The sequence below is a fragment of the Pecten maximus genome, unplaced genomic scaffold, assembly GCF_902652985.1.
Source record: "Pecten maximus unplaced genomic scaffold, xPecMax1.1, whole genome shotgun sequence".
NCBI classification, from domain to species: Eukaryota; Metazoa; Mollusca; class Bivalvia; order Pectinida; family Pectinidae; genus Pecten; species Pecten maximus.
This window is the reverse complement of record NW_022982954.1, coordinates 1-59,185: the sequence shown is the minus strand read 5'-3', so window position 1 is coordinate 59,185 and position 59,185 is coordinate 1. Positions and strand designations below refer to the sequence as shown.

The window sequence follows — 59,185 nt, the reverse complement described above, 5'->3', positions numbered from 1 at the left end:
CAATATCTATACCTTCGGAAATAATAGTTTTCAATCACGAACTGCTTGTTGTATGAAAAGTTTCATTCCATCAACACCGACTATGTAGGATGTTCCTGACGGTATCGTGGGAGTCTATATTTCAGTTTCCTCTGGGAAAGTATTGATTTTACTGTATCTGAAATTTTCATCAATCTATTCCCAGAAAATTTTACATAATGTTATGTCAGCTAAGGCATTTTAAAAGTGGTTTGAATAGTTGTAAATATCACCTGGTTTATAATGCTTCCTGTGCATTTGGTGTATCAAGAGAGTATACTGTGCATTTTTCTTTATTCCAATTCTAGACACCATGTTACATATTTTTATAATTTATAAGTTTATATAAATTTTCACTTTTGAGGTATCTTCAATTGATCTGACCATCTATATATTAAATCTTCTAAGCGTTTCTCTATTCAACATGATAGATTTTCATTTCAACAAATTTTATTGTTATAAAATAGATTGGACAACAGGCATGTCTATATAAGTGCTCTCGAAAAAATTATGAGATCTATAGAAGTTACCTTAACAGTGAAAATGTATATAAACTGTTAAATTATATATATATACATGAAAAAATGTTTTGCGGTGTCTAAAAATCTTAAAGTGAAATGAAACATGATAACTACTTATTGGTAGTAAACATACTATACATACAGATATATACTTTTATCAGTAACATTATTTTTTATCTTTTTACTATACATTGCATCAACATTCTAGTCTGAATTTTTGAATGCATTGATTTTGTTTATTGCATACAAGTCAGCATTTAAAGACCTGTCAAAAAGATGCTGTCTTTACACTTTACTAAAGAGTAATTCTACTTTGAAAAATTCTTGCGTTGCCATTGTTCTATTTGATGAATTATACATTCTTTTTAGGTTTTGGAAGGATGTATGTTTTCCTCTCCAATGTACCCTAGTATAAATATTTACCTTTATAATTTACAATTATACTTTTAGGATCAAAAGAAGGGAACATAACACCTTTATGCAAGGTCCAATCTATAGTTTTTATAAAAGAAGACTAATATATGACTTAGCCTGTTTTCTGATTCTTTTGACCATGCTGTATTTTTCATGCATAAATATTTGTATGAATTATATATGCATTTTCATGAAACATTTTGAAATTAAATATTTTCATTATTTAGTATTTTTTGCATTGATCACAAACCATTATTTAAAGATGTTGTTTACATTCGGGTTTTTATACAAGCATTATCCATATTATCAATACTGTTTTACAATAGAAACCTGCATAACCTGCATTCTTTAAAAAAATATCTGATATTCTTAAACACCTACGTTTCCTCATAAAGGACGAAAAGTAGTAGGATGCAGTTTTAGTTTAACGTCTTCAATGATGTCGCGGAGCGGGGGTTTCGTATAACAGCGTTGTCAACGTTTCACTTTGAAATTTAGTATTGAAATCCGTTCTCGGAAAGTATAACTGAACATGATATGTATTAGACTTTACTTAAAGGGTCTTATCTATAACTTACTCAGGATATTAGAGATGCTGAGAATCTAGACTGGAAATTGTATGATAAGCTCGGTTCTCAAAAACTATCATTGTCATTCAAACCAAACGTGAAATATACATGTAGATGCGTCTCAACACACGCTGCAGATTTTGAGAAATTGTTACAAAATCTGTCTTGGTTTTTCCAATTGACTTAGAAATTAGTTGATAGTCAGATTGGAAAACATATCGATATTAGGCTTTATGCATATACACAGCGAATCTTGCTTGAAAGCAGATGCATTTTGTACCGCTAAAATAATTTTCAATATATAATTGCTTTTTGAACGCAAGCCACGTCAACAGGATCGTATTACTGTTATTTCACCACAAAAACCCACCAATTTGTTTGTTTTTCAATTGAAATGAATGAAATTGTGTTTGTAAAAATGTCATCTTCATGGAAGCATATTGTAGCCATTAGAAAAATAATTCAATTTTAGTCGTGGTTAATTAATGAGTAAAAATACTGATTAATTCTATAAAATCTGTGAATAGATAGAGTTAGAAAACTTGTTAGATACTTGAATATAAGTGAAAGTGAAAGCATGCTTTAGTTCATGGAATTGCGTTAATGTGCATGAATGCGTTGGTGGTATGGTCTCACGCAACGATTGTACGCATGTTATGACATGACTACAAAGGGTGATTATACATAAAGTAATGTGAACCATTAGACACGGGACAATTCACTAAAATTATCCGAGTATATATATTCACCTTGATACAGCAAGATTTATCACCGGCATATCTTCGGAAACTTAGAATTGTGTACATATTTTAGAATAATCCATCTCCCTACTATTCAAATAATCTTCAACAATGAATAGGATAACGTTATATGTACATTGTTACAAATAATTACAACTACACTGTTACGAAGGTTCAATCATCCATTTCTTATATCATATCACCTATTATTGCAGAGGGAATAGAAAGCTGAATGTTTTACATTCAAGATTACGAATTAAAATACTATTTTTCAAGTTGGTGTTGTTAATTATCCAGCATGTGAAGGCGGAATGTAATCTATCGATATCTATTATAATTTATTACAGAGCGTCCTTTAATATATCCAATAATCAGGGACTGATTTAACGACACACGACCATGCCGTAGCTATCGTAAAACACATGATTGTGTGTAATAGCGCAAGAGGGACGTCAATACGTCATAAAGAAATGACGTCGTGACAAAATGCTATTTTAAAGCTTTTGTCAGTCTTGTGATCATTATAATATTTTGCACAACTACCTATATTTTAAAGAAAATGATAGGGCAGCACTCATTTATTTTTTTCAAACATTAAGTCATTATTCTGGATATAGAAGTAGGTATAAGAGTAGCCCTGCTGTAATTTGATATAAAGTGGTAATTCTGTCCCAAATTTAGTCTATCTGGCAACGATAAACGGGCACAGTTATGAGGACATTTGTGACAGTAAATTTACATACATTACATGTGAGTAACACTGACATGGGCGAGGCCGTACTTAAAGGACTGTTAATCGAACGGTAAAGTCAGTGAAGTATATAGACGTTCGGATATCTTAAAATAAGAATTAGAGACAAGATGGCATTTACAGAAATATGCTTTAATCTGAGTAAACCTTTTCTAACTCAAACCAAACCTGAAGTGAAATAGATAACCGGTAAAGATGGTGATGGCCGAAAGCAGATTACCTGTCTACATGTTTTATGTACAATGTACAGGTATATACTGGATCTTAATTAGCCTAATTGCCAGATATAATTACCTTTCTTTGGAAGCTAAAATAAAGTTCTTTATAATTGTAAGATTTTTCTTTATTTCTTTATGGAAGCTAAAATAAAGTTCTTTATAATTGTAAGATTTTTCTTTATTTCTTTATGCCATTAACGGAAAGGCAGATTTTGTTAGTCTGATATAATATTTCATTGTATGTTCGTATTGTATTCCGATTAAGAACAATGTTTTTAATGTGGTGGTATAGGGATAATTGATGTTGAGTTTAAGTCGTTTGTATTTGTTAAATCTGAGTTGTATCCCTTTACGTTTGCTGTATGCATATACTAGTGAAAATGAAAATAAGTCTTGTTTCTGGAAATAGTGTGCGTGTAGGTGTGTGTAAATAATGAAAAGGAACAGCACAACCTTCTTTGTTCTTACAGTTGTCAGAATAAGCAGTTTTCTTCGTCACATCGTAAGGATTAACAGTTGATCCGGTTTCTCCTCTACACCCCGCTATCATATTTAACAGATATTTTTATCTTGTAACAAATCAGATGATTTTATAACATAATTCTAAATATAAAAAAATCAACATAATTCTAATGTTTTAATGAAATGGATAAATTTCGAAAATATATAAATTTCAACCATAGTTTTCTACATCAGCAAAACTTACAGTAAGCTGAATTATTGAGAAATAATAGAGCAATAAGAAAATATTTAATAACGATTAACAAGAGAATTGCTTTAGTTGATATTTTGATTTTAATTTGAATTCCGTAAAATAAAACAAATTCTACCCCTATTTACTTTTTGTTTGGTTGGAATTTTGAACTTTGACCCAAACTACATGTACGTTTCCTAGCGTTATACATGTCATATATAATGAAGCGAGATCTACCACTTGGTCGGATCCCGTACGTTTTCCACTATCAATTGCAAATAATTTTACCGAAAAGGATTATCTCAATGATATTTATGTCGATGAATTAAGGAATGTTCGAAATTTGTGTTCTCTTGAAAAACGACCGATTGAAACAGTATCTGCAGCACATAATGCATTTCCGTTACTATTCAGACACGAGGACACATTTATTATAAACATTAATTACATGTCCGTCACATAGAAACGTCCCAGACAAAGTGTTTTTAAATCCGACACTGACCAATGATTAGATTAGTTTTTAGCGGGAAGCAGACGCCATCGCTACATACTTGCGAACATATAACCCGTTGTTTTTTAGTTGATGGATAAAAGAACTGCAGAAATTAAAGTATGAGACACACGTCTCTAACTACTAGTGGTCATACAAATGTACCTAGTACAGGAAATAATGAAATGTTTATCAAAAATATATTGATATTTGAATTAAAATTCGTAAATTTTTGTATATGGGTAATATCTCCTCGCTTTCTTTGAATATGTCAAAAAATTCGTGTATCTAACCCAGGTCACACTATCAGCGTTGTTTTATTCATACTACCGTCCTAGAACAAGTCTTAAGTACCTTTTTTAAATCAACTAACTCGAGCGAGGTAGATGTCATATCCTACAACCACTCATGTAAAATAAATTTTCTAAATAGCAAAAGGATTATGAACGCTAATTATTTGTTCGCCTCATTTCGTTTTGAGTATGTACCACATACTGTTATATGAAATTACAGTTCGTCCTAATGAAAACCATTCACAGCATATCAGAAGGTCGTGAAATTGGTGACCCAAAATACTGTGTTTCTTTAGATGTTGTTTTCAATAAATCTCCTGACAAACACAACACACAAAGGCCCGCTATAATACAATGGGAAACACGACAGGTACATAACACCAATAATCTCAGCAAACCGTAATATAATGAGATACATAGAAAGTTAATTATATACAAACAGTTTTGATAATATATCAATGGTAATAAGATAGACAAAATCACAGTAATATGTATACTAGGTTGTATTTGAACAGTGATTATGTGGCGTCATAATTATACAGGAAATAAAAATACACATATTTTCGACAATACTCTTCAGTTTTAGAACACACCAAAACAATATACCATGAAGACTGAATATGTAAAGGTCTATTTGGATATACATGTGTTGTCTCCCTTACAACCTCTGAGAAAAAATAGATCAATTTCCTATATTGTCTTTGTAGTTCTACCAACTTATTCTTTATTTTTTCGTCCTTAAAAATATATTTTTTTCGATCTGAGTTGAATATCTAATCAAGCTATCATAACTGGTACAAAACGTTTTGGGTAGGTTTTAAAAAGTCCCGCAGTATTCTCCTAGAGAAAGATTGTCTCAAGTGAAACTTGGTTATGCTTCCCCGTGTAGAAATTCTCCTACTCCCTTTCTTCAATGTATTGAAATCACAGTAACATTAAGCAAGACATATCATTACAGAGGGTTATTATGAGAACAGCAGGATATTTCTTAATATTATGAATCACGTTTAAGTCGGTTTCAGTCACTTATATTCCTGTTATTTTCATAAAAATTAAATATAAAATATTGCTTTTAAACGACACCTGTCATTACTATTAGATTTTTTTATATCTAAAATAAAATCAAGAGACATCTATGTTGTTGACAAAATAAATAAGTATTAATATGAATATACCGTAATAATGTCTTACGATATCCACGACAAACTCTATGTAACAGAACAACTTGTCTATTCTGATCTCAGTGTTGCTCCGATAAGGCATGCATACCTATACATGTAGTAGTATATATCTGGTATTAAACTTTCAATAACTATATCAGCATTATATATATGTGCTATTTTTATTATTACAGTAGTTCGTTTCCGGTTAATGAGCAACTAAGCTGAAATCTCACTTCTTTGTATTACAACATAGCTGCAACAATTCGAATATATTTATTTCAATATGTAACATTTATATAACAGACTTACCTGAGATATATGGTATTAGAATACTAATTGATATTATTGTTTTGACTCATCCCATATCTGGACATTGATTAACATAATTGTTGTGATTCATCCCAATTCTTGAAACTAATAAACATAATTGTTTTGATTAACACTATCTTGATACTAATAAATATAATTGTTTTGACCTACCATATATCTTGATACTAATAAACATAACTATTTTGATTCACCTCATAACAGGATGATAATAAACATAATGGTTTTGACTTTTCCTCTTTCTGGATACTAGCAAACGTACTTGTTTTGACTCAACCCATATCTGGTTGCTGATAAACATAGCTGCCTGATTCAACCACATATCTTGATACTAATAAACACAATGGTGTTGACTTACCCCATATCTGGATACTAATAAACATAACTGTTTTGACTTACCCGGTATCTGGATATGAATAAAATCATTGTAATAACTTATCCCATATCTAGATACTAATAAACCTAATTGTTTTGACCTACCCCTTATCTTGATACTAATAAACATAACTAGTTGGACCAACCTTTTATCTTGATACTAATAAACATTCTTGTTTTGACTTACCCATATCTGGATACTAATAAACAAAACTGTTTTAATTTACCTCATAACTGGATGATAATACATATAGTTGTTTTTGCTCACCCCTATCTGGATGCCAATAAACATAACTGTTTTGACTCATTCAAACTCTGAATACTAATAAACCTAATTGTTTGACTTACCCATATCTTGATACAAATTAAAATAATTGTTTTGACTCACCCCATATCTGAAGCACCACGACGACTACGAGACATAGTTTGGCAGCCATCAGGAAAAAACTACTGATCGCTATTCCTTCATCTGTAACTACACTTTTATAGGATTCAAGTCACTGTAAGTCATTTATATACGTTAGTGATTGTCAAGACTCTGGTGTTACTAGTATACTATCCCCGTTACCTCCACACACCGTATATAAATGTACTTCCTGGTTTAGTTTAGAGTATTAAAGGAAACTTGTATCAGAGAGAACAAATTAAAATTGATCAGTAAATGCCATCCGGTCGGGTGTAACGTGTACCCACTGACTTAGATATCGGACGTGTATTCCCAGAGATACTTCGTACTGGATATCACCAAATGGAATTTTTAAAATGAGGAAGAAAACTTTCCTAGTGTTTGTGATTTGGTGCTACACGGCAGGTGTTTTGGCGTATAACTTTCGTGATGGAGTGGATCACCATTATGTATATACGTCCGAGTCTGAGGTTCTGGGGAAGACAAATATTACAATTGTTTGTCATGTAAGTATACATGCTTTATTGTACATGGAAATCATGGTGTATAATCAGATAAATTTTGTCATATAATACTTACACAATGTCATATATATCAACAGAGAGAAGTAACCCATATATAGTTCTGATTTGTCGAAAAAAATCCTTACATCTGAGAGTGAAACTTTCATTTGCAATATTATTTAACAATGAACCATACTTCCCATTATTCGGGTGACAAATCATCTGTAAACCTAATTAAACAATAGTCATGGACTTATTGATCATCCTCATTTTTTACAATAATCCAACTGCACAAAATCAATATCAAAACCACCTATGTCTAACATTTAAAAGTAAAGGAACATGGGATGATCATAGTTCAAATATTTATCACAAAACTAACTCTAGACTTCGTGTTCTAAGATATTCAGTTGATAACATTAAAAATTTTATATACTTCACATAGTCGACCAGTATTGGGGACACTGGTGTTGTGCGGGACAACTGTACCAAAACTGAATATGAATTTCCTGAATCTGACCAACTTGAAGCTATGTGCATAATAACGGGTCTCCGAAGGGATACTCCTCATCACATTTTATATACTGAAACCCATTTAGAGTCTTTAAGCTCAAGAAGACAATTTATAAACTTGTATTAATGTTTAAAATAATTAATAACTACACTCCAACTTGACATCTCAATATCATACATAATTATAAACAATATCTATACCTTCCGAAATAATAGTTTTCAATCACGAACTGCTTGTTGTATGAACAGTTTCAGTCCATCAACACCGACTATGTGGGATGTTCGTGGGAGTCTATATTTCAGTTTCCTCTTGGAAAGTATTGATTTGACTGTATCTGAAATTTTCATCAATCTATTCTCAGAAAATTTTACATAATGTTATGTCAGCTAAGGAATTTTAAAAGTGATTTGAATAGTGATACAGATCACCTGGTTTATAATGCATTTGGTGCATCAAGAGAGTATACTGTGCATTTTTCTTTATTCCATTTATAGGCACCATATTACATATTTTTATAAGTTATAAGTTTATATAAATTTTCACTTTTGAAGTATCCTCAATGGATCTGACCATTCTATATATTAAATCTTCTAAGCGTTTCTCTATTCAACATGATGGCTTCTTATCTCAACAAATTTTATTGTTATAAAATAGATTGGACAACAGGCATGTCTATATAAGTCCTTTCGAAAAAATCATGAGATCTATAGAAGTTACCTTAACAGTGAAAATGTATATAAACTATTAAATGATATATATATACATGAAAAAATGTTTTGTGGTGTCTAAAAATCTTAAAGTGAAATTAAACATGATAACTACTTATTGGTAGTAAACATACTCTACATACAGGTATATACTTTTATCAGTAGCATTTTTTTTTTTTTTTATCTTTTTACTATACATTGCATCAACATTCTAGTCTGAATTTTTGAATGCATTGATTTTGTTTATTGCATACAAGTCAGCATTTAAAGGCATGTCAAAAAGATGCTGTCTTTACACTTTACTAAAGAGTAATTCTACTTTGAAAAATTCTTGCGTTGCCATTGTTCTATTTGATGAATTATGCATTCTTTTTAGGTTTTGGAAGGATGTATGTTTTCCTCTCCAATGTAGCCTTGTATAAATATTTACCTTTATAATTTACAATTATACTTTTAGGATCAAAAGAGGGAACATAACACCTTTCTGCAAGGTCGAATCTATAGTTTTTATAAAAGAAGACTAATATATGACTTAGCATTTTTTCTGATCCTTTTTACAATGCTGTATTTTTCATGCATAAATATTTGTATGAATTATATATGCATTTTCATGAAACATTTTGAAATTAAATATTTTCATTATTTAGTATTTTTTGCATTGATCACAAACCATTATTTAAAGATGTTGTTTTACATTCGGGTTTTTATACAAGCATTATCCATATTATCAATACTGTTTTCCAATAGAAACCTGCATAACTTGCATTCTTTAAAAAAATATCTGATATTCTTAAACAACCACGTTTCCTCATAAGGAAGGAAAAGTAGTAGGATGCAGTTTTAGTTTAACGTCTTCAATGATGTCGCGGAGCGGGGGTTTCGTATAACAGCGTTGTCAACGTTTCACTTTGAAATTTGGTATTGAAATCCGTTCTCGGAGAGTATAACTGAACATGATATGTAGTAGACTATACTTAAAGGGTCTTATCTATAACTTACTCAGGATATTAGAGATGCTGAGAATCTAGACTGGAAATTGTATGATAAGCTCAGTTCTCAAAAACTATCATTGTCATTCAAACCAAACGTGAAATATACATGTAGATGCGTCTCAACACACGCTGCAGATTTTGAGAAATTGTTACAAAATCTGTCTTGGTTTTTCCAATTGACTTAGAAATTAGTTGATAGTCAGATTGGAAAACATATCGATATTAGGCTTTATGCATATACACAGCGAATCTTGCTTGAAAGCAGATGCATTTTGTACCGCTAAAATAATTTTCAATATATAATTGCTTTTTGAACGCAAGCCACGTCAACAGGATCGTATTACTGTTATTTCACCACAAAATACCACCAATTTGTTTGTTTTTCAATTGAAATGAATGAAATTGTGTTTGTAAAAATGTCATCTTCATGGAAGCATATTGTAGCCATTAGAAAAATAATTCAATTTTAGTCGTGGTTAATTAATGAGTAAAAATACTGATTAATTCTATAAAATCTGTGAATAGATAGAGTTAGAAAACTTGTTAGATACTTGAATATAAGTGAAAGTGAAAGCATGCTTTAGTTCATGGAATTGCGTTAATGTGCATGAATGCGTTGGTGGTATGGTCTCACGCAACGATTGTACGCATGTTATGACATGACTACAAAGGGTGATTATACATAAAGTAATGTGAACCATTAGACACGGGACAATTCACTAAAATTATCCGAGTATATATATTCACCTTGATACAGCAAGATTTATCACCGGCATATCTTCGGAAACTTAGAATTGTGTACATATTTTAGAATAATCCATCTCCCTACTATTCAAATAATCTTCAACAATGAATAGGATAACGTTATATGTACATTGTTACAGATAATTACAACTACACTGTTACGAAGGTTCAATCATCCATTTCTTATATCATATCACCTATTATTGCAGAGGGAATAGAAAGCTGAATGTTTTACATTCAAGATTACGAATTAAAATACTATTTTTCAAGTTGGTGTTGTTAATTATCCAGCATGTGAAGGCGGAATGTAATCTATCGATATCTATTATAATTTATTACAGAGCGTCCTTTAATATATCCAATAATCAGGGACTGATTTAACGACACACGACCATGCCGTAGCTATCGTAAAACACATGATTGTGTGTAATAGCGCAAGAGGGACGTCAATACGTCATAAAGAAATGACGTCGTGACAAAATGCTATTTTAAAGCTTTTGTCAGTCTTGTGATCATTATAATATTTTGCACAACTACCTATATTTTAAAGAAAATGATAGGGCAGCACTCATTTATTTTTTTCAAACATTAAGTCATTATTCTGGATATAGAAGTAGGTATAAGAGTAGCCCTGCTGTAATTTGATATAAAGTGGTAATTCTGTCCCAAATTTAGTCTATCTGGCAACGATAAACGGGCACAGTTATGAGGACATTTGTGACAGTAAATTTACATACATTACATGCGAGTAACACTGACATGGGCGAGGCCGTACTTAAAGGACTGTTAATCGAACGTTAAAGTCAGTGAAGTATATAGACGTTCGGATATCTTAAAATAAGAATTAGAGACAAGATGGCATTTACAGAAATATGCTTTAATCTGAGTAAACCTTTTCTAACTCAAACCTGAAGTGAAATAGATAACCGGTAAAGATGGTGATGGCCGAAAGCAGATTACCTGTCTACATGGTACACAATTATATAAATTAACTTTAATTTTAGTTTATCTTAATATGATGCCCGATTCTGAAGAGGAAAAACTATGTGTCAAGCAAGTGTTAAGAAAAACGGAGCTAAATTCCAGTTCCGTGTTCCATTTACAAAAAAACAACGAAAACTCATAATCCGATCGTCAATAAAAAACGGTACATTATTATTATTGTGTCTGAACATTTCTATAGAACTCCAACATATCTTACGTGTTGAACAGCTATGATTACTGCCTTATGGATGGCCTTGGTTTGTTATTATAGTAACTATGGTCACCATACAAACATTGACAATACAAGCCGTCTACGGGTAACGGTACCGATTGATAAGGTCAATCAAAACTAGAACGGTTTCAGCTGGAAGCGCCCCATATGCCGAAGCTAAAATAACCAACAAACACCTTTCATAATAATGCTATGTTACCGGTTTCTGTGTGATTTCATTTTTGAGGAAATGTCGATATTAGTCTATGGCTAGTAAGAGTTATAAAGCTTTTATAAATAGTGAAAGTTCTGCTGACAGGATTTGGGAAAAACGGCATTCCCTTTATACGTGTGCATTTTCTGACTGTTATTGTATAATGCAAGCTAAATGATGCCATCCTCTGATAAATGTGCATGTCTATACTATTCAAATAAACCTATATACCTTCATCTAAATCCCCACAACGCCAAATATAACTACTATAACTGATTGATTACGGTAACGGATAAATATGTTCACGACTAACGATATGACCGACATGGGGACTATTGCCAAAAGTCCATCAGTAATATATCTTAAATATAGTTTAATCTTCCTTGAACTTTTATATAAATAAAGGGCTGGTGCTTATGCTCGACACCGGTATATGTCCAGTATACGAATCAGCATGTTATTTATAAACTTAGGAAAGATTTCATCAAATTTTGCTTTTATTCATTTTAAAATCTAATTCTGCAAATTTCTTTCTTTAATTGTGCATTATTGCTATGGTATTTCTTATCTTATATTGTTGTTTAGTCGGTTGTTCTAACCTTATGACACGTACGATGTCTTAAAACCATATACCGACTTTCTAATAACATTGACTTGACTTGACTTCACCTGATGTCACATATCAGATTTACATAAGATCAAGTAGGTCATCAAGAGGGGCTATTCGTAACTATTCATAAAGCGTTGATACTTCATTGTGATATCTATATATTGTTTGATTTTCCTACATCGATTATGAAAAAAAATAAAGTTTTATTGTGTATTGATATTGTATTCCGACTAAGAACAATATTTCATTGTATGTTCGTATTGTATTCCGATTAAGAACAATGTTTTTAATGTGGTGGTATAGGGATAATTGATGTTGAGTTTAAGTCGTTTGTATTTGTTAAATCTGAGTTGTATCCCTTTACGTTTGCTGTATGCATATACAAGTGAAAATGAAAATAAGTCTTGTTTCTGGAAATAGTGTGCGTGTAGGTGTGTGTAAATAATGATCTATAAAAGGCTTGGAAACATGATCTCAAGAAATCTACTTCGTGTACATACACAGGTTTGGGACGTCCAGAGTACAATATTTAATTGTATTGCTGCCTATCGAAGGGGACTTAATGGTTAGATTCCGTTTTTGTTAATCCACTATGTTTGAAAGATCTTACAACGATAGTACATATTGTTTACATTTTAGAACGATTTTGTAATGAATGAGTGCTGAAGTGTTGGATCACGGACATGTATTCATTTAATAATTTAGTTTACCCAACAAGCATATCATAATATAATTTCAAATATAATGTGTGAAATATAAAAGCGTAGAACTATGTAGCTAATACAGAAATCGGTTAGTGACATATAATGCTATTTCCATGTTGTAATTAAGACACTGTTATCTCGTGATTAAGACAATCTCGTATTTTGTAAAAATGACAAATCAAAAGTTTATTCATCTGTTTAGATATTTACAAGAGATACAGTTTAGATTAGTATAATTTACATTAAATTGGTTTCTGCATCGTCATCTAGCTACACTCAATTATTACTTTTAACATAACCCTAACCTTGCATGGTCTTGTTGGCTTTGGATATAGTTTCATCACTATTCTTTGACTTAAGGAAGTCCTTAATTTAATTTTACTTCGATTATTTTTCTAACATTCTGTAATGGTCTCCTGTGGAAATTTAAAGTTGAGAAATAATAGTCCATGATATAAGCGCCGTATAAATGTCTATTTTGAAATAATCAGTGTGGAAAGAAATGTTAGCTTCTTTTTGTCAATTTCTGAAGTCAGTCTAGGAAGAACTACCATCAATTCGTATATATCTGCCCGTTTCACAATACGAAAAAAATCTTAAACAAACACACACACACACACAAAAAAAAAATAAATAAAAAAAAATAAAACGAACAAACTAATAAACAAAAAAAAAAAAGAATGCGTAATATTGACATATGATCTAACTAATGTTTTTCATTCAGACTGATTAATTTGAGGTTATAACATTTTTCTTGTGTAATTCTGGGGACGGCTGTTTCCTGTCTTATCCTTGACCTGACCGGTACCCATCTTGATCGTGAATCATGCGTCGTCAAACAGCTAGGTTTATATGTCTTAGAATTATCAATTGATGTTAAGATTTCACTGTAAGCCAACATTCTTTTCCAGTTACTAAATTTCGCTATTTCTGCATCACAACAAGGTCGAGGCGATTTCCGAAACAGTTTAAACTTTTACTTTCACTTTACACGACAGATTCATATTTACCTAGGACATATAAAATTCTAAATGTACATATTGGTTAAAACCAAGGTGTTAATATATTTAGAAATACAACTGAACATAACTCACAAATTGATAAACAATAGTCATAAGCTCGATAAGGTACACAAACATATATATTTAAAACACGTACATGATTGTTAGCGATGTGTATATCATTGTTTACTTGTCCCATGTCGTGTCATACACTCCCTGACACGAAGGAATGCATAATTTCAGTTTTTTAATGGTTTTTATTCATTTTGTTGTTTGAATGGAAAAGATTTGGTAAACATCATAAGGCAAGTCAAAGCATGCATAGTACTTCAAATTTCTTGTCGCCAGTGCGTTCGTGTTCTTTGTGGGGTCAGCTGTTATGAAAATAACGATGACGCAGTTTTGTCACTGCAATGAAACCCGACACCTTCCACGAATATTCAAATACGTCCTATATGTATTGGAGAATTAAATCAAGTATGTATATAATCTATTGCATTCGCGTGTACTGTGTTAGGACTACAGCAGTAATCCACATGTCCCTAACACGACTTGCACTGCTGTCGCCGTTGTGCATCGATGTTTATTTCATGAACCGCAGTTATCGACGCCATACTGAACTTTAACCTTGGATAAAGACACTTTAATCCTTAAATGAAAATAATATAATTTCAAATATAATGCGTTAAATATAAAAGTGTAGAGCTATGAAGCAATTACAGAAATCGGTTAAGTGCCATATGTTATTTCCATGTTGTAATTTAGACGCCGATATCTCGTGGTTAAGACAATCTCGTATGTTGTAATAATGACAAAACAAATCTTTTATTCCTCTGTTTAGAGATTTACAAGACATAAAGTTTAGATTAGTAGTATTTACATTAATCAGTTTCTGCATCGTCATCTAGCTACATCCAATTATAACTTTGTACATAATCATCACTTTGCATCTTAAATTTACAGCATTTTGTTGTATTACAAAAGTTTATTACAATGTTTATATTATGTGAAAACTTTTCCAAAATGTGTCCTTTTGAATCCTTTGAAATAGATTTTCTGCAAATAATTCTCGTGAGCACGATTGTCTAGATAAATAGATAGTGGTATACGATGCTTGTGTATAATCAGTGTTTTGTGGATGTTACGAAGGCAAGTTGTAGCCCGAAATTCGACTTCCTTTGTTCACATGTCTTGTTGGCTTTGGCTATAGTTTCATAAATATTCTTTTACTTAAAGAACTCCCTTAATTTGATTAGATTATATACATATTTTTTTTTTTTAAATTATGTAATGCTCTCATGTGGAAATTTTAAAATTTAGGGATTTTCTTAAGTTAAGAAATGTCATTCCGTGATATATTGACGCAAGATCGAATGCATTTTTTTGTATTACAAACTGATAAGCTGATAAACTTGAGGTTATAAATTTCTTGAGTAATTCTGGGGACAATGTTGATAAAGACATTCCGGAATTATCATAACGGAAACGGATCCTATTGCATAATGTATTATGTAAGCTTTGGCATGATCCTGATTAAATCAGTGTTACAAATGGAGCTTGACTTTACTTGACCTTATTATTACATGGTGGCAGAAAGTGGGATAAAATGGACACATTGAAGCCGCCAGCTCCGTTGAACTTGGAAGGAAACGTGTCTGAAAACTTCCGCAAATGGAAACAAAGGTTTGAAGTGTATATGAACGCTACGGGAGCTGTAGCAAAAGACAAACCTCAGCAATGTGCGATCTTACTCCACGTGATTGGCGAGGAGGCCCTCGAGGTATATAACACGTTTGAATTGGCGGGAAATGAACCCAACCCAGTAATAGCCAAGTTTGAAGAAAACTGTAATCCTTTGAAAAATCTGACATTTGAGAGACACAAATTTTTCACTAGGGCACAGTAAAAGGGCGAAACCATAGACCAGTACGTGACAGATTTGAAAAACAAAAGTAAGTCATGTGAGTTTGGTGATTTATGTGACTCGCTGATCAAGGACAGAATCGTTTGTGGTATCGCGGATGTTCATGTGCGGGAGAGACTACTTCGTGAACCTAAACTAACCTTACAGAAAACTGTTACAATTTGTCGGGCGTCTGAATTGTCTAAATCTCAAATAATAGATCTCGCTGATGAACAGGAAAAAACTGTACATGTGGTAAAAAGACCGGGAACGTCGGGAACCGGAACAAAACAATATGGTTCAAACTCAGCTCATCGTGGACGAGGACGAGGACGAGGTCGAGGACAAAATCGCGATCGGGTTGAGAAATCAAAGTGTACACGATGTGGTTATGAACACAGAAACAAGAATGGACCATGTCCAGCAAAGGGTTAAAAATGCCACAAATGTCAAGGTATGGACCATTTCTCATCAATGTGTAGAACAAAAAATGTACATACTGTTGAAGAAGATGAACTGTTCATGGGTTCTATATGGAACATTGACATGGTGTCATCTGATTGGCAAACAGAATTATTTGTGAATGGACATTCTATTTCACTGAAACTAGACACTGGAGCACAGGCGAACGTCATATCAGGAAAGATATATGATAAGGTCAAAAACAGTTATAGCAAGCTTCAGAACAGCAAGTCTAAGCTGACAACATTCAGCGGAGAGAAGATACCGGTGAGAGATGTAGTTGACTTAAAATGTCGCTATGGCAACAAAGTTAATGTATTACCATTTATGGTAGTTGACATTGAATCCCCAGCAGTTCTAGGTCAGAAGGCATGCGAGAAACTGAATTTAATTCAGCGTACAAGTCCATACATACATCAGGTGAAGCAAACTAACCACAGTATCCTCCAGGAATACTCCAAGGTATTCTCTGGCACCGGATGTCTACCAGATCAACATCACATTGAGATAGATGTAACTGTGAAACCGGTAGTACACTCACCGCATCGAGTTCCAGTTGCGTTACGCGACAAGTTAAGCAAAGAACTTGTTAGAATGGAAAGTACTGGTGTTATAGAAAAAGTAGATGAACCATCAGACTGGGTTAATTCAATGGTACTGGTTGAAAAACCCAATGGCAAGCTAAGAATTTGTTTGGACCCAAAGGATTTAAATGGTGCTATAAAGCGAGAACATTTCCCACTACCAACCTCAGATGAAGTGAGTAGCAGACTGAGTGGAGCTAAGTTCTTTAGTAAGTTAGATGCCAGCAGTGGTTTTTGGCAGATACCGTTGGACGAGGAAAGTTCAAGATTATGTACATTTAATACTCCGCGTGAGCCATTACAGCCACATGACATACCTGAACGACCTTGGCAAAAGATTGGATTAGACTTATTCCAGCATCAGGACAACACGTATCTTCTTGCCATAGACTACTATTCAAAGTTTGTAGAACTGTTCTTACTTAAAAATGACACTCGAAGCCAAACAGTGGAGAGAGGAGTACAGACAGTAAAGAACCTGTTGAAAAAGGCTCAGCAGGATGGCAGAGATCCTTATCTGGCCTTGTTAGAGTACCGGAACACACCTGTCAATGAGAAAGGATCGCCTGCTCAGTTGTTGATGAGTCGACGGCTTAAGACTCCCATTCCAGTGAGTGCACAGTTACTTAAACCAGAAGTGTTAACCGATGTGCGCGAATGTCTCACAGATCGTCAAAGAAAGCAGAAATTCTACTATGATCGTGGTACAAAACTGGCAGAAACACTTAGTAAAGGACAAAGGGTGCGAGTACAGAGTGATGACAAAAAGGAATGGCAATCTGCTAAGGTTGTCGAAAAGGACCCAGGATCCTCAAGATCCTATAGAGTTAAACGGAAAGATGGAAGCATCATCCGAAGGAATCGAAGTCATATAATTCCAGTTCGCGAAAAAGTCGTCCAGGAAAATCTTGAGAACTTGGAATCTTGTGTGTCCCCTGACAGTGACACAATTGATCTTAAATGTGAGGAAGGTGAAACCAAAGAAAATGTCCTAACCTCTCCTGCAGCTGTTGGTTCAACAAATTCAAACGCGTATGTAAAACCTCTTCCAGACTGGATGACTATGAAGTGTATTGGTGTTAAGTGACAGTGTTATTCATTATAGTTCATTTGTTTAGTTATTTCCAAAGACTGGGCTAAAGCCAGATAACTTTAACCACATGGTTATTATTTCAAATAATTATTATAGTATAAACCATTAAGAACTGATTTAAAAACTTTAAAAGGGAGATGTCACATAATGTTGATAAAGACATTCCGGAATTATCATACCGGAAACGGATCCTATTGCATAATGTATTATGTAAGCTTTGGCATGATCCTGATTAAATCAGTGTTACAAATGGAGCTTGACTTTACTTGACCTTATTATTACAGTGTTTCCTGTCTTATCCTTGACCTGACCGGTACTCATCTTGATCGTGTATCATGCGTCGTCAAACTACATTTTGCGATTTCTGCATCACAACAAGGTCGAGGCGATTCCCGAAACAGTTTGAACTTTTACTTTCACTTTACATGACAGCTTCATGTTTACCTAAGACAATTAAAATTTAAAATCAATAACAATAACAATAGACCCAGTGGGGACTGTTCAACAAATAGCCATACGCTCGAGAGGGTACGCAAACATATATATTTAAAGCACACGAGAGTTTGTATTCTTGGTCGGGATCAGCTGTTATGAAAATAACGTTGACGCAGTTTTGTCACTGCAATGAAACCCGACAGCTTCCACGAATATTCAAATACGTCCTATATGAATACACTATGGGTATGCAAATTATATTGAAGAATTAAATCAAATATGTATATAATATATTGCATTCGCGTGCACTTTGTTAGGACTACTGCAGTAATCCAGATGTTTCACACAACTCGTACTGATGTCGCCGTGTACTGTTTGGACTACTGCAAATGATTCAAACTGATATAATTTTTTTTATCTGTACTGAAACATTCATTTATTTCACCAGCAGTTTTATATTATGACCACCAGCATCAAAACTATGCCGTTTATCTTTTTAAAGATATTTATTGTTTTCTGTTATTCTAGGGAACTGAAAAAGACTGCACATCTCTGTTTCGTATTCACCTACATGTAAACAAAATCAACAATTCTATAAAACAAATTTAGGTTCGGTAACTATACCGATGCTTGTGGTTGACACTAGACATCTCTCATTTTGAGGTAGACCTAGTGCAGAGTACAGAGACGGAAACCTATATCGTCCAATAAATGGATCATCTCAAAAAATGATTATTAACACGGTATTGTGTAAAGTACCCTTACATATTGGCAGAACTACGTACAGGTAGCATACGGGAGACCTATCGGTCGCACAAATGCAGATATATACCACTTTGGATAGTGCCATAGACTACCAATGACGAGATAAATTTTAATCGCCTTTGCCTTTTTCATTTCTTTGTTTTTACATTCTAACAGGTTTCATCGAATATTTGAATTTGTTCATTTTTGGTCAACATGGCGATTTATGCATGTAAAGAAATCTACATAGTATTGTTGATTTCATCACGATACCACAGTCGGGACATAGCATCATCTTAGTATTCAAGGGCACCAAATCTGTGTATTTTCTTTTGATAATAAGCTACTCATTAGTGACATACCTAGCCTACCTAGTTTTTGAATTCGTTGTCATACCAAGCTCAGCACTTAAGGGAAGTTGAAATATTTATCTTTGCGTTGATATATAATTAAGTGGGTTAGCGACTTGTAATAACTTTAAGTGTTTGTTCGGTTTTCTGTACTTGAGAGTTAAAAAAAGTGTATACTACCCTTCATATCTAACAGGTATTATATACGTGGACTTTAGGGTTGGAATTCCTTTATTTATTTATTTATTTATTTATTGTTTTGATTTTTAAAGTGTACAATATTATCAATGCTTCCGGTTAACCGTTTTGTATTTCTTCCAAAAATATTTATACATTTTTGTTTTTAAATTCGGTCCACTTGTTTTACAGTTCCGTAAAATTTACTCACCGACCGCTGATTTCAATGGCGGCGGAGATTATCAGAGAAAACTACCGAAATATTTAACCGCAGTGATGAAATATCATGGCTTCTAAATACACTTTTTATCTATCAATTTGGTCTGATTATTAATTAGCCCCATGATTGGGAGTGACAACACACGCTATCGTTACCCCCATTGTCACTCAGGGCATTTTGGGGAGAGGTGTGAAATCTTGCCGCGGGGGTCACGACAAACACCTGTCCAGTGGTCAGTACAGGTATATTTTTGTTCGAATCATGATATGTCAATTACCTATAATATCGTTCCTAACGGGTCATGAAAAAAGTTCGATACATCGAAAACTTCGATTTGTAAAAATTCGAATCATGCATAGGTTCGTTAGTAGCGTTATATAGTAAGGAAATTCGGGACCAAGAAAAAGTTCGATACAGCGAGAAATTCGAATCAACGAAATTCGAATCATCGAGGTTTTACTGTAGTAGAGATGATAAAGAGAAAAATCTTCATTGTTATATTTTAGCCACAGGCAATTGATATGAATTCCCAACCCACGGCCCATGCACGCATTGTCTGATTTACCGTTGGTTGAGTAATCGTACACAGTCCCTGTGAGTTTAGGCATGGAGGTGATCACGTACATTAACGAAAAGTGCTTTTGAGATAACCCCTTGTTTTACTGGTCTGGGTGACCGTCTTCATCCTCCTTGCCAGGTCAACCTCCAAATGAGAAATATCTTATACACCTAACACTTCATCACTGAATCTGACAAAGAGACTGATATGAACGATACGATGCTTTCGTTATTGAACTGAATGTTAGACTGTGAAGAGTATACATGATTTCACTATCATTATACCATATCCAACTAACGCAGTGGATACTCCTGAAGCAACACTAATCAATATTATTCCTGGTTTTATAATTATATAGCTGAGGGTCCATACCGTTAATACGTCAGAAGATGGCACCAGACTGAATCGACTCAAACTAGACAGCATCACCATCCACCAGGGGCACGAATTTCGTAATATTGAATCACCATTTAATTAAATAAGTTAATTGATAGAGTACCTTAACTTTTTTAAATCCAAAGTACTTTGAATTGTAAATCATTTTGATGTTTATATCATAATTACTTAACCTATCAATGCATCATTTAGTATTACAAACCTATATACATGTGTACTTATAATCATATACATTCACTTATATGTTGTTTTTAATTCTATTTTGCTTTTAAATTATTTACGACATGTATTGTTATCAACATTGATCTTTCCAGCTGTTCAAAATCCACGAAAATGGGATCTTTCAAAAGAGTAAGTATATCACTTGTTTAAGCTTAATATTTTCCATATGCCTATATTGCTAATATCGTTTGACCATGGAGTATATGTATTAGCAAACTGTCTTGTTCCTTTACACAATAAGTTGTAAAACATACGGAAATTAATTGAATTAAATCCACATATGCGTATTCTATTGTTTTGTCTTCAGTTTCCAGTTCACAATGGACAACAGTGGTTTGGTAGAAATAGTTCATTGCCACAAGGAAGATGAAATTGAGGCCGTCTTTCTGAAAAAAGCTATAGTCAGCATATTTTCTGCAAAATCACGAGTGAGTATCATTTTAAAACTGTATTTGACTTTTTGGTTTTATGAAATTATATTTTGTCTTTTAACGATTGCTGTTATCAATATTTTTTCAAAATGAATAAGAAAAAATTTAATTGCACTAGCGTTCCCATTAGGACTTAATTCTAGAGCAGTATCTTTGTTAATCAAGACAGTCGATTTCATGAACCTGAATTTACGATGTTATTTTGGAACGTACTTTCAATCAATTGTAAGTTATTAGTTATCTAAAACGGCAGGGATTCTTAACTTTATGTATCAGTATGGAATTTGGAAGCAAACTCTATTTAAGTTTTAAGCAATCAAAACCTTCTGGACAATTGGTCTGTTTTGTATTAGGCGGCTTGATTTGAAGGAATTGCCGTTTCTTCATAAATATGTGTTTTTGCTTTAAAAAAAGACATGACATTAATATATACTTATTTTAATCAATAGTTTTGTTTCAAAGAAGATATTTACATTATCAATGGTGCGTCAAAAAGACTACAAATGCTCTTATGGCAAGTTGTTTGTTACCATGACGACCGACGTTTTCAACAAACGTTCATCTACAGGTATAATAGCATATTCTGTAACTTACCATCAAATATTTGTTTTTATATTATTTATAATTCTGTCTCTTTTATGTTTTTTTTTTTTTATCCTTTTTCATTTTTTTCAGGCTGGAAATACTGGATCGGAACATACCTTTACAAACGTTGAATGGGATCATTCAGGTGAGACAGAATTATAATTAAATGCCTGTAATTTTGTTTATTTGTTTTATTTAACATTACAGTATTCTGTTTTTTTGTACCGCCTTATTTGAATCATGTATCTTATGTTGTCATGTACATTCCTGTTGTTTTAGGTCACTTGGAACATACCTATCAGATCCACAGATCATCTACTGGCCAGACTGTGCACAAGACACATCAAAGTAGTGGCCATTACCACAGGGCTCACAACAAGGTAGGAAAGTTAATCCAATTATCTTTATTTTGAAAGTGATTATTGATTATAATTAGGATCATCAAAGGTATTATCAAACACTTCGGAAAAAAAACTGTCAGTTTTTTCCTAATAGTGTAATTGAAGTCAAACGAAAAAAAAATAAATCAAAATATTAAACCACGGACAGGCTTACCTATCCACCAATGAGAGAATACAAAAAAAAAACGATTTGGAAACAGGTGAACGTGCCGGTAAACGTAGACTAGGGCTAAGTCATACAACGAATAACGAATCAGATACAGTTCATACAATTGATGCCAGAAATATAATATATTCAAACTTATTTCTTATTTTCAGAGTCTGACCTACGACAAAGATGGCGTTCTTCAGCATGTAACAGCAACAGATCACGTGTTTTTAGATAGCAAGACAGAACAAACCACATCTACTCGGTAATGAACAAAGTATACACAGAAAAGAGGGTTACGACTACTAAATGATAAAGATAAATTATGAGATATGGATTTGACTCAACAAGATTCTTTGTTAGTGGTATACTATAATATTCGATCCATATCAGCGTACATAATTATGATATGTTTTTACTCTACCTTCTAGGACTCACGTTAAAGGAGAATATATAATTAAGGACACTTCGTCTGGAGGTAAATATCCGTGTCACGTCTTATTTAATATATATAGATTGGTAGTACTAGGGGATATAATATTCTTATTATCGTTTAAAGATCCTGCATCGCAATTAAAAAATAAGACGCATAGATTGAAAACCGGAATAGGATAAATATAACTCTAACCCTATCAAAGGCCTGTAATCACTGCCCGCAAATAGAATATTTTTTGTATTTGGTGTCTATATTTTGTATGCTACCTTCCATCGATGAAATGAAATACATTTAATATACCATGTACGTCATTTTATGGATTTTGCAAGGAGCAATTATATCGTTTTATAATTAATTGATTATTTCTCTTTTACAAAATGTCGTTGATGCTTTGAAATCTGAATTTGGACTTTTCGAATCCTGTGTTTTACGTTGATACGTCTGTCATGTTATCACCCCGTAATTGCCATGAGTTACGATACAACTTTCGTTATACTCAGTTTCACTTCATGTCTGTATCTTAAACGTGTATTGGGTTGTAGATCTACCGGATGTGTTCTCATCATTTGCTACATCACACCTGCGACTGGACAGAATAAGGTATTATGATGTGAGAGTGTTATCCTAGACATTCTTGGAAACGATGAACGGTTCTTAAATACAAGATCTAGGACTACTTATTTCGAATGAAAATCCATTCAAAAATAATTCGTTGCATAGTCGTTTTTTATAAGGAACCAATAAATTGATACACGTACCAAAGCATTAAGCAATCAGCATTTTGCTAATTTTTCAGCATCGCAAGCAAAACACGAAGCAGCCACAATCCCGATGATTTGATACGTGATACGATTCTGATCCAACAGGTAAGTTATGTGAATCCATTGTTTGACGTATCACGTGTTAGAACATATATTCAATGATTTTAATGTGTTCGTTGTTGCTGTACTTATACTTTATGTGTTCCACAACATCTAAAGCAAGAAGAGGAACGGCATGCGCTGACGGAAGTCAACGGCACAATGTCCTCTCTTATATCCTGTGTTCTGGAAAATAACACAACTGGTGAGTACATCTTTACAAATATATTAACGTGGTATTGTTCTGTTTTCTCTGTGTATAACGGAAATTCTAGATACATATGATGGCTACTTAGCAATAATTGATAGATCAGTATAGAGTGTTCGCTCTGATATGTATTACCTGTCAATTAAAAGTTATTGGAGATGTCAATAATCAATGCATCCTTCTCTTACCGTGTATTTTGGTAACAATATTTGACCTTGTTATGATTAGATAACACTACAGATAGAGCTGGCTGTGTCGACGATCTATGGCATCTTCTGGGAACACTCCAACAAGAAGATTTTAAAGGCCTAATGGACGAAGAACTAGGACTGATCTGTAATGAGAGCGACACATTATGTACAAGGAGGAGAGGACTGTTTGTGGATATGTTGTCTAGACGTGGTGATTGGTTGTCACAGACTCTGATAACAACACTCATATTAAAAAGTCCAATTACTAGTGAAGAAGAAATGCAACGCTGTCTATTCCACCTTGTAGCACTGGGGAAACCATCGCTTGTAAGTCAAATCACGTAATTTACAAATATGACATTGTTTAGATATTGGTATATATCATTATCGCCACATTGCCTTCTCGACTTCACTTTATATAAACCTGTTTTTTCGGGTTTCAGGATTTGATGCGTGCTGTAGAGGAAGTTTGCATGGGTGAAGATGATTCCTTTTCTGGTAAGTAATCCACCAATTCACATCATTATTGTTCTAGTTAGAATTGAGTTTATATCGGTGGCTAAGTTGTTAGCTGGACGACCGATCTGTTTAAAGTAAAACAACTTATATGGAGAACAATTCCAGGCTGCAATACTACTTTTTAATGTATAGTTTCATGAGTAATTTTTGACATGGATCTAACAAATAATTACCAATTGAATGTAAACAATCAATGTATAGTGTAATGAAACCGGAGAGGACAATCTTTTTTGTACATTTTGCAGAAATATTGAGTCTTTCAAACACACAACGAAGATCATGTTTGAGTTTGGGGGCCTTGGTGAAGAACGCAGAACTACAACATGCTTCATATGCTGAACAGGTGATAGAAAAGCTGGAGATGTGGCTAAATACAAAAGGTAATTCACGCGTGAAGAATTTTGTTTAAATGATGTTTGCTGATGACATATTCATAATTATAAAAAACAAATTTTAATACAGGACGAAACATTGAATCTTCGGAATCTGACGTGAAGAGAAACCGGTACATAGTTACGAAGATGGCTTTGTTGCATGCTATTGGGAATGCCGGGATGAACAGGTCGGTCAAACACATCACTTCGTTCATGAAGCCAAACACGGGTCCTCCAGAGTGGCGGAGAGCGGCAGTTTCTAGTCTCAAGCATTTTACTTGTAACAAGGTAAACACCACTTTAAACATACCATTATTGGTAGTATTAATGTATTCACGTATGTGAATATAATACGAGGTTGCTTGTAGTTGTTCATGTGTAACATGTTAACATGTACATGCTTGGTGATATTTTGCTTCTATACTGAATCTTGTTAATAAATTGAGTCTACACAAAAATTACAAAGATATGCATGTACTTGAATACTATTACAGAGCGCTGACTCATTACTACACACCGCCTTACATGACGACAATAGACAGGTGAAAGAGGAGGCGTATGAAGCGTTCCTTTCTCATCCTAACAAAGGGAAGTTGACAGGAACTCAAAAGGATGATATACTTAGGTGAGTCATGTCTGAGATATGAACCATTTATTGCGTTATCATAAACACACCAATCAATCCATTATTTTGAAACCGATAATGAACGAAACAAATCATAATGCCATGCCAATCCTTTCTTATTATTGAATCTCATTGTGGTATCAAATAAAAACACAAGCTTATTTTTGAAAATCGTCGATAACCTGTAGTATGTCTTTCCTGCAAATTTACATACAAAGATGTGAAGGTTTAAGCATCATTTGAACCTATTTGAATATATAACATTATCATACTAAATTTTAAGTTTAAAAAATGTATATATTTAAGGATTCTATCTCATTTTGACTGCGTATACGGTGGTATGCTCGCAGTGGGGAACGGACATATCCTATGGTTATAGCGTTAGCGCTCCATAGAGTATGTTCGTTGCCAAATGCGGGCATACCACCGTATATGCAGTCAAAATGAGGCACACTCCTTATATTTACATCAAACAAATCGTTTAAATACAGTACGACAAATATAACATTCAGGGTGTGTTGCGATGTGGGTAACTATGGCAGCCGTTGTTGTAAATCTACGTGAAGACACCAGTATTGTTAACATAATTAAAAGAAACAACATATTCGTTAAATACATTGTGTTTTTTAATTAATTGATGTATTCACAATTCAAAATTTCACACTCAGATTAATTTTGGTTGTGAAGCACAGCGTGTATTGACACAGATTTAGTAGTGACTCTACGAACTGTACATTTCCGCAATTTTCAGTTTTTAACTCACTTGACGTTAGGTTTTATAGCAGAGATCATCGGGTAAAAGGCAAAAACGTTAAAATGGCGTTGATAGTCCTTGGGACAAAGACGCTGTTTCAAATGTATGGAAAATGAAAGATATCGACATTTTTGACAGTACTTCGCTGCACTCCGAGAATTAAATTTGGTCGTCAGATCTTGGGACAAAACGCCTGGTATTGTAACACTTCAGAATCTTCACGCGCGTGATAGAAAAAGTGTTTGCATAGCTATATAAATATCTTACTGTATCTAATTGTATTTCTAGTACTGTTTATATGTCATGTGATTGTGTTTGTGTTCTTTGTGTTTTGATCAAGGGGCGGATTGCCTCGAACATTTGATATATATATCAATATCTATATATCCAGGTGTAAAGTTTAGCAATCAATCTTATCCATCTATCAATCTACACAGCGCAAATTATACCTACCCTACCCTGTTACGACTACGGAGAGGTGTGGTCACTTATAGCGCGAGCCTTAAAGATGGACTGTACTTCGGTATTGTACTTCCTGGCATTCACTGGCAAAAAGTGATTGGAAATTCCGCCATTGGAGCTGAATTTGGCATAACTTTGAGGAACAACCTCGAGTTGGAACTAAGTATAAATAAAAAATTACTATTTTTTTTTATTTATTTTATCTTAATAGATCTCAAAGAGTTCATTTTAGTTTTTTTAGTCTCTGTTGATCGGAATAGTTTGAGACACATAATAATGATGATAAGGACAGTTTCCCTCAATCACCTAATCGGAGTTTGTCAGTCTTATTTGTCATGGTATTTCACTCTTTTTGAATGAGGAAGGGGTTGTTAATTGTCTGTCCCTTCATTTGATTATTGAATAATAATCAAAACAATATGTAAAGACATTTTTTGGAGGATATAGTGGTTTCACTCGACATTCCCATAACCTATATCATTATGATTAATATTGCTAGAACTAGGTTTTAATGCTGACATGGTATATTTTAAAGGTAAATGTGCATTGGTTTTTAAATGAGTAACAAAACCAACGACCTATTGCGGAACAAAGCAAAACATATGTTTACATGTATTAAGAATTTTTGAAATGCGAATGTGTTTATGTTACATGTATTGAAACAATTATTGTTGTTTGTCAGTCACAGCTAAATTAAACGAAAGGCGAAACCGTTACTCTACCTTACTGGTATAAGTAATCAATTTGATGATTGTATATATATCCAATACTGTATTCCACTTAAGTACATCAAGCTTAAATAAAAGATTGGTGCTTGCATATGTATGCATTTCCACAATCCATATAAGCTCTAATCATTGTTTTACGTAAATACCAAATGTATGATTAATTATCGTTTGTGTTTTGTTTACAGAATTCTTATCTGGCCATTTTGAGATCGATGTCTATAATGCAGCGTTCGCCGTTCTGAACCTCAAATTACTCAATTTACGCTACTCTTTACTTGACGCCAAGATGTGTTACATGGGACACGTCGGATACGACATGAATATTCTGAAGGCAAGTACGCATAATAAAAGTAACCTGCTGCCCCATTGCATGACCGTAAGAGGGGACTAAATTTGGAATCTTATCTTTTCTCTTCTTTCTTACTAACTTTCTTCTTCCTAATGTCTCCCTTGACAATGCCACACTTTTGGCCTTGAGTTGAGCGTTCGCCGGTGTGAGGAAGGCTTTGGGTTCTGCCCCTAGCCGAGACATACCAGAGTCTTTAAAAATGGTAGTTGCTGCTCCAGCTTAGCGCTCAGCATATTAGGAGTGGAACGACTGGTTTGCCCGTTGTCAGTATAATTTGACTAGATGGGATGTGCTGCTGGGTGTCTTCGGCAGTATGCTTCAGTGAGGTAGCACTATAGATTGGCCTATTCCGGCCTATCACAAGGAGACTTTACACGAACATACTGTAGCCTCCCAAAACACACATACGCACTCGCCATAAGCATGCATGTCGCACCTACGGGAGACCGTCCTTAAATGACCTTAGCTGTTAATAGGACGTTAAACAAAATAAACCAAACTAAACCAAATAAAATTAAGCATGACTCACGTATCACCGGTAGCTCGGTAGAAACCACATCAACAAAGATGATGCTTCTTTCTTTCTTTATTACCATAGAAAAGACCTACACATATAATAACTAAAGTCAACTCGCGACGACCAAGGTTCCGGACCTCTGATAGATATAGCGACGTATATTGTATCATTAAGTATAATATAATAATATTAATATAACAGTAATACAATCAAAACTAATTCATAATCATCACAGTTCGATTCTCTCCTGATCTGTTACCGTCCGAATGGATAGTGGCATTCTCACATTCTCCTCATAAGTCCCTGTGTGACAGGCGGTCGAAATAACGCCTCAATTTAAATAAATGTATACATGGAAGTTCAATCGATAAAAAAAAAGAAAAAAAAAGAAAACATTCATTAAATGAGGCATCACCTTTTAATCAGTTGTAGAGCTCGTATCAAGGTCACAACCAACTCCGTAACATATTTCAAATCGTATCCAAGCGGGAAATAACCGGAGAGCACAGACCTTTTTTTCAAGCCCCCAGTTTGGCCCCCTTCTTGTTTTAAATTGAATTATAAAATTTTTAAAACAAAAACTTAAATAAAATTTTTGAATTTGTTTTGGTTTAAGGGGTGTTGGGAATTTGTTTTATTTTTGTCTAAATAACCCAAAATTTTGGTCACAAATTAAGGGGGCTTTCCAAAAAGCACAAATTTAAGGAATTTTCAAAAACCTTCTTTTAAACAAGGGACTTTTAACTTTTTTTGGGAATTGGGAAATGTTTTAAGGGAATTTAAAAATTTTTTAAAAGGAAAGGTTCTTTGGGTAGTTTTCCTGGGGTAAAGGATTGCCCCCCTTTAAAAAATTTTTAAGAAAACCCTTTTTTAAAAAAAGGTTGAAAAACAAACTTTTCCCCCAATTTTTGAAAAATTTGTCCCAATTTAATTTTTCCAAAAAATTTTTAACCACAGAAAAACCCTTTTTTAAACGGTGGATTTCCCGGTTATTTTAAATCGGGTTCCCCCAAAAATAATACTTTTATGGACAAAAGGAGGTACGGGGGTTTAATCATTGGGTTAAACGGAGGAACAAAACGGTTTTAAAAACATGAGGAACCTTTTTAAAAGGGGGAGGAATGGAAAACTTTTTTATCGGTTTTGTTGAAAAATTTTGGCCTTTTTAAACCAAAAAAATATTAAGGCCGGGTTTGCACTAAAATTCCTTTTTAAGGGAAACATCAAAACTTTTTTTTCAAGTATGTGGAAAGGTTCCCCTTGGGGATCTTTTTTAAACATTCGGAAAATCATTTTATAAAGGAGCCCACAGGGGATTCATGGGGTTTTTTTCCCTTTTTGGGTTTAGCCCAACAGGGGGAATCCGGGAAAATTTTAAATTTTTTGTATAACATACAGGGGGGAATATCAGGGGGTTTTTATCGGGTTTGGGGGATTGAAAATAAAAAGGAATCTGGGGAAACGGGGGGGTTTGGTATGACAACAGGGGGGAATGGGGGGTTTTAAATTTTTGGGTTTATCATACGGGAGGATATAAAGGGGTTTTAATCAGGTTGGATGACATCCCGGGGGAACTGGGGGTTTTTTTTTCATTTTTGGTTTAGAATACAGGGGAAATCGTTTTTTTTTGGGTTGGTAGGACATACAGGAGGATATCTGGGGTTTTAAAATTTGGTATACAACAGGAGGATATCAGGGGGTTTTTTAAAAATTTTTTGGTATGCCATACAGGGGTTTCAGGGGTTTTCCCAGTTGGTATAAACAACAGGGGGAATACCATGGTTTTTTTTGGGTTGGGGTAGGGACAACAGGAAAATTCGGGGGGTTTTATAAGGGGGGAAAAAAAACATAAGGGGGATTCAGGGGGTTTTTTTTTCTTTTTGGGGTTTTACAAACAGGGGGAATTTCATGGGTTTTATAAGGGGGTTTATGACATACAGGGGGAAATAAGGGGGTTTTTTTCAGGTTGGGTATGACAAAAGGGGGGTATCGTCAGGTTTTAAAAAAAATTTTTTTTGGGAATGCCATCCGGAATATCGTTTTTTTTTTTTTTTTTCTTTTTTTTTATTTTATGCCCAACCGGGAGGATTAGGGGGTTTTTAATCATTTTGGAAAGACAAAACGGGGGGGAACAGGGGGGGATATAAATTGGTAAATTTCCCCGGGTTTTTTTTTTGGGTTGGGCCCAAACAGGGAAAATATAATGGGTTTTTTTGTTTTTTTTTGGGTTTTTTTTTCCCCGGTTTGGTATAAAACAAAAGGGGATTCAAATTTTTATGGGGGGAAATTGAAACGGGTTTTTTCCCCCGGGGAAAATGGGGTTGCCTACCGGGGAGGTACTGGGGTTTAAAAAAGGGGAAGACCCCAAAGGGGGTTTATCTTTTTTTAATTTGGGGTTTATGACATCAGGGGGGGGATCAGGGGGTTTTTTTTATCATTTTGGTAGGGGACTACAGGGGGAAATTAAGGGGGGAAAAAAAATCAAGGGGGTTGGGGGAGGGGACATAAAGGGGAACATGGGGGGGTTTGGTGGGAACAAGGGAATAATTTCATAATTTTAAAAGGTTTTGTTAAAACATAAGGGGATAAAGGGGTTTTTTATGGGTTTGTTCCTTGTTTTTTTCCTTTTCTGGGTTTTTTTGGGGGGTTTATGACATACAGGGAGGATATCATGGAATTTTATCAGGTTGGTATGACATACAGGAGGATATCGTCAGGTTTTATCAGGTTGGTATGACATACAGGAGGATATCGTGTTTTTTTCAGTTTGGTATGACATACAGGAGGATATCATGGGGTTTTATCAGTTTGGTATGACATACAGGAGGATATCATGGGGTATTATCAAGTTGGTATGACATACAGGAGGATATCGTCAGGTTTTATCAGGTTGGTATGACATACAGGAGGATATCGTGTTTTTTTCAGTTTGGTATGACATACAGGAGGATATCATGGGGTTTTATCAGTTTGGTATGACATACAGGAGGATATCATGGGGTATTATCAAGTTGGTATGACATACAGGAGGATATCATGTGTTTTTCCAGTTTGGTATGACACACAGGAGAATATCATGGAATTTTATAAGTTTGATATGACATACAGGAGGATATCATGGGGTTTTTATCAGGTTGGTATGACATACAGGAGGATATCATGGGGTTTTATCAGTTTGGTATGACATACACGAGGATATCATGGGGTTTTATCAGGCTGGTATGACATACAGGAGGATATAATGGGGTTTTATCAGGTTGGTATGACATCCAGGAGGATATCATGTGTTTTTTTCGGGTTGGTATGACATACAGGAGGATATCAAGGGGTTTTATCAGGTTGCCGTTTGACTATTATCACTTGTACTTGTATCTTCTTGCAGAAAACCATTGATGCCGTTACGATAACTCTTCCCTATATTGGCAAGAAATTCGTCCAGAGTCTTAAGAAAATTATAGCTGCCGTCACGTCTTTTCTGACTTCTCCAATTCAGTCAATAGCTTCCCTTGCGAAAGGTCTTCTCGAGTAAGTATACTTTTGTCTGTAAACGATGTTAGTTTTCAGGGAAAACAGGAATTCTATAGTGTACTGTTAATCCACCACCAAAGAAAATTCGAGTTGGATTATACAAAATAGCGCATTGCTGTTATCATTTATATATATATATTTTTTTATTACTTATTTTTGAAGAAAATCCTCATTTTTAGAATTATTTGCATCTTGCAGCGTTAAACTGTCCATTGGGATGTTCATGGATTTCAAAAACATAATGATGGAAACACTTATGAAAATAACAGGTGACTATTGAACTCTTCAATCATTATTGAAATACGATTAATGTTTAATGCCTGATGCTTGTTGATATCAATATAATGTAGAAGTTATGCAGGATCCAGAACTGCTTTCCACTTTATTAAACATCTATACCACTTCAATGAACTGATAATGAAACTATAAATAAATGGTTTAATTACACTGTAAATAGAAAACTATATTAGTGTTGTTTATTGAAATGAATAAGACAAAGATTTGGAATTTCGAAAGTGAAATTTTGCATGTAATAATTTCATACAGGGAAAACTCCGTTTTGGCAAAGTTACGGGGACGAACTTGAAGATATATTTGAAGAGGTAAAGAGTTTTATTTCCATGGTAACTGCATCTGCGCAAGTGCCGTCAGAACCAGAAGACCCTGACTCGACCCGACTGTCTGATTGTGTTTCCTCTATGGTAATATTGGTTTGTACTTGTCCTCACATGGTGGTTTTACTTTAATTTTGGCATTATAACAAAATAATCTATACTATACTGATATACAAAAATAAACAATAAATACATTATACATGTTTATATATATATATCATTAAAATGTTTAAAAGGAAAAAATATAAAGGAAATAAAAGTTGAATACAATGTATATATAAATTATTGGATATTTCGATAAATGAAGAATTCAAGACCGGGAAGTGAGTGTCTGTCGGATGCTAACATTTATACAACCAGTATGACTTCCTTAAACATGTGTTCAATTTATGTGATGTGTATACATGAACTGTTATTGCAGACGTATGCAATGCGGGTCGAGTCTGTAGATCAAATATTTCCAAAACATATTCTATTATTGAAATATTTTGTTACATTATCGGTGGAAACATCTAGTAAGATCACGTTAAGCTAGCGAGGAAAAAATTGCATGGTTTCGAGCTGGAGAACAACGTTGTCGCACGCTTTGGCTGTCATACAGCCAAAGAGATTTACGATCAAAACATATCCCATCCAACATCACCAAGATGCGATCACCTGCTTGTCTATAAATAACATCCGAAACGCTCGTCTGACCAGTAAGTCGGGTGTTATGACTTGTCGGAGAATTGTTCAAATGAGCTTCTTTTTACCTAATACCCCGATAGCGACGAAAAGGTCTCGGATGCGTAAAACACTACAACGACACAAGTGTTACAAAAACTGTCAGCTTATACATGTATTGTATATATGAAAACAACGATAATAATGTACCAGTGTTGATCTTACCTGTCGGTTTGTTGTACTTTGCATATCATATATGTAAAGGGTTTTACGGCACTACATATTCACCTGATAAATATATTACTAAAATAAAACTATTTTCTTGACACAGGTTAAGCAAATCCTTTGGTCCAAAGAAGAACTTAAAGCAGTCCTATTTGACTCTGTCAACGATACTTTTTTCTCGTCGGATTTTGGGAAAGATATTTTTGAGAAAGTGAAGGACGTTATAGACGTATACAAGTCTCTGAAATCTTCTTACACGTCGCTGAAGTCCTAGTAAGTAGCCCGGCCACAAACCATGTTTTACCTTTATTGTGTAGTTAAAATCCAACTTGTCGTTAAAAATGTATATAATTGTTCAAATGTTATGATCCATAAAATAAACATCTTTATTGATACACTCAATGAAAAGTTCTTTTTCAATTTCAGTGTACAGAAAAGTATTTCTCTGGTACAGAGGGTATTTGGACCAAAATTTCACAAAGATTTCCCGACTCGACGTCGACGTGATACGCCTGAATGTGGACAAGGGGTGTGGCCAACGACGTCTAACAATGCGTTTGAGACCACTGGTGTAGATGTCACCATTGCTTCAGGCAGAGAGGTATGCTCCGATATGGCTTAAAAACCTCACAGTATGTCATCTATTATTTAGATTAGGACGCTGGCTAAATATTAAAGGTAAAATAAGGAAAATAATTGAAACAATGTTAAAGGTTTTGACACATTTCGTGATTGCAAAGTAAGGACAGTATTTAAAACTATGACATTTAAATCAATGAGAGGAACAAGTAATTGAACAAAAATATAATTATATCAATTACACATTTTAGCTGGTGAGTCCTGTCAATGGCCGAGTGTATAGAGAAAGCTCAAGTCGTATCCTTGTGATACCGACGGATGATGGACTGACAGACTTTGAGATAATTATCGAGAATGCTGAAGCTGTCCATACTATCTCTTATGATGGAACATTTGCTGAGGCTGGTGAAACCGTTGCCATGGTATTAAATTCCAAATGCCAACCAAACTTTATCCATGTTTCAGTTCGTAAAGCAAACTCCACGCAGTACATAGATCCGACCAGATTTCTTGACAGAATAATGCCAACTCCTAAATGGGTGTTGGAGTGCAAGGATTTATATCTTAAACATATCTTCCAAACAATCGATATCGATAATCTAGGGGAATCCTTCAAAGATCTTTATGAAGATATAAAACGAACAGTGTTAGAAAAGATTGATGAATTATCTCAAAAGGCAGTTGACGACATTTCGTTTGAAATCCAAATTGAAACTGAGGGTGCCTATTTAGAAATAGATTCATCTGCTGGAAGTGTCTTGGAAACTCTCAAACAATCATTGCCTGATTTCGGTAACGTGATGAAACTCTATTCGTTGAAGGGGTAAGTATTATCTGTGTATGGTCACATATACCTATGATGCTTTGAATTGAATGTGAATGTCAACGTATTTATAGATTCCGTCGGAAATTCAAAACAAAAAGAGAACATGCTGCATTTGACTAATATTTTGAGCGGATTGATTCTCAAGGAAAAAATGTCTATTCCGAAATAGAAAAAAATTATGATAATTAAATGTCATATTTTATCTATCGTCAGAATCACAGATGGACTGAATATCCTGAAACTTGTTGACATGGGTAGTTTTACACTGGAAAAAATCAACTCTATGCTGGGAACTGATTTAGGAATAAAGCTTGATGAGATGATTATCCAGCTTCGGATGGCCAATGTTGATATATCTTACCAGGATCCGGGTATCCTCGCAATTTCTCAACTGCAAAGTTTATTTAAGGATTTGCAAGGTGATTGGCATTCAACCATTCACGAGGCTCTATTGAGATATGAAAAGGGTAAGTTTTTAATATAAAAGTTGATGTGTAAGATAATGTCTATTCATTATGTTTGCTACCTCTTGTAGGGTGTCAAATTTGAATTTGTCCTATTTACAAAACCAAAGATTTTTTAAATTTCGCAATTTATTCATATCACAAAACATAATTTTATTAAACTGAAAATAAGTTGATAATGATCTCAGCAATGAGAGTCTTATACTCTTCGCTTTATAAGGATGTTATTTTCAAACCTTCCTCATTTGTTTGATTTTACGTTAGTTCCATCAATTTTATTCCTTACGTTTTGTATAACAGAAACAAAATATGTTATATACAACAAATCAATTATTGAAACTTTTGTTATATTTCAGATTGTCCTAATTTTAAAGGAGTTGTCGGTAAAGGAGTTGGGCTTGCATGTACAGCACGAGCAAATTGTTCAGGATTATCATGCAATGTACCACTGAACATTGGTAGCATTCGCCCTGTCGTTAAGCTTGACATGTCTTTAGACCCGTGTAGTGCTCTACTATATATCACAGACAAAAGTATGACTTCAGCTGTTACACTCGATGGTATGTACCTCATGATAGCATAATATATACTTAGACATATTGTCGTCCCAGTAATAACGTTGATTTTAATACCATTCTTTATGACCTTGCTTCAATCAATTTTCTAACGGCAAAATTATTACTTTTGGCCTATCGGTTGATTGAACCTTCCAATCTTTACAAAATATAAATGTTTTAACGGTTTTAGCGACCCCCTATGTCAAAATAGGTACATTTCTCTGTCATATATGTGATCAAATTTGAAAGGACATTCTCGTGGCCATGATAAATCCGTTATGACACTCTCATTCTTACATACTTTGTCGCTCCTTTATCTCGCTAGGATAAACAGAAGTAAGGTACTCCATTGATTATTGTGTGATTAACATTTCAAATTTTGTAGGAGAGATACACACAGTGACACTTCCTGATATGACTACAGTCGGTCCGGACTCAGAGCCGTACGTGTTAACATTAACAATCCAAGGTGAAGAGGAAAATAAGGCTATTTACTTTAGTGTAGAGGGCGCTCTTTGTGTTAAGTGTCACACATCGTGTCTTCAACCATTTACCATTGTCTCTGACGCAAGAGTTGACATTCCAGACATCTGTAGCAACACTCGTAAGTAAATTACGGTCGTATATTTAGTTCAATGGTTTCATGAAGGGATTATTGTCTTTACTTGAATTTGTTTGTGTTTATCGAAAGCAATACTGGTACAACAGAGGTAATTGAAATTGGTCATAAACTGACATAGTTAAAGAAAAAATTAAAATGCGGAAATACAAAGTAATGAAAATTGTAAGATGATATTTATTTCCATGATAATGACAATGATTACTCATATTTTGAACAAAGAGACACAACGTTTGTATATTTTATATATGCATTAAACTGCTAGTAAACATATGCCAAAATTAATATTAAACATTGAATCGAATATCTGATTTTGATGTGTATGAACTCACGTGAGGAAGTAAAGTAATTAGAGATATTTTTACACAATGATAATTGCATTGATTAATATGACATTGACCGTTTAGTTTCGCAACAGTTGACAACACCATACTGGTTTTATTTCAATCTATCAATTATTACTACAGACCCCGAATCTGGCACAGACGATGAAATCCTGAGAATGACATGGCGACAATTTTTGGATTCTTTATCTGAAATTGGTGCATTGGATAATGATACTTTGAAAATTGCTGATTCTATCAGGAAATACATTCTAGAATCCGTAAGTATGTTATATTTGATAGCCAGTAGTCAGTATTGAGATGTCCAATTAGTTTATTTGATAACAATACTACGGCAAATTTAAGGGCATAACTTGAAGGTAACATTTCCACCTGAACAAATCCTTGGACGTCTCCTATGTGTATCAGGACAATGTATTTGGAAGCTAAGTCGTTGATGAACTGTTTTTGCTATTTACCTGATATCTATCTAAGCTGAAGTACCATCTTTCGTCAACTGTATTTGAATCATCAGGTGTGACAAATGGTAATAAGTTGGTGGTCATTGGTCAAAGGTCACACTTGACCGCTTTTGAAAACAGAACAGGTATGCTAACCATAGTGGATAGACCTCTCGACCGATTTATATCAATTTCTTCATCATTTTAAATATTTATGAGCATCGGTCCAGGTTCAAATGCCAAACACTTAAAAACTTGTGTAGCGGATATCAGATAAACACTTCAATCGTCTCAACAGAGATATGTTTTATAAATACTGCAATACCTTCATATCATGATGTATTCCGTATTAATTTTGGTGATCTGTAGAGATTCAAAGAGCGGGTTTAAAATGGATAACATGTGACATAACTTCATAGGGATGCTCCAAAAATAAATTTCGATATACATATATATATTTGGATATATACACACCGTAGGTGGGGGAAAACAGGAATGTCACTCTCAGAAAATGGAAAACTTACAATGAGGAAATTACAAGCATCAGGCTTTTCACATGGTCAATATCAAAGTTTTGTTAGATATAATAGGACATCGATATATATATTTGTGGAAAGAAAGCTCATCAATATATCCGACCTCGTATGAAATCAAAATCAAGTCGGCCGACCGAGGGGGTACAGTTTGTTCCTTAGGCATGTCAGACAATATTCCTTTGGAAAATATTGTCACCGAATTCAACCAAACTAAACAAAGATCAGAAATTAATTCCAGCCATTGGGGAACATTGTAATTTACCATGAGTCTGTTTCGTGGAAATATATAAACCCGAGTATTAGAGTTTGGCCATTTAACACGAGGCTTGCAAACAAATGTAAGTTTTTTTATGAAAGTTTTTCGTCGCGCCATTTACAATATTCTTGAAATATACATCAAAATTGATGACGTTATCACTTACGGCATAATTACTCTACGTAAAATGGTAACGTTAAGTTATTGTGAACATGTCATTATAGCGCGTGTATGCAGTCTTTACCCTGTGAAGTATGTGACAAACAGTATATCTTAACACCATGTCAGCCCTAATCTAATTTCACTAAAATGGTAGCAAGACATTTAAATATATATTATATCAACAATTTTAAGGAACGAAAGCAAATACCAGGACTTTTTTTTATGAAACACAAATATAAGGACAAAACGGACTCTATACGATAGCATTGATGACTGAAGGGCTCACACAACTTAATATTTTACAATATGTTATAGCTATTGACTCCTTCTCTAAAATAGTTGATTATTATATAATGTATTAACTTTACAGATGGTCGAACAGTCATTCAGTAAAGAATACACACAAGCAGTGAGAAGCGCATTCCCTAATGCTAAGGATACATGTTCTGTTGACGAGAAAAGTCTACCACGGATCAATGCCAATTTCTTTGTATTGAGAGTGTCCATTCCCGTCGGACCAATCATCGTTTTATTCAGTAAGCATGCAATATTGATTACATACGCATCATCTGTCAGGTGCAATATATGTTCAATGGATAGTTTTCTCAATATAAAATTTGTTTATCTTATTGAAATACCAACGACATTTCATAGTGTGTACATTTCGAATAATTGTTTTATGTTTTTCCTAGAATTCAGTGTCGGTGGATCGCTCGAAGTATCAGTTGGGATCGATATATGTGTTCTGAGCATGTACGCTAAGGTATGGTTATCCATGTCTCTGTCACTTTATTGTTTTATGTTCTTATAAAGTTCATGATACATGTTAATATACTTCATAAGATTATCTATTTTACCTTTGAAAACAATAAAAGCTAATGGAATGTAATACAGATGTATTATTTAATGTGTTATCCTCTACAGGGAGTTGTGACGCCTTCGGTGGCTTTGAGGTTAAAAGGATCAGTAAGTATCCAGATCTTGATTTTCAGAGGAGGTATTTCTCTCGAGGGTCTCTTCATGAATACAAAGTTTCCGGTAACGATCACCTTCAAATTCAACAAATTTCCGATCCGCATCGAGTAAGTGAATCATATTTATGTCATTATACCAATTGTATTAAGAGTACATTACCGTGTATATTAAGCGCAAATGAAATGCAATTATTTCATATTCATGTCTGTTTGGGTTTTGGGCACATTACATTTTCTCATTCTTAACAGGGTTAGAAGAAGAAACGCATTCATAAATATCCAAATTAAAAATTCTGTCGTTTCATCTGAGCCTAAATGTGAGTCACTCCTTTTAAATGACTTTCAGTTAAAAAAATGAGAGTAAAAAGGTACCAAGAGAAATTAACCTGCATCACACAGCTATGTCGTCCTTCCTTCTTGAAGTAGTCAGTATTGAGGAAATTGAAAGGTGTGTGTCTTGGCAGGCAATTAAGTTGCAAAAACTGACACGAATTTTAACACAACTCATAATTTTTTATATTTAAATTTCAAAGAGCATTTAGTCTATATGAATATTCTGAACCCTGCCTAATTCAAATGAACCAAATCGTGACGAAAGAAGTCATATGCATCAATATTCATTGTTAAAAGAATAATTATCTGTTTTTAGGAAAAGGCTTGACCTGGAGATAGTGCCAGTTACTCTTACCCTTCGAGCATTTCTGAAGGTGGACCTGTGGCTTTTTAGTAAGACTATATTTTCCGCTATTATCTGGAGATACAGTTCCCCGCCAATACACAGAAATATCTTTACGACCGAGGACAATAAACCAGATGCTGATCCGCCATTGATCGATTCAGAAGTCTCGCCAGGCGTCGAAGGATGCAGTGTGACTCAGGTTGCCAATAGGTCACCACTTGACACCGCGTTCTTACTAGAGGTATCAGCTTCAGATCCAGTGAGTGACGTCCATATGTTCTACTCTATTGGAACAACCCCTCAGACAACAGATGTTACAGGCTGGACAGAATATACTGGTCCAACCCTTGTGGTACCTACTACAGAGTTACCCAATGGTATACCTTTATACTGGACTGTCAAAGCACGGAATAGTGAGGGTCTTGAAGCTTTCACGACATGCAGTCTTGACACTTACGACAATACTTACCAAGATGGACGAATTGATGCATCATTCGCCTTCTCTAGCCACCCAAGTGTCCTGAGTGGAACTGTTACGGTGTTTGACGACAGTCTCTTGAAGATACCTCATTACAAGGCCGTTGGATTTAGTTCTGGTGGGCACGGAAATGAGATAATGGATTGGGATGAAATGACACTTAACAACAATTATCCTCGATCAAATGAACCGTCCGATCTGAAATATTTTAGCACTCCCAAAGCAGGAAGACTGACGGTGGCAGGATTTTCGTCATTTAAGACAAGAACAGCCTTATTATGTGCACAGGAATGTCTGAGATATGACAGAAAGTGTGTTGCGTTTGATTATGAGTACCATACAGAAAACTGCGATCTGCATTCCGTTGTGGAGGGACATCAAGCCAAGCTTAGAATCAGTGGAACGTATGCAAACTATGAGCGCCTGAATATAGGAAGTGCAGCCTTCGTGTCCTACACAGAATTACCCCTGGTCCACGGGCTGACTTACTTTATCAACTTCCATGTAACAAATGTATTGGGATACGATGCTTTCTTGAAATCCTCTGGCACCATTATAGATTTCACTCCCCCGGAGACAGGACCACCGGGTGAAGGGTATACCGAGACCGTGCGATCGGACAGATGTCATGCTGCCATAACACAGAGGTGTATAGACGTAACTGATATACTCAACCACAGGTATGCATAGATTTGTACAGTTAATTATACTGAACCACAGGTATGTATAGATTTGTACAGTTAATTAAAGAAGGTGTATAGACGTAACCGATATACTCAACCACAGGTATGTATAGGTTTGTACAGTTAATTAAGGAATGTGTATCGACGTAACCGATATACTCAACCACAGGTATATATAGATTTGTACAGTAAATTATACTCGACCACAGGTTTGTATACATTTGTACAGTAAATTATACTCAACCACAGGTATGTATAGATTTGAACAGTTAATTAAGGAAGGTGTATAGACGTTACTGATATACTCAACCACAGGTATGTATAGACTTGAACAGTTAATTAAGGAAGGTGTGTAGACGTAACTGATATACTCAACCACAAGTGTGTATAGATTTGTACAGTAATTTATACTCAACCACAGGTATGTATAGATTTGTACAGTAATTTATACTCAACCACAAGTATGTATAGATTTGTACAATTAATTAAGGAATTTTACGAGTTCAACATAATTACTGTGGTATATTTTATATATAAAATGTGCCTTTTAATTTAAATCAAATTTTAAGTAATTTTAAAGTTTACTCTAAAGAAATATTATGTACATGTGTATTTAGATTGTCCCCTAACGTTTTGTTTATGTTTTAACCTCAGAATTATTCTAGATGGAGAGCATGCGGAAGTAGTTTTCAATGGACACGTTCCCCAGACAGATTTACTCTACAGCTGGGCAAACCATTTTCTCACAGGTACATATAATATGATGAGATTTACCTGTTTTGATTTAAAACATCACGCTCTTGGAAACGCTCTACAAGATTAATTTTAAAACTTTAATCATTGATCTTGTTCGTAATATATATGTTGTAAAATGTTAATGTTGTAGTGAACTTTGACGGATTCCATGACAGTGAGACTGGTATCTGGGGATACACCTGGTCCGCTGGTACATTGGCGTGTGGATCAGATGTGGTGCTAGATAGAGATCCACACGGTCATTTGTCACATAACAAATACTGGACACACACAGGCTACACAAAGGACCTCCATCTCTCTGACGGGAAATATTACGTCACGGTCAGTGCTATAAACAATGTAGTGTATGGAGGGGCGTTAGTGACAACTGTCTGTCATACAACTCCAATCGTTATTGATACAACACCCCCTGTTTTCCAAAACGTTTCCGGCGTTTATTACGACGAGGACTTTGATATTTTGGCCATTTATTATACGGCGTATGACGAAGATTCAAAACTCAAACTTATTGAGTTTGGCCTTGGAAAGACGAAGCATGACGTCACTATCAGAGGTTACACAGAGTTTCCTCTTGTAACTGGGGAAGACCCGTTCGTTGGTGTTGAAGATTTCGACCTGACGCCTGGGGTATATGCTTGGGTACGATTACGTGTTGAGAATAACGGTAAGTAGGATATTCGATATATGCTCGTTTACAATGGAAAGTCAGGGACCTGCTCTTTTAATTATACATTTGGTTCCCACTATTGTACTTTTCAATGCAGCTCCTGCTGTTGTTTAAAAAAACATCATAAACATAGCGATCGGTTACAATTAACATATTGGTATTTTGCTGTATACCTCCACAGTTGGATTATTCACAAGTGGACACGGGGATGATCCTATCATGATAGACAGAACAGCTCCTCTAGTAGGCTTCGTCAATGATGGACTAGTCTTAAAGTCTGACATCCAATATCAGTATGATACAGCAACTATCTGCGCCAATTGGATGGATTTCTATGATCCCGAAAGTGGGATATCTAAGTAAGTAAACCACTACCTATTCCATTCAAGAAGCTTTATATCTATAATAGTTTTCAAACTTGCGCGCACTTACCATTTGCATCCAGTGAAATAGGAAAATGCCAGTCTTGGCAGAATGTGAGGATTCAGTTGTTGAAAATAATCAGAAATACGTTTTAAAAACGTTAAATAAACTGCTTTAATTCACATTAATATGATCCTTTTCTGCCGTAATGTGCTATAAGCTGATTTTCTGACGATATTGTAAAATAAATGTTCGTGTGAGAATCACATTTTTTTTGATGTCTGCTTGCAACCAATAAAATCATACTGCAACGGGGACAATATATTGTGTGGATAAGTTTAAATGCTAAATATCATAAAAAATAATAGTTAAAATCCTGCATACGTCCGTCCATCCGTCCTTGTTTCATTAATCCCTTGACAAATTTAGTTCATATTCACATCATTACATTGTACCATCAAGGTCGTGTGATTTTGTTGGGTATTTGTCAAAGTTGAAGACCAAAAGTCACACATGACCACTTTGAAATAAAGATATTATGTAAACGATATAACACGAAACTCTCCACAAATTTAGTTCATAGTCACACCACGCTTCCTTATCATAAAATTCTACACCTGATTCGATTTCGGTCAAGCGTCTGAGGCCCTATCACTTTCGAAATACAAAGTTGGTACACAATGAATGCACCCCTGGGATGTTTTTGTTTTAATGGTAAGGGATGGGAATATATATGTGAGCCTCTACTCACCTGATTATTTGAATGGTTGATTCCAAGATTCAAGTGGGGAGTTGGTACAACTGATGGACGAGATGATATCGTGTCGTTCCGGAATCTGACACACCATGAGAAGCACGTATGCAGTACCGGTCTGAACCTGCAACACAACATGACTTATATTTCAACTGTTTTTGCCTACAACTCCGCGTTGAATCAAAAATTTGTCAACGCCTCCTCTAATGGTGGTAAGTGTGTTAATTTAAAGATTTAGTTCCCGATATTATATAATTAGTTTATATTTTCCACTTAAATTGTGACGTCGTTGCAATCTCATTGTTTTGAAGCAAACAAAAAAAAACGTCTTGTATGTTCATACAAAACATTTTTGTGTTCACATTTTTTCGGAAATGTTATAGTCATATAATCGAATATATTTAACATGTAGAGTTACTTTTTTACATGGATGGAAATTGGAATATCTACAATGATCTCGTACTTTCGTTTTTACAATCACACAACAGAAACGAGAAGTATACCTACCGTTCTCTCAAGAGGTCATGTTCAGCGAAATTTGTCTAGCTTCATTTATTCGCAACATGATTCTGACAATGTAGCGTAACAGCCCATTTAAAACGAATCGCTGTAGATGTGCATACATGTAAGATGTGTTTGAAAATGTTAACCTCGGATTCAGACATCTTGGCTTACATCACACTAAATCGTTACAGGTTATGGAAACGGTTTACATATTGTCCTATGTCTCTGAGCATTTTAAGATGTTATGCAGTTTTCCTTACTTGTGTACAGTACTGGTTGACGTTACATCTCCTGACGCTGGGTGGATACATGATGGACTGTCCATACACAGTGATATTCAGTTTTCATCAGAATCAGCTTCAAAGTCATGCAATTGGAACAATTTTACTGATGCCGAGAGCAATATTGACCATTATAAAGCATCGGTATTTGTGAATAATGAACTACGTAAAACATTTGGATTAACAAAAGAATCCAACGTGCTCACTGACCATACCGTAACTATGGACCACAATGATGTCATATCCTGGACACTGAGCGCGTATAACGGTGCTGGTCTTGAGATTGGTGTTACGAGTGACGGATTCCTGGTTGACCATACAGCTCCGGTGATGGAATACATCCGTGATTCAGACTCGGACAGTGAATACCAATCAAACAGCTCAAAATTAGACATTTCCTGGAAAGTGTCTGACCCAGAATCAGGAATTAGTCATCATTCCTTCTATATTCAGGAAATGAAATCACGGATCTAAATCCCGATTTTGGCCAAACGAAAAACAATATGAAGTAATATATGAAAGCACGGGGTTAATGGAATTTACTTTAGAGGATTTGGTTCTGAAAGATGGAGCAATGTACAGTGTCAAAGTTATTTGTACAAACAACGCCCTGCTATCGACACATCACGAGTCCCCTGGTGTCATCGTAGATACATCAGCACCAGTTATGACACAGGTAAATATCTGGTATATTTAAATTATATTCATTGTCTTGGTTTAACATATGCCGCTAACTACCGGTCGTTTATTATCAGTAGGATAAAACAGACATGTTTGGGTCACATGAGACGAAGTATTAAGAAACTTTACGAACGCCTTATGACCGGCGTCATGCGTTGTCTGTCGTGCAGTCGTAAACACTTTACCTATTCGACAGCGAAAATATAAGAAGCCCGATGTCGTGCTTTTAAGCCAGTAGGGATACAAGTTATTAAAAACTACTGTCAATGTCACATGGAACAAACGTACTATCATATCTAAAAGTTTTTTCTTCAAATAAATAGCTTAAGATGACCTTTGTGCTCATTCAAGGTCAAACGGGTTTAAATGTATTGAAATATATTTAAATGTACTCTCAAAAAACCAAATCAATAATTATTGCATTAGGCAGTTAGCATGTTTGAGTGATTGGCTACAAAAATGTATTAAAATGAACAAACCTACATTTACTTTTGTGATTATAGAGTCCAGACGTGTAAATAGCAGTACGAAATAAAATCTATTAGTACACTCCAGAACTCAGGTGTCTAATGGACACGTTTTTAGATGGCAAAAGTCGAAAACTTTCAATTAATACCAAATTAACGGTATGGAAAAATGTAAAAGATTGAAATAAAAAAGAGATTAGAAATTAATTGTTATTTTAGTTAGAGCCGAAATTCTACTATTTTACATTATATCTGTCAAACGTAGCCGTTCTGGAGTGATACAAAACAGAAAGACGAAATTGACAAGAAAAACGGAGAACTTTGAAGCAATACAACCTACGACGCTATCATTTTGTAGATATTAACCATTTAGATTCACTTAGCTCAACATCATTAGATTGAAAAGAAAAGTGTGTATATATCATCAAAGTACTACATAACTGATAGTATAGTGGTTACATTGCCGACGTGTTTCAATGTATTTTGAAATGTGAATTTTTAATAAATTTATAACGATATAAGCGGCACTGAAACGATAAATAATCAGTGATGTAACTGTATTAGTTATATTTGACTATCTATTGTCCTATTGAAACAGTAAGTATGTGTGACCACATTACATTACTGTACATTATACTAGTTTCGTTTCTATATAATTCGGGTGAAATCAAGCTCGGATGGTACGTTTCCGTTTACCCAGGCAATTATGAAACGTCACACATGCATTGTGACGTCACGTATTCATTGTGACATCACATATTTATTATAACGCCAAAGTAGTGTTATTACAGATGTTCCTTACGATAGATATGACAAGGTTGTAGGATGTTACAGCACGGGCCAGTAATGTGATACAAATACGGACACCTATGCATCTTCCATCTTCCTCATGTAATTAATTTAAATTACCTTTAAGGAGCTGCCTCGCATTCAATCATCAATGATTACAAACTATTTTCAGGTGCGCGTTGGTGTGGTCGGGAACGATGAGTACGTGGATGAGAATGGAAATATCCTTCATGTCGACCATGCACCACTTCGAGTTTACTGGGCTGGCTTTGATGCCAACAGTGGCATTACCCATTACTACATTGGGGTAGGAACTGCAGCTGGAGACGTATCTCTCACCAATGGTGTACTGGACACAAAAGATACATCCATTGTTCTTGAAAACGTGAACTTGGACGTTTTTGACCTATCACAAAAAATTTACTACGTAACAGTCTGGGCTAAAAACGGCGCGGGGTTAATGTCCAGGTCAATGTCATCAAAACCTATTAAAGTGGTTGAAGCAAACGTCCCAGGAAATGTAAATGATGGTTTTAAAGGTTTCAGTGATAGTGATATGGAGACAGACTTACGCTCAATAGGCATGTCCTTCAACGGTTTCCGAAGTGCTGCTTGCAACATTGTGAGATATGAATGGGCAGCTGGATCAGAACCCTACTTTTCGGACATTGTGCCATTTTCAAATTTTGGAATTGTACTTCAAAATCAAAGTTTTGGTCACGCACAGATCAACATTAAATTGGAAGAGAACGTATTATATTATATAACAGTACGTGCCACAACAGGACATGGTTGTCATGAGGAATACATTGTATCTACATCTGATGGCTTTAAGATCGACTCAACAGACCCGGTGATAGTGGAGATAGCCCCTCCAGAAAATGATACCAATTACATTCACCACGCTCATAACTTGTTCCTGGGTAACGCTGAGTCTCCAGTATTGTATTGGGGAGTTCTTGATTCGTCAGCTATTACCTCTATGAAATGGGCAGCCGGGTCACTTCCGTATATGGACGACTTACATGTGTTATCAGAGACGCTGCAATATCGTTTACAGCTTGGGGATTTATCGGTATCCAGTGGAGAAACTGTTTGGATTTATGTCATCGCAGAGGATGCTGCCGGAAATACTGGACATGCCTTATCATCGCCTATCACATCGGATATCACGGCGCCATTAATTAGTAGCCTTAGCTGTGATCCTACTATCTCAATGAACAATGGCGTTCTATCTTGTTTTTGGCATGGTGTAGAGGAATTTGAAAGTAAATTGATGGACTTGGAGGTCGCAATTGGAACGTCTGAAGATGATCAGGATATCCAACCTTATACCTCAATACACGTTGAAAGCCGGCATTGGTCTAAAGACATCAAAACTGAAATCGGTAGTCTGGACCTGAACGAGATTTATGTAAGATTTCGAGTTTCCAATATACTGAACTTTGTCCAGGACTACAGTGTAAAAGTTGACATTGATACAACTCCTCCTGTAGTTGATTCTGTTGTCATCACTACGACAATGGACGCTACGCATGATGGACAGACGACTCCGATAAAGTGCCAGATACCAACAACATATGTAGAGGTAACCCTTGGTGCCATAGAAGACACGGAATCTCCGATCACAAGGTAGGAAAACACTTATCATTAGTTTTTATACTCCAATCAAAATTAAAAAAAAGGCCGTTTGTAGGAATATTTGTCCGTTCGGTGCTTTGGCGGCCCCACTCATTCATGGATTTTAAGCAAATTTAACATAATTACAAGGAACTATATATCCCGAGAGTACCAAGGTTGTTGGATAATGTTCAGTGATTCTAAATATAGAAAATCGATAAACGCTTTTCTATCGATTTACTTATAAGGGACTTTATTTTTAGTTAAATTTAAATTCGTTGCGAGCTAATTATGTAAATACGTTTTTTGTATTTTCCTAAATTAACACTAAACGGCATCAGCTTTTTAAACCATTACAGTACAATACCTAGCAGGGGATGGTAGAGGTCATGTATTATTTGTGTAATATTTCTGTTGGTCAAGCATTATTGCTGCTATGGAAACGTTAAAGACTTTATTTTTTTAAACAATTTTTGAAATATTATATTATAAAATGTTGCCCGAGTCTGAACATGATTTATAGATCAATGTGCCTCTCTGATATAAAATGATAAAGTTCAGTGTGGTATCGATATTTGGAATGAACCGCGATCCTTATTTACTCTCCATATATTTTATCTTCACGTTAAAACGATTACTCAACAGAAGTTAGGACTACCAACATAGTCTTAATTGAATACTATCGTTTTGTTTTCCTTGTGTCAGTTAACAGATGAAGAAAAATGTTCCTTTAAATGGACTACTTTGTTTGTAATTGACGCGGCCTCAAATTCAAACATTAGGCCTTGTTATTCAGCTACAAGCGATCAGTTGATCATTTTAAATTACACGTATAGTTTTGAAACATGGATTTTGTAAGCATTCCTATTAGAAATATACTAGAGGCAAATTTAGCACAACGGCGACAGTATTACCAGTCGTGTGAGAAACATGTGGACTACTGCAGTAGTCCTAACACAGGTCCACGCAAATACATTGCATCATATCAGTATTTGTTGCAATTATTTACGATAGTTCCCATAGACATGCTGTATCAACGAAGGACTATTTGGTTATTGGTAGAAGCTGATAGATATCAATACAGTGAAAAACGTGCTCGCCGTTGTCATAACAGATTATCTAAGATCTAAGATCATGTACGCACTGTGAGAATTATGCGTAATTTGCCGTTTTTCATCAACCTAAAATCATACCTTGAATTGTTTTATTATTTTTTTACCATGTCGCAATCATCTAAAAATAACAACATGAACACAAAAGAGTATAGACTGCAATGGTTATTTTTTTTGGTGTCTTACTTAACACAATGGGGACACGTAAGTTGACAATTGAATTTGGAATTTGAGCCATGGTATTCATCCGCGCGGCTCCGATCTGCACACGACCTACTGATTCTTGTGAAAAAAATATACAGTTATTCAGGTAGCCTCTGGTTTCCATCAATTCGACATCGACTGTAAATACACATGTGTATAGGCCAAATTTCCTTCTATCATATTGCTAATGAAACATGAATGATGATGGTCACAAACATTGATTCTTATATATATATATATTTGGCTTTAACAACAGGAAGCAAAATAGGTCGATGAGATGTCAATGCACCGGAACATATTTCTTGTATAATCTAAGCTTGAAATCAATGATCAAAGGAGGGGTGCTGATTTTGGCTGTCTGGGGGCAATCACCTATGAGTTTTATTTTTTGTATATAAATACTTTGAGGTTAGGTAGTCATAATATGACATGACATTAAGGTCTGGTAAAATGACTTTTCGAGTTATGAGGGGGTGAAATTGGGTGACGATTTCCCGATTGGCTCAATGTTGGTGATATTTTTGGACTTTGTTCATGACTGGTTGATATGTTAAAAACAAATCCAATCGACAGAAATAACTCATAATTAAAACGTAGGTCACAGTAACTCATATTTAAATGGTAATTTAGACCGAAATAGACATATGTAAGCCACGTGATTGTGTTTTGCTTTTCATTGATGCATATTTTTATACCAGGGTGGAGATTTCCCTCGGAACTGATGTTGGAGAAGAGGACATTATGCAATATAGAGACGTTGACATTGAATCTACTGTAACGCATTTTACCTTTACCGGACTTTCTCTGGAACCCGGAACTGGTGTTTACGCAAAGACACGTATTCATAATTCAGTAGGCCTGTACGCCACTGTTATTTCAAACAAAGTACTGATCAGTCAACCAGCCAACCTTGCTGTACATGATGGACTCTTGAGTAACGATAGAGATGTGCAAAAAGAGCTCCATATTTTGGACGGAGAATGGTATTACACGGGTCTCTGTGAAGTACGAGGGGTGGAATGGTCCATATTTGACAGCACTGGCGACATCTTACAACATTTTCAACAACTTCCCGATACCACAGGCATGTTCTACAACGATGAACTTTCTCTTTCTAATGGGATAACTTATATGAATGTCATCAAAGTAACGGATTATCTCAATAGAACAACAGAGAAGACATCAGATGGTATCACAGTTCGTATACAGCCGCCATCACCAGGTTATGTTCGAGATGGGTTGGGTGAAGACATCAATTATCAGTTTGCAAATGAGCACTTGTCAGGAAACTGGAATGAATTTGGGGATGAAACTTCATCAGATCCGACACAGTTGATTTCACATTACGAGGCGGCCATTGGAAACGATGTGAGATATACCTCCTCGATAGCAAATGTACATAATTTTGTCTCCACTGGATTAAATAAATTCATAACATTTAACTCGCTTGATTTGACCAAAAGAACTGTCACATACTACATTACAGTAAGGGCATATAGCATTTCCGGAAGTTACGAAGAAGCATATTCCAATGGAATAAAAGTTGGTTTTCAGGAAGGAATACGCGGAGGAGTTGTAAATAACTCCAGATACCAACACGAGACAGACCGGCTTTCATTTTTCTGGTCAGGATTTGAATCTGATATTGGACTGAGCACGTTTTTTGTTGGAATTGTTTCTGGTGGTATTTATATGGCAAATAAATCCTTTCCTCTGGAAGAGTTAACCCGTTTTGTAAACGATTGCGATGCTTTTCCCCTCACAAATGTTAATGCAGATACGTTTTTTGACGCCGAAAATCTTACACTGATTCATGGACAGACCTATCAGCCTCTTGTTGTTGCCGCTGATGATGCAGGCGAATGTAAAGCTGTAATTGGTGAAAGGGTCATGGTTGATTCAACGCCGCCTTTTACATCGGAAGCGACCCTGTTGATCAATGGAAGAGAATCTAGTACATTTACCTACATCAACAGCTCCGATACAGTAATTGTAGACTGGAAAAATATATCAGACCCAGAAAGTGGCATATCATACTACATTGTCGAGGTGTATGAATACCTGGGATGTAACGGAAATGGTAATGATACCAATAAAGAACTATTGAAAAGTATCACAGTTTCATCAGAGACACAAGTCAACTTCCGGAAAATGAACTTAGCATCAGATCGAGTATATATTCTGGGTATAGAAGCAGTGAATAATGCCGGTTTGTCCAAGTTCGTAAATGAAGTGCATTTTCGTGTAGACGTCTCAAAACCAATGGGAGGTACAGTGAAGATAGCCGATGATTGGTCTAACGAAACATCATACCAGTCCTCGAAAAGCTCGATAAAAGTATGGATAGCCATTGCTCGTTCTGAGGAATCTTTTAGCTGTCCGTCACAAGTACAATTACTTCCCAATGACGGAAATGGCGTCTGGTGGCATGAAGATAGCAAATGTGACAACCATTGTGTTTACATCGCAAATAACATACTTAGGTTAAAGATAGGGTACAACATCGCTCTTACATCAATTGACACCGGGGTCATTACAAGTGACGATGTAACATTACGGAAAGGTGAATACACGGCAGAGATGAACGTTGCCAGAGGGAATAACACAATAACTTCATTCTTTATCGGTTCATCACAGCGGGCGGTATCCACCCATTTGGAACCTCCTGTACCTGACGATTTCTCTTCAGTGACAATTGAGTACGATACTGAAATAAGTAATAGATCAGACACAACAACATTAAACAATGGAACTGTAGAAAATGAGGAGACTGCTGAATTGGTAGGTAACGCAGAAGATATCGACGTCAATGGCTGTGGTGTTAGCATCATTGGAGAAAGGCAGGTAAACAGCCGGTCTTGGGATGGATTATTTTGGTGTGTGGATATGTATGGCCGGAATAAACAATGGTTCAAACTGGGAACTGATCCAACAGATCAAATAAATTCATTTACTGTTAGATTACTGAATAGTCACGCGGGGACATGGGATCTCGATCTTCTTATCAATGGCAAGCAAGAAGCTGTTTTGAGCGGAATAACATTACCTCAGCAGGCTAAACTTTACTTCCATACTTCGACGAACAACGGATACAGCTATCCGAAAGAATGGCACGATCCTTTCCATGCGTATGTGACAGTAACGGATGTATACATACCGACAGCGGTTGACTCATTGTGTCAACATGGACGAGGATTCTTTGACAACGAAAGTAACATTCAAAGTATTCAACTAGGGATATCAGACGGACCCGATAAGGCCGATAATATCTTACCTTTCCAAAACGTTCAAACGTTTTGCCAAAAATGTACCTCTCAGTGTTCTATTGGATGTGATGAGCAATGCTCGTTCAACACAGATTTTGAATTGTTTTCATTTCACGTGTCGAACTTGAATTTACAAGAGGCTGTCATTGAGAACATTGAAGACGATGTTATAGTAAAAAACGACACAACTTATTATGCCATTGCTAAGGTTACTAATTTCGCTGGAGATGAAAGTATTTCATATTCAAATGGCATCGTTGTGGATACAACCCCTCCAGTATGCGAACCAGTGAAATGCGTAGACCCCGCCTATAGCAGCACGGAGGAGACAAACTTTATTGGCACCCATCAACAAATAGGCGCGTATTGGTCTTGTATAGAAGATATTAGTGAGCTCAAAGAAACAGTAATAAGTGTCATCTCTCTTGATGATGGTCTGGATGTTCATCAAGAGGAGAACATTGGCTTGGAGTCATCATTCAACATTGTGTTAAAGAATGGAACCTTATTCCAAGACAAAAAACAATACAGATTTAACTTGAGGATATCTAATACTGCTGGACTTTCATCTTCATACTTCTGTGATGTAACTGCCTTATTCTCGCCTCCGGCTATAGATCATCTCCAAGTAACAACGTTCTTTACTGCTGTAGCGGACAACGCCAGCTCTGTAGAATTCATAGAACAAAATGACAGATTAGGAGTGTCCTGGATCAATGACGATGACGGTGTGGAGTTTTACGGTAATTACTGCATGTGATTTTGTTATTGACGATGTGTAAAGCATAATCTCATTCAAAACAGATATTGTCAACAAGAAATATTGGGTTTCGTTAATTGAAAGAAATTACAATAACATGCGAATATACTTGCATCATCGGTGTAATAGATGGATACTATAATGTAAAAAGTTGAGCTGGGTATTGTAAATTTGTGTCTATAACTGTTTCAGAAATGAAAGTAGGTTCAGAGCCAGGAAAAGGCGACATCATCCCCCTTGCCATCATCGGCGTGAACAAATCATCTAGTTTTTACATTCTTAACGATGAAATCTGGATCGACGGCGTCCGAGCACCGTGGAATGTATCTGATCTGGCTGAGTCTTCGACAGATAACCTGTACAATACGAGTGATAATGCTCCGATGTTTCTGATGGAACCAGGGCGATGTATTTACATTACAATACTGGCACGTGGACCATCACGCTTAGCCAGTACTGTACACAAGGCGCCGCTATGTATTGCAAGTAAGTAACATGTTCAAACTTCTTTCACGTTAGATTAGTCTGATATATACATCAAGCATGAGCATTGATATCATGCTTTTCCTATTGATTGAGTGAAAAGTTTATACCATAACACAGGTGTGAAAAGTCTGCCTGTAATGCGACCTGTAAACTATGCTTTAGAATATATTCTTAGTGCTTTTTCTCAGCACTATTACAAATACCAGAAAGACATTTTTTCACATCTGAGAATATAGCTTAACTTCACAATTGTGTTCTTTATCGTCCGAGCAGAATCATGTGGCAATATTGTGATTGTCCTTTGTGATAAAAGGAAGCATTGTTATCAATTTAATTGTGGATGGCAGACACTAGATGATTTTGTGGTTAGTGATGTGCATGTTTTAGACAGGGAAATGCCTATATTGCAGCCCTCAATCACCACACACGAGCACAGTATGGTTATACAAGGATATGATAGGTACTATTTATATCTTGCCAGATTTAAGAATGTGTCTTTAGGCACTATTTTAGGCACTATTCAGTACACTGCTACTAGATTCAATTTGATTTCAATATAAGTTCCTTAATACTTTTTAAAAATTCCGAATCCAAGAAGATTGTAGTGAATTTGTCTAAGAATTGAACAAGTCGAACAAGATGATTTGTTTGATACACAATATAGTTGCATATTGATAAAATAAAACACATGCCACTGATTTGTATCATGAAACGTCGTAGGGTACCATTGTTTTAACGGTATCCACGCAAATACCATTTGTGATAAGACAACAACAGTCATCAAAATGCATTCAGTAATGATAACATATTTGAAATACACACACAATGAACACATCATTAAATAATCATGTATAATAATAACTATCGAAAATAAACTTTTTTTTGTTTGTTTTGTTTGGTTTTTGTTGTTTTTTTTCTCGCTAGTACAGTATGACAACCTGACAACCCTAGCCTGAAACAATTATTCATGTAAAGTTTTTGTAATTTAGAATAATAATCAAATCGCAATTTACTTAACAGGAAGTGTTGACGCCAAGATGAAGTCAACAACACAAACACACATCGTGGTGCATGCAGTCCAAAACGCTATGACAACAGTGCAAGAAAAAACTGACGACCTATCGGATGTGGTTCTAAACTTCACAGGTAGACTGAGTTTTGTTAACAAATCTTCAAAGTCGAATAGTTTCAATACCGTGTTCTTATGTCAAGTGTGTAAGCAATACCAATTGATGTGATAAATGTTGTCAGAATTCATTGAATGTGACTGTTTCATATTTCAATAACGCTGATCCTAACATTTCCCGGAGGATGTTTTCTTTTGGCATGCTATGATACGCTAGAACTCAAAAATGTATTCATCAATAATCTAAGCTCTAGTGCCTACCTGTCACTAACTGTTTTTCGAGGGAAAGCAATGTTTGTCGGCCAATGACGAGATTGAGTTTGTTTCCTTCACGTTTCTTCTCAACAAAAGTTTAATTACATATCTCTTGGTGATTGTTTATGGAACTTTAGGGAAGAGAAGCAATTACATTTTTCTGACGTTAGCTAAATGAAATGTCATCTTAAAGAAGATAATCGTGCCACAAACCACTGGAACTGATTTAAATTAAGTAGTAGAAAATACAGCTAGGATTGATTTGACAACTTTAATTACTGGCATCATTATCATTTGTATCCATATATGACAATGAGAAGAAAGATTTAAGCAAAATACAATTTCATATCAACAGGTAAAATCAAATTAAACCATATAGATTTCAATAAGATATTAGAAAGTTAGACCATTACATCCTCTTTGCTGTTCCAAGGATTCTCCGGGGACGCCATTGTTGGCTGGTTATCTGCTTCTGATATGACGACAAGTTATGGGTCTGCAGCATCCGCAACATTTTTGTCTTACATCACAAACCCCAACATCACCACAGAAATGACGTCACGGATACTAAAACATAGGTTCGTCACTAACGTTTAAGCCTGTGCATCAATACGACATCGATTTCAATGATGTATGCTTTTATTAACGTGGATATGATATACAAAATATATCATCAAAAAGTCAAGTGGCAACAAACATATTTAAAGTAGGTACAAAAGATGCCATAACGGTAAAATGTGTAGCTCTGTAAAGTAATTGAACTATCTTTTCTTGATTCAATGACTTGTCACGATAATAATCAAGTCTGCATTTAACCTTGTAACAGTTGTTGCTAGTGTTTATATAAGATAAATAGGGTAGCCTTTGACTTTATATATGATATTTTAGCCTCAGAAAGGTACGCCTCTAGAATTTGTTTTATATAATAGCCAAGCAAACGTATGATGATTTGGTTCCAATAACATCAGCAGACATGTGCCAACAGACATGATTTGTACTTTTAAAATGGTCAGTGAACAATTTAACACATTTTTTTTTTGCAGAATTCTGCGTTTCCTTGACCAAACATTTTTCATATCACCCGCACCATCTTATGAGTTCTTGGAAATAGATGTTAAGGTCGCATTTAATTTAACACTCGACCAAGGCATTATACCAGTGTTGGCTGTGTGGATAACGGACGAGAACGGTAAAGTCTTTATGCATATGTTTGTAGAGAAATGTAATTGTTCAATGTACATATATATAACTAGTTCAATAATTGTCAAGTAGTAATAACGACAGTACAGACAAGTAAATTGTCGATTTTTCGAGGCAATCTGTCCCTTTATCAAGACACAGAAGGTAAATTACATACGATCACATATTGACATAGAACATGGAACAGTTACACAAATATAGTTGGTATAAACAACAATAAATATCGTTATGTTATGAAAACGATCCCCCTTGGCCGATTATTAATTCGCCGAGGGCCTATTATGATTAATTAGAAAACAGATTAGGTGGTTTACAGATGGTAAAAGTAAATGAATAAATAAATAAATAATATAACTATAAGTTTTAACTAAATAACATCGCGAGTTGAATCAATGTGATGGCAGCGCGTGCTTTGTAGTAAATGTTTTTGTTTTTGTTTTTCTATGCGGTTTGTTAATTTCGTTCCGCAAATCTCGGCCCAAACAGCGGGTAGCAGTGGCAATATCGGGTGGCAAATCCAATACTACTGACTAAAATTAGTTTTAACGAAATTGAATAAATATCTAAATCAAATAAATGTATTTGTGTAGAAATGCATAATTTAGTCATTAAAAATCAAACAAAAAGGTGGTCGAAAAATCCTATTAGGGTAACGATAACCGGGTGGCAGGTATCAGGACGACTCGTCACAAACCGACAACATGTACTCACACAACTTATTCAGCCAATGAACTGGTGTTGCATGTGAACCAAGTCCCTAAGGAAAGGGTGTTTGTGAGGTCTGTAGGGGTTGGTCTGATTACTAAACATATGGAGTGGGTACTTCCTATAAGCGAGAATGGAGATTAGTGGTATAAGGTTTGAAGAACGAACATATACATCCTTACTAAAAATACAGGTGAAAAAAGGCGGGAATTCCCAAGATGGGGGTTTCCCCCGTCCGCTGTAAGGTCCTTTGATAACTCATGTGCTCCTTTATGCTATGAACCTGTGCACAATATCTGTTTGTGTGTGGCGAGAACATCAAACTATAATGTGGAATAAATATTTATTCTATCATTTGAACTCCAAATGAATGATAGAGGCGACTAAATCTCCAGTTTTGACATATAATGAGGAGTTTCGATCGTGAGAGTCCCTAAACTACGTAATATGTGGAGGATTAAAATGTATCTCTCATTCAAACCAAGTGGGTGGCCGGTTTGGAGTTGGTTGATCCAATGCCGTTCCCTATTCAGGCGTTTCTGGTCAGTCCAACCCCTGCAGTGGTCAATGGGGACAACCTGCATGTCATGCCATGTGTGGCTCGGCATGTTGAAATGTCTCGCTACTGGAAAGTCCTGGCGTTTCTGTTTGGTGCAACAACGGTGGTTGTTTATCCTCAGATTCAGTGGTGTTTTGGTCTCCATTCAACAATAACTAGTTGAATATGAGTTCAAGAAGTGGTAAATAGATTCTTTGTGTAATAATGTATAAAATCTAATTCCGTATTTCTAAAACTGGGACACGTACAGGCTAGTAGATGCTATCCTCAACACACAACAGAAAAACACAATATGAATAAGGTAAAATACATATATTACACACTAAAAAAGGAAAGACGATTGAAGAATTAAAAGCTAAGATATATAGAATATATAGTTTTTTTAATGAATTGGAAAACGTGGTCAAACCTGGGTTTGAAGCTTCGTTGATTGTATCACAACCTTGCGAGTACATCTTAACAAGAACACCATGCATCAGCTCTACAATAAGATTTAAATTTACATTTGGAGCAAATCTTTTACATTCTTATCGAAGCATTTTTGACAGAACATTTATTTGGAATTGAAACAAATCTGACGAGACATACTTTGCTAATCTAACACTATTCTGATTCTGCGAAACATGATTGATGCATTGATCACTCAAAATCAAGTTACTGAACTTACCAAACAATTTGATAAAATGATAATTTTCAAACCCGGAGGGCGTTGAACATAAAAATAACGGTATAGGTACTGCAGGATAGTATCGAAGGCGACTTATTCTTGTAAGGTACATGATCTATAAAATGATAATTTCAGGAACTGGTCATTGGGATGTGCTAGATCAGACATGTACATCTGGAGACTATGAAATACCTGACGATGGTTATATCATTTTCAAGGTATGTAATTTTTGAAGAATAAGACCTTTTATATTCATTGGAGATGTACAGTTCATTTCAAACATTGTAAAAAAAATAATAGAAAACCAATAATAGTGAACAACCTTTGATATTGTCTATGTATATTAGTGTGTTAAGGTTTTGTGCTGATTGTCTCGGATATACACTACATAGATGTTACAATGTAGTAATTACTTTTAAATACATAGCGCATGTTTATCT

The 59,185-nt window shown here is 35.1% G+C and overlaps 3 protein-coding genes across 3 annotated transcripts; all 3 read left to right on the top strand.

Moving 5' to 3' along the window:
* The first annotated feature begins 24,331 nt into the window (after nucleotides 1-24,331).
* On the top strand, nucleotides 24,332-39,520 carry LOC117321184. Its single transcript, XM_033875650.1, has 20 exons — nucleotides 24,332-24,374; nucleotides 24,606-24,895; nucleotides 25,012-25,066; nucleotides 25,333-25,467; nucleotides 25,550-25,749; nucleotides 25,956-26,086; nucleotides 27,278-27,465; nucleotides 28,216-28,361; nucleotides 32,279-32,421; nucleotides 32,623-32,693; nucleotides 32,971-33,125; nucleotides 34,033-34,199; nucleotides 34,353-34,527; nucleotides 34,757-35,328; nucleotides 35,545-35,798; nucleotides 36,152-36,355; nucleotides 36,738-36,956; nucleotides 37,439-37,575; nucleotides 39,080-39,245; nucleotides 39,402-39,520. The coding sequence occupies exons 1-20, from the start codon at nucleotides 24,332-24,334 to the stop codon at nucleotides 39,518-39,520; spliced, it is 3,570 nt and encodes a 1,189-aa protein (XP_033731541.1).
* A 564-nt stretch (nucleotides 39,521-40,084) lies between these two features.
* Nucleotides 40,085-45,519, top strand: LOC117321183. Its single transcript, XM_033875649.1, has 7 exons — nucleotides 40,085-40,131; nucleotides 40,333-41,520; nucleotides 42,178-42,272; nucleotides 42,410-42,943; nucleotides 43,128-43,305; nucleotides 44,088-44,275; nucleotides 44,838-45,519. The coding sequence occupies exons 1-7, from the start codon at nucleotides 40,085-40,087 to the stop codon at nucleotides 45,320-45,322; spliced, it is 2,715 nt and encodes a 904-aa protein (XP_033731540.1). The 3' UTR covers nucleotides 45,323-45,519.
* Nucleotides 45,381-58,963, top strand: LOC117321182 (the record flags this gene model as incomplete). Its single annotated transcript, XM_033875648.1, is given in 8 exon segments — nucleotides 45,381-45,524; nucleotides 46,958-48,417; nucleotides 50,420-53,730; nucleotides 53,940-54,233; nucleotides 55,254-55,379; nucleotides 56,048-56,192; nucleotides 56,658-56,803; nucleotides 58,881-58,963. Coding segments are annotated over 8 exon segments (5,709 nt in total), but the record flags the coding sequence as incomplete, so codon positions are not given.
* Between the last annotated feature and the right edge of the window lie 222 nt (nucleotides 58,964-59,185).

What these genes read in the sequence shown, in the direction of transcription:
- LOC117321184 (XM_033875650.1), top strand. Translation starts at nt 24,332, where the DNA reads ATGTCCTCTCTTATATCCTGTGTTCTGGAAAATAACACAACTG. An exon ending in AACACTTATGAAAATAACAG is followed by an intron (nt 32,694 to 32,970) that starts GTGACTATTGAA and finishes AATTTCATACAG; the next exon opens with GGAAAACTCCGTTTTGGCAA. An exon ending in AGACATCTGTAGCAACACTC is followed by an intron (nt 36,957 to 37,438) that starts GTAAGTAAATTA and finishes TTATTACTACAG; the next exon opens with ACCCCGAATCTGGCACAGAC.
- LOC117321183 (XM_033875649.1), top strand. Translation starts at nt 40,085, where the DNA reads ATGTCGTCCTTCCTTCTTGAAGTAGTCAGTATTGAGGAAATTGAAAG. An exon ending in AGTATTGAGGAAATTGAAAG is followed by an intron (nt 40,132 to 40,332) that starts GTGTGTGTCTTG and finishes ATCTGTTTTTAG; the next exon opens with GAAAAGGCTTGACCTGGAGA. An exon ending in GGCAAACCATTTTCTCACAG is followed by an intron (nt 42,273 to 42,409) that starts GTACATATAATA and finishes TTAATGTTGTAG; the next exon opens with TGAACTTTGACGGATTCCAT.